The 60,948-nt window shown below is 39.8% G+C and overlaps 3 protein-coding genes across 8 annotated transcripts in view; all 3 read left to right on the plus strand.

Moving 5' to 3' along the window:
- spic (Spi-C transcription factor (Spi-1/PU.1 related)) overlaps positions 1–3,602 on the plus strand; it is a 4,165-nt gene extending 563 nt beyond the window's left edge. Inside the window, exons 3-5 of one of the 2 annotated variants that reach the window (XM_049566315.1) lie at positions 36–157; positions 261–363; positions 1,353–3,602. In XM_049566315.1, the coding sequence (XP_049422272.1) occupies positions 36–157; positions 261–363; positions 1,353–1,834 (707 nt within the window). In that variant the 3' untranslated portion in view covers positions 1,835–3,602. Of the gene's footprint in view, positions 1–35; positions 158–257; positions 364–1,352 lie in introns of both variants that reach the window. The other variant, XM_049566314.1, reaches the window with a different exon arrangement.
- Positions 3,603–3,883: 281 nt separating this feature from the next.
- Positions 3,884–6,078, plus strand: spi2 (Spi-2 proto-oncogene). The gene is made up of 5 exons (XM_049567411.1): positions 3,884–3,958; positions 4,206–4,290; positions 4,370–4,451; positions 5,236–5,411; positions 5,771–6,078. The coding sequence occupies exons 1-5, from the start codon at positions 3,884–3,886 to the stop codon at positions 6,076–6,078; spliced, it is 726 nt and encodes a 241-aa protein (XP_049423368.1).
- A 5,704-nt stretch (positions 6,079–11,782) lies between these two features.
- mybpc1 (myosin binding protein C1) lies at positions 11,783–60,463 on the plus strand. Of its 5 annotated transcripts, XM_049566308.1 has the most exons (33): positions 11,783–12,050; positions 20,375–20,401; positions 22,988–23,062; positions 24,888–25,103; positions 26,169–26,216; positions 29,963–30,004; positions 30,467–30,502; positions 31,267–31,377; positions 31,663–31,811; positions 32,942–33,059; positions 33,146–33,197; positions 33,813–33,869; positions 39,091–39,257; positions 39,334–39,466; positions 42,459–42,583; positions 42,702–42,807; positions 44,187–44,353; positions 44,468–44,633; positions 44,713–44,819; positions 44,913–45,049; positions 45,825–45,984; positions 46,058–46,162; positions 47,192–47,380; positions 47,971–48,105; positions 49,992–50,159; positions 50,380–50,468; positions 50,544–50,739; positions 51,739–51,878; positions 51,954–52,113; positions 52,516–52,652; positions 54,083–54,269; positions 57,670–57,708; positions 59,583–60,463. In XM_049566308.1, exons 1-32 carry the CDS (start codon positions 12,029–12,031, stop codon positions 57,687–57,689), a joined length of 3,747 nt encoding a protein of 1,248 aa, XP_049422265.1. In that variant the 5' UTR covers positions 11,783–12,028; the 3' UTR covers positions 57,690–57,708; positions 59,583–60,463. The 5 variants fall into 5 exon arrangements, with proteins under 5 accessions (XP_049422265.1, XP_049422266.1, XP_049422267.1 ...); XM_049566309.1 differs by lacking the exon at positions 24,888–25,103; XM_049566310.1 differs by lacking the exons at positions 24,888–25,103; positions 26,169–26,216.
- The last annotated feature ends 485 nt before the right edge of the window (positions 60,464–60,948 follow it).

Raw genomic sequence — 60,948 nt, forward strand, 5'->3', positions numbered from 1 at the left:
AATAAAATAACAACTGATGTGCTTTTTAATTTCAGAGTACACGTACTACGAGACTCTGGGTACGCAGCAGCCATCACTGCAGTGTCAGATCTCCTGCTGCCTCGTCACACACCAGTCTGATGTACCAGCACCGGGATACGACTGGAATGACATGGCAGTAAGTTGTGCAAAAGAAATCTGTATATTTGTGTGTTCAAAAAACAGCAGGGAAAGCTATAAGAAGAAGGGTTTTGATTTTTAATGTTTTTATCTTTCAGCAGCAGTCTTGGCCTCAGGTCATCCCTGATGTCTCTTTGGGTCGTTCTGTGCAAAATGAGTCGTCTCATTTCTACCCAATTTTACCGCCACCGAGGAACAGCAAAGGTAAGCAGGATAATGCAAGACGAAAACATTTCATTAACTGGTCAGTTTTGAGATTTTGATTTTTAACATGCCTTCTGTTAGACTACTGGAAAGATAATCCAAAATACACATTTAGGTGTTTAATTCAGATCTGATTTATTTTCTAGAATTTTATGCAACAAGGACATATTTGCATATTTAAACACTTTTTTGTATGAAATTTCATAGTGCATATCTTTAGATGCCATTTTCTTTCTTACTTATTTCTTTTTCTTTCTTTCTCAAACTCTGAACCAAAAAAATCTCCACTTCAGCTGCACTTACATACACCAGAATTTTGTTTTTTAAATTGTATTCCTGTCTACAGTTTATTCTGAAGGTTTTTACTGAGGGGTTTGTTCATATATCATTCACAGCCTGATTTATTTAACATTTTATTCCTAAAAACATGGCAAAAATACATTATGGAATGGCTGCCGACAGTATGTTCTGATTTAAGGAATGATAAAAAAAATTAAAAAAAAGATTCCCTCTCTAAAAACCTTTTACTCTGAATATGACAAAAAAATTAAACAAACATTTTGAACCTGGCTTCATCATATATTCAGATTTGTATATGTGAATCTGTGCATATTTAATTAGATATTGCCTCATTTGCACATTTAGTCTGAGTCACTGGCTTCGTTTAAGTCTCTCCTAAAAACATAATTCGATCTCTAATCATATCCTGACTATATCTGAGCTTTCTGTCTACTTGTTATCTTACTGATTTTATTTCCCATTCATTACCTTGGTTTTAGTTAGTTTTATTGTACAGCACTTTGTAACTGTGTTTTAAAGGTGCTATATCAATGTGTAAAGTGTATTACTATTATTAGTATTGCTGTAAGTAATCAACTATGGAAGTTTCATGGTAATATCTGTTAAAAATTGTACCCTACTCACTTGTAGTGTGTCAGTATACTTTACATTAGAAGTCCGCTGTGACTAAAACAGTTCCCTCTCCTCAGGTCGTAAGAAGCTCAGACTTTATGAATACCTCCATGAGGCTCTGAATGACCCCAACATGGGCGACTCAATCCAGTGGACAGACAGCGGCAGCGGCACCTTCCACTTCATCTCCAAGAACAAAGAGAAGCTGGCCGAGTGCTGGGGCCAACGCAAGGGCAACCGCAAGACCATGACCTATCAGAAGATGGCGAGAGCTCTGAGAAACTACAGCCGCACCGGTGAGATCATCAAAGTGCGCCGCAAACTCACCTACCAGTTCAACCCAGACATCCTGCACAGGCTCGGCTCCGGGCAGGTGTCCGTGCACCTGCCCTACCGCCCTGCGCAGGAGGAGGCGCACGCCCAGCAGCCAAGCCCAGCTGAGCAGAGCTACTGCGGCTCTGCAGCGACGGACTGGAACAGCTGGTACGAACACTACCAGCTGCACGAAGACTATAATCTGGCCTCCAGCTTCACATCACACAGCACAAACAAACTGTGAGCGGGAGGATGGTTTGATCACAGAGGGGGGAAATCCCCTTATTGAGAGCAGACTTTTTGCTCTCAAACTTCCTGAGTCCACATTCAGTCCCTACATGTCATCACAAGTTACAGTGGGACTAATAATGTCACAAAACAGTAACATCTTTCAATTTACAGATGTTTAAATGCTCTTTATTTTAGCATCATGTGAGAGGAGTGATACAGGGAATTAATTTTGTAAATACTCAAAATACGAGTGCGTCTCTTCTTTTAGAAAATTACCTACCATTTGTTTTTTAAAATTGCCTGAATCTAACTAATAAATGAGGATTATGAGGATTCAAATAGACATATTAAGTGAACAATATACCTATATTTATATTGCAGCTAATGCCGGCACATTTTAACTTATATTGTGGACTTAAGAGGTTGAGCTCACCAGTCAACACAAGAGTCTAATTTTCAGAGCTTTTCAAAGACTAGGTCCATATGCAGACAGTGAATGTTTTTACATGTGAAATTTGACTACGTGGGCCACACAAAGTGACAGTTTTTGCAGAATCATATCCTGCCAGTCAAACGTAACACTGCAAATTAAATGTAAATACTTTAAAACTGAACAAAAAAAAAAAAATCTCTTAAATAGAAAACCCTTAGACTTATATAATAACACTCTGGCTGTAACTAACAAATCGATCTTTTACACACCTTTAATTAACTAATACAGTTATATTCAGCATAAAGCTAATGCTAGCATCAATGCTAACACATATTGTGGACTTAACGGGTGAACATTTCCAGTCAGCACACCTGCATCTATTTAAGCACTAATTAAGAGTCTAATTAACAGGAGCTTCTCTGAGACTGGGTCCATATTTAGTCGATGAATGTTACTACATGTCATAATTTAATGATTTGGGACACAAAAGTGACCCCCATTCAAATGTATCACTGTAAATTAATTGTAAATACTTTTAAACTACAAAACATGCACAAGAAAATTCTCTAATTTCATTACGCAAAGTGGTTTCTTACCAAACCCTTTGATTTAAATGATAATTCTCTACACAGGTACATTTGATATGCAGCTGTATGCACCAGTATATTGTAGACTTAACAAGACTTTTCCAGTCAGCACTACTAACTCTAGAAAGGGACATTTGAGGGGCCACTGTAGTTCTCCTACACGCTTGGCACATGGCAGAAGTTGCAGTTGGTTGCAATCTGTAAACCTCACTGTTAGAAGCCACTAAATGCTACAGCCATGAGCCATTTAACAGGTAAGATTTCAGTCTTTAGAATTAAATGTTATCATATAAAAAACTATAAAAAAAAATCTGTATCTTTATGTATTACGCTATGAAATAGTATCTAGAAACGTAAGTACAATAAATCTGTTTACAATTTGTGTCAGTTTTGAACAATTAAGATGATTTGCAATCAAAGTAAATAATCATGGATGTATATTTTTCTAATTTGAACACACGACTTTGACTATGGTGTGTACAAGACCATGGAGGATTAGTTTATAACAATAATTTATACTTTAAAGTTTAAGTCTATGGCTCCTGTTGTTTCAACAAGCAACCAGTAATAAGCATTAGATGTGGTGACCTGTGTCTTGATAATTTTCTTGATCAAACGTTTTGTATACTTACTATATTTATTGTGTATTACTAAATATATGTATTAATACATATCTGTTGTTAATATCATAAATCATTTTGCACTGAAGTTTAATTTTTATTTTGAATTGTTTTAACACACCCAATAAATCAATCTGTGTACTCTCGTTTGTGTTTGGTTTTCTGACTTGATAACGACAAGCTGCAGCTGTGCTCTCGTCTTTTATCAAAAATAAATAAATAAAACACTGGCATTATCACCGTGTTGAAAGATTTGGCACTGTCTCCATTGTAGTGAAATATTACAACAGGAGCATGACAAAAATCTGAAATTAAGACACATCCTGTGAGGAAAAATATGGCAGCAAGTGTGTTTTTCCTGAAAAGAGAGCATTGTGTCGACGCTGCCTCCAGGCCCGGTCTTATCTGCTGCAGCGGGGAGGATGTGGTCAGCGCTGGGAGGCTTTGTTGATGGGTTGACTGGTGGTGGTGTTTGTGGGATGGTGGTCATTGTTCCTGTGAGCCTTGGGTTGAAAACGTCTGGTGTTATGCAGAAAGCCCCGCTTCTGCGGGGGGTATAATAAGAGTCGGGGCACTTGAGAGTCTTGAAGTCAGTTTTGTGAAATTCTCCCAAAGTGCAAGGACTGTTCTGCTTTAGATTCAGCCTCATCAGTGATGGTAAAGAGCAGCCTCATTGCAAGGATTGAAATATCTTCAGTATTATGCAGTTTTACAGGCTGATTTTGAATTATTTATCTTTATCAGAATTCTTTACAGGACTCTCAGTCTGATTTGGAGGTGATCTTAGAGTTCCTAGAGGAGTACTACAGGCAAAACGCTGGGGACAATGGTAAGAGGAAAGCCTCGGAAATTTAACTGAATACTTAAAGACTAATTTGATCTTTGAGCATTTGTTTTGCTTTTTACAGTGGACAAGGTGAACTGGGCTGCAGGTGAGCCAGTAGATGAAAGAAGTGCACCTGTGGATGAGTCAAGCGAGCAGCGCTGGATGTGCTATGGGCCACCTGTAAGCATTAAAAAAAATTTCCACACAAGACAGTTGTAGTAGGACGTGCCCATATAATCTAAACTTTAAACGGACAGTGTGTAAGATTTAGGGTGTGGGTTAAGGATTACTACCAGCTGAATCTTCTCCCGGTTAGAATTCCTTCATTGTTCAGGAGGTTTTATCCGCAGAGGTCTCCTCTTCTCCAAAACAAGTCAACCAGGCGATTAAAACCAGTAAAATGCTGAATAAAGCAGTTTCGAGCTAAAAATCAGTGTTTCTCTGAAGCCATTTGGCTCATCGCAGACAGATGAAGATGTTCAGGAGGGTTTCACAGTGACCAGAATTATCCGCAGAGGTCTCTTCCTCCCCAAAACAAACAGACCCTCAGACTTAAACTGGATAAAACACTGAATAAAGCAGTTTCAAGTTATAAATCAGTGTTTCTTCAACACTGTTCGGCATGTCAGAGACAGGCCGCTAGCACTGCCAATGCATATACATACATATACAAATTCGTCTTTCCAATGCTCTCATCATGGAGGGGCTGGTAATTAGAGTGGCCGATGCAAAAATGTGAATAGCCAGTGTTAGGTTTGTCCGTTCCAGGCTACTGTAGAAACACAGTGGTGCTAGAGACAAGGCCCTGCTCCCTATGTAGATATAAACAGCTCAAACACAATGATTCTTATTTTCAGGTGATTACACACTAAGAAACACACAGTTATTATATCATATTCCATTTCTGCCTATATCTCCCCCTAAATCCTACACACTGGACCTTTAAAGCTGTGTCTCTTCATCATTTCCTCTATCACAGATCATCAAACCTGCACTTCAGCCTCTGCTGGCACACGACGCCCTGTCACCTCTCAGCCAGAACACAACAGCAACATTGTGTGAGCATGGGTCACTGCCAAACTTTGTATCAACAAGACAACCAACCAAACACACAGTGGGGAGTGGTGAGTTCTCCTTTTTTTGGTCACTAGATACTGTTATTGCCTCGCTTGCTAGTAGCCTGGGGGAAACAATACCAAGAGAGCAAATAAGAGACCTTCCCTTTACTGTCAAAAACAATGGGGCCGTGCATGGCGTAGCTCAATAGCTGTTTTTACATATCTATCAGATAACCGCAGCGTTTACAGCTTTTACACTCTCTGCTAAATGGCATCCCATCAGTGACAAGATTTTCTGGGAATTGTTGTATTTGAGGAAATGATTAACTGTAGCCAGACTGTTTTGGAGTAACACAGCTGCCTCCTTCTTTTAAATCCCTGTCAGTTCTTCACCGTGCCACTGTCTGTTTGCTGAATGGTTGCAGGTGGAAAAGTGCGACTCTTTCACTTTCTGTTTGAGATGCTGGAGGATCCAAACATGGCCCACTGTGTGTCCTGGGTGCCAGCAGCAACCGGTGTTTTCCGCTTCTCTTCCACGAACAAGGACCAGGTGGCAGCGCTGTGGGGGCAGAGAAAGGGCAACAAGAGGCCCATGACTTACCAGAAGATGTCCCGCGCCTTGAGGAACTACGCCCGGTCCGGAGAGATCTTCAAGGTGAAGAAGAAGCTCACCTATCAGTTCAGCAAAGAGACACTGATGTTACTGCAGAAGTGTCAGCGAGGAGATTTGTAATGTGGACTAGACTCTGTGTAGCTCATATCATCTCATATAAAACTCTAAATGTGTTCTTTTTTTTTTTTAAAGTCTACGAACTTTCACTTTCTGTTATGAGTTTGGCAAACTGCATTTACATATCAGGTTTTCTTGAAGTAAGTACATGCATTCAGTTTGTGGTGTAAATATAAAAAAAGAAATAAAGAAAAAATATTTTGCCTTATAGTGCTGTTATCATTTTACCATATTTATATTTTTATTTGACTGTTTAATGCAGTGCACAATTCATTTTTTTGCACATCTTTTCCTCCATGGGTGGAGGTCAGTGATGCACATGGTGACAAAGTAAAAGATAACAGTGAGTTGTGGTGAATTATATTTCACTTGTATATAGACTTTTTATCCTATTTTTTTGGTGTTCATTGATGCTTTTTATATATATTTCTATATATATACACCTATTTTTCCACATGCTTGGGTACATATTAGTCCTGTCTATTCTTTACCTTTATTTATCCAGCTTTGTTGTCCTTGTTCTTAGCTGCTATGTTTATTTCTCTGCACAGTATCTACACTGAGAGCAACAGGACTACACTCAGAGCAATGGGGCTGATTCTGGGTTTGTTTAATAAATCTGGATCCCCATTACCACTATCAAGGTAGCGACTACGCTTGCTGGGGTCCTCACAAAAAAATGACATTATAATATAAAACAAATATGTACTTAAACAATCCAAGACAAAAGTACAGAAGCCCTGACAGGCAAGTGAGTTTTTTGTTTTTCTAGTAAAAATTACCTGTTTTCACTGATGGAGAAAAATAAAATAAAATAAAATAAAAACATGATGACCACAAAAAAAAAAAAAAAAAAAAAGCGGGCTTGCCTCTCAGGGCAATAAAAAAAATAAAACAGAACAATAAAACATGAATACTGAATTGACAAGAAAAAAAAGATTAGCTCCCATCTAAGCATAATTAAAAACCAACAATTCATCAGTCATTTTCCAACCTGAAATGAAGTATTACTATAATGCTGACCAACATAACCAGTAACATAAAATCTTAAAAGGCAGTGTTTAGTAATAGTGAACTATATTTTATCAAACTATTAGTTAAATATATTTTGCAGTAACTTGTTGGTTGTTCAACTACATTCACATCTGTGTAGTGATTCAAGTCGTGAATTTAATTTTTTTTGTGTCACTTCACCCACAAAATAATCACTTGTAAATAAATTGGCTGTGCCTGTTACCTTATATTTGTGGAGTAAACTTTTTTCCCACATACCTCCACAAAAAACAGCGGCCATATTGATTTACTGATTCATTTGGAGACCAGATTTAACAATGGCAAAACTACATCAAAACATCTGTTGACAAATTCTCACAAAATTTATAAAGAATAATCCAAGTCTCAGTTATCAAGCTTGTAACTTCCTGAAAACGTGCATTTTTGTTAAAACCTTATGGACTCTGGCTTTAAAAAGTGCATGGAGAAGTTTTACTTACAGTTTAGTTTTGAATTATTACATTTTAGTGAAAATTCTTGTGTTTGGGAAGTACTGAGCATACAAATGGATGATTAAGACTTGGATTATAGTGCAGATTTTGTGTGTGAATGTGCAAACAGATGCTTTGATGGTGTTAAATGTGGTTCCCAAGCATGAAATGACAAAGATGATTTTTTATTTTTATTTTACCATTGCCTCTCCACTGTAATTGGATCCCCTTTGACCAAATTAGTCTTGAGCAGTACTGATTATTGCTATTTATTAATAAATGTTGAAATGTTAAATCACGGCAATTTAATTGCAAATATGCTTACACCACAAAATATAAATGAGATAACTTTCTAAGTCCACAAAGAATAGTTCTTTCTTAGAAATTATCCTTAGATTTAGAGGATAATGTCCATGTTTAAACTAAAAAAAAAATATTACATTCACTTCACTAACAAAACACCATTACATTTGAAATGCAGCTGCATACAGTAGTATATTGTTGTTGCATGTTACTATAGAGGTTACCTGGCTGACTGAGTAGTCCTGCCTGGTGCAATACCTCCACCTGGACTCTAGTTTCTGGAAAGCAGGTGTCTGACTGATGGACATTGTCTACAAAACTAAAGCTGACAGTCCTACAATTTCATATGAATAGTGGGGGCTTTTATTGCTTTGTATTTATGTATGACCTGTGAACGGGTCAATAAACTCATCTGAGTGGCATTTTTTGCTGGAATGTGACTTTTCTGTATTATATTTTACAATAACTTTGCATCAAATGTTCACAAGAGTGTGGGTTTCCTTTCAAGCTGCATATGAAACTTCAGTTTGGGGGTGTCAAAGCCTTAATTCCCTGCATTCTGGTGAATTTTCATGCACCAATTTGTGGCTTTTTTGCAACAATTTATGGTATATGTAAATGTCTTGAATTCTGTCAAAATAAAAGTCCTCTGCTACTTTCCTGATGTATTAGTGGAGGCAAATGCACATGTTCTAGTTTACCTAACACTGTCAAAAGGTAAGCAAAGGTAACTTACTTATAAATACAAGAATACTATCTTTACCCCAGAGTAAAGAATCATGCAGCAGACTAATGTACATCTGTTGACAAGTGTGCATGTGTTTTCCCTCATGTAATACATTTTGCTGGCTGTTAGGAACCAGCGGGTGTCAGTGTAGTCCACCTCAAAGCCTCTCAGCTTCTCTTTCCTTTCCTGTATGCTGTGACCTCATGGCTAAATCGCCCCTGTGATGTGAACCCCCGGCCATCCCCGGCAATACCAAATGGTTTTGTGCTGTTTGTAGCGGACCCACATGATACTTCCCTAAGCCCAGTATTTACTGCTGGAGCCCACTGAGGGTTATAAATGGGCTAACTGAGCTATGGGTGTCTGTTACCAAGAAAGGCCACATACTTTGAACTGAATAATGAAAATGGTCATTTAAGGACAGTTCTCAATTAAACGCTTCCACATCATATGATATGTGTCAGCTCGCAGTATAGATCTAATTTTGTAGCCACAGTGATTCATTTCAGGGATCTTCCTGTATGGAATGATTGTCCCAGCAGATTTCTGACAGTGGATATAAGCTGCATTCCTGTGAAGAGACTGTATCTATAGCCCCTAAAATAGAGCTGTGCCCCGTCTTGACTGTCTGGGGAAGTAATTGTGCATGTTTTAAGTGCACCCCCATGTTGGGATCATTAACATGCTCAAGTGTTTATGATATTGTTAGATCCTCTGCAGGCGCTGGGTACCGCACATGTAACCTAGCCTCAGCACCAGACGCACCGTTGCTCGTAAATCCAGCAGCTTTCAGCCTTGTTGTTTAATCTTTGCAACCTTTGATCAGAGACCACACTCGATTTATCACTTGTGTTTGACGTGCTAAAGAGATTAATTAGGACCAAAGCAGCCACATCGATGATATAATTCACAATGAAACCTTCTTTTCATGTCCGATACACATGTCAAATGTCAAGGTTTATGACAGCTTTCTAAGTATAGGCCATATAACCACCACCCAGGCATCTCTCCAGTATTTATTTGCCAGTTTGGAGAGCCTGCTGTTCTTGTGCAGCATTCCCCCCGGATTAAACTGATATCCGCCATCTGGTACCAAGTCGCTGTGTGTCACTTCAAACTTTTCTTTTGTAATACAGCCGCAGACTCTCTGAATATGTTTTCTATCATCTGTTGATGTCGGAGAGTATTACATCAGCCTCAGACCTGTGACAATGACAACACCTCTCCCTTTTTATATCCAACCTATTGCTTCATCTACTTCTGCAGTACATTAAGGATACTCACCTCCGATGCCCCACTGACAGCCCTCACCCTGATAGGGACGCAAAAATACGGAAGCGATGAAAACAAATCTGGTCTTAAAATCAAGATTTAATGAAAAATGCCTTTCATTACCCTTGCAGGTCACATCCCTGGCTGCCATACTGCACACCTCTTCAACTATATATATATATATATATATATACCAAAAGATTACAATATCCATATATATCAAAATCCAACCATGTTTTCTTTCTGCAAAAATATGATGTGTGCTAACATAAGCTAGTACCATCCAATTTCAACCCAATCTCCAACTTTAGCAGCACAGATTTAGCTAGCTAGCTCGCGACAACATGCCACATTGGTGTGTCTTTGTTTCCCAAAAAATAACGTGGTTACAGGCCCACTGGCTAAAATGTATTCACTCTCAGTAAATAAATTCAGATTACGTGCAAGGCATTTTACAATGGACTATTTTAGCAGCTACAGGGCGCACACACAGAGCCTCGTCCCTCTCTCCTTAACGGATACTTCTATCCTACTGCCATTACACCATCAGGGCCTCACAATAATGACACACCCACTTTTCAACAATCAAATCAGATTTCTTGTCATGTTATATCCAGCCTGCCTATCTTATTGCACATGTCATGATACTGAGACTAGATACTTCCGAAATGCTGTTTGTCCTGGACTTTAAATCACACTGACACTTTGGGCAATAGACCCAGTTCCTTTCTTGTTAAGGGTTACATGAGAAGTTTGATACCATTATTGTCATACCGAAGGGTAAAAATACATACATTGTGGTTTCACAGGGTGTTGTGCAGGAATATTTCTTTTCCGGCATATACGGATTTGAGTGGATTAAACAAATGAGATATAACATGTTAATCTGTGAGCTTTAGAGGTGGTGGTGAGTAGATTTTATTACTTTAAGACAGAACCAGGTGCGCAGTTGGCCTTTCTTTTACAGTCTTTGTGCTAAGCTGAGCTAATCAGCTGCTGGATGCAGCTTCATATTTAATGTACAGACATGAAAGTGGTGTTGGGCTTGTCACCTAACTCTCAGGAAAGCAAATAAGCACGTTTCCAAAAAATGTCAATCTATTCCTATAAGTCAAACAAGACTTAACGATGTCAGTTTCCGTTAATTTTGTTTTTGATAGCCTGACACCCATTAACTGGTAGCTAATACAAGAGGCCTGTCCTTTAACTTCAATGCTCTATTGACTCAGTGAGCTTTAGCACCACATATCAAAGTGCTCTTCATTTAGATTTGGTGAAATGTTAATGTTTTGTGATGTAAATGTCGTGCCTTCTATTTTATTTTCTGTTGGCTGACAGGCAGCCAGCTAGCCACGTTAACATGCAGAAACATACTACTCACTGCCCTCCTTCTAGTCTCCACAAGTTCGCTAATGTGAGCCTTGGCCACTCTGCATTGTGCACCACCTGGTCAGGTGGGACCTAGCTAGTGGCACCACTCATTTGGCTATTACCACTGGTAATGTCGACCTGCCACCAGGATGGCTGCAGAAACATGATACCCCCTACCGTCTACCTCTAGGTAGCCCTGGCGAGTAAGCGGCTTCATTATGAGCTATGAAACCCCTTTAAACACTGTTATATGCAGAACTTTTGACATTTGAAAATTAAGCTATTTTGCTCCAGCTACAAAACAAATATATTTCTTATCTTTGAATTTAATCCACTCAGCCAATACATCGCAAAATGCATAATATTGATGTTACTTCTGTGTACAAGGCAGCATTAAAAAACAAACTTTTACTTATTCTCATCTAAAAAGTTGGCACAGCAGCCAGTGGGTAGGGGACAGCAATGAAGCGTCCACCACAGAGAGGAGGAGCATGCCAACTCTCTATATAAGGCCTTTAAAGCCTGTCCCTCCTGAATCTGTCACTGGTCCTCCTCTCCTCCCCCACTGAGATTTCCAAACCGTATCCCTGCGCCCTCCTCATCTCCCATCACTCTGGTCCGAGGGGTCCCAGAGGTTTTTACTTCCACCCTTTCTTCTATCATCATCTCTCTCCCTCCTGGACAAGAGGGCTACCACACCGTACCTGGCCTCCTGTGCAGTCACATTACTCTGAAGGCACCTACCTGTCCTACCTGCAGTTTTTAACTCGCTTTATTTCTGGGGAAGCGGCTCAAGATGCCAGAGCCCACAAAGAAAGGTAGGAGTTTTGGTAGTGTGGATGGGATCAGCATGTTGCCACTAACAGTAACGTCAAAGCATGTGACAACTAAAATTCAAAATATTGCAGGTTTGAATTGATGTGATAACAAAAAAAGTACATCTATGTTGATTTTTATGATTGGTTTGTGTGAGGGGAGCAGAGTCCATCACTTTATGGCTTGCCTGCCAGCCTGTTAATAGGAATCCTCAAAGTGACTTTGACAGCAGTATTGTATTACTGATGCATGCGTGTTTCTACCATCCGGGGGGCAAGAGAAGATTTGAGGTTTATGAGCAGATACTATTGTTTCCCGCGGGGGGGGGGGGGGCATCCTGGATTGTTCTGTGTGATCCAGCTGGAGAAAGACACGATGATGAAGCGCGGCAGAGGAATGTTGACGAGTGCCGAGCCAGACGCAAGCAAAGACCTGTGAAGAATGATGCAATTTTGAGCGAGTGCCGGGCTGTATGAGGATAAATAATAACCTGACTGTGATTGTGTTTCTGATGATTGATGGGAGCCATACCCCTTGGATCTGCCCCCTGCCCATAATTCAACTCCTTATTCAACCACACACAGCATCTTAACCCATCCCCTGTCCCACCCTAACACTGAATCACTCCCCAGCACCATAGCGTCCATCAACATTCCCTTTTAATCCGTTCTTGTCTGTCATTACGCTATGGTATTACTCCCACCCTCCACATTAGCGCAGTTCTTTTTGGGGTCTGCTGTCGACCCAGACATGCCCATGTAGAGGAAATGGAACATTTTGTTTCAGTCTTGGAGGCCTTCCTGCTGAGAGCCGATACAAGTTTTTAATAAACATGTTATCCTCTGGGGGAGCATTGATCTGTCCGTGGTTGTTCTTGATACCTAGGGCATGATTTGCACATAGAAGCTAATACAGTTTTCTGCATTTAAGAAATGTATTTCCTGTCTGTTTATTCCTGAAAGAGGTATCCTTCCTCTTGTTGCTCTTTTGTTTCTTCATTTGCTTTTCCCCATGTGAAAGTTCTCTGGGGAGGGGGATGTTTTTCCCTTATCCGAACCAATGGTCTAAGTATAAAGTTTGCCCCAAATAGCTCGGTCTATGCAGATGAATTAACTGGTTACCTTTTGAACAGCGGACTTTGCATTTTCAAGATCTGGTCATGGGAGCTTTTTGGCATTGATTGTTACATATGGGGAGACGGTTAACTGCCAGCTGCAAGCTTCAAAATCCCATTCCTCAAATCCAGATCTTGTCTTAATCTGTTGTTGGGTCATCTGTGGTCACAAAAGAGTAGGAGTTTGCAACAGCCAGAAGAAACTAAGCCCCTGAAGTGATGTCATGCTCAGGTTGGCCTTCATTTTTATGCACCTTGATACTGTTGATTGTGTACATTGCAGTTGCCCCCACAGTGTTCATCCATGGCCATAAACAACTCTGATCCCCTCAGAGACAAAGCCATGGGCAAATAGAGGCAGCAGATTCCAATCTACTACAAACACTACCCATAAATAGCTGCGTAGTCCAGAGCACCAGATAAATGAGAGTAGAAAAGTATTGTCTTTAAATGAGCCTGAACAGCTGAAGAGGAGGAGGCCAGCGCTGTTGTTTTAGACACCACACTCTCAAGCCTTTAAAAAGTCCAAACCAGAGATGACGAACTGGCTGAGTCGCCCGCAGATCTCTTGGGACTTAGATTCTTGTCCCGGGAATAGTTCAGAATGAGTGCACTTTTAATCCCCATCCCTTGTTCCCTTCCATCGTCCTCCACAGCCGCCAAAACCCCCTCCTGTGCCACACACCAAAACAGACATCTCCCTGCCAACTTCAGTTCAGGTTGTATCACTCAGAGGTCAGACACCTCGCTATTAAAACCTCTGACCCTGTGCCCAGAGGCCTTACAGTACTGTCCTCGCCGCCGTTAAGTTTTGGGTTTCAGTTGTGAACAAGCCCTTGTCTTCACCTCATGATATTTACTGTCCCTAAGGTCCAGCACTCTCCCTGGGCTCTGTCCTCTTTAGCTGTCGCTTTGTGTTACAGAACACCACCTCATAAATCAAACCCACGCTCAGCTACAGCAGAGAAGCCTGTCAGCAGCTAATTGCCACCCTGCTCTCAACTCTCATCAGATTTAACATAGAAGTTCCTTGTCAAAGTCCTTAGAACTAGAATAAGGAATCACAACAAGGGCAAATAGTATCATTATTGTAGGCGTATTAAAGCAATAAAGGTCTATATTAGGAAAAATTAAGCTGTCGGCAGTTTGGCTCTCATCGGAGCCTGTATGAGCCCTTCTGTCTGCACGCCAGCAGGGGCAACAGCTGAAAATACCTGCAGGGCTGTCAGCTGCACTGGGAGTCCTCAGAGGTAAAACAAAACCTTTCTCCACTCTCATTATCTCAATGGAGATGAGACAGAGAGCGAGCGAAGCTCATTCTCGGGTGTATGATGTGACCCTGCAGGATTGTGGCCCGGTGGCCAGCGATACATTGTTTTGCAGTGAGGTGGGAGTGGGGCTAATTTTGACAAGGAATGCTTTAAGGGAATCATTACAAGTGGAGGGATATCAGAAGTTAAGAAGTGATGGGAGGAAAATGGCTGTTAAATATGGTGCATAGTCAATGGACATACATGGAATCATGGTTGCAGTATTCATAGACTGGATGCAAACAGCTTGCAAAGAGACTCCTTTTAAAGGGAACCAAGGTTTCTCTTCAGATAAAGATGCTGAAGGAAGAGCATCAAGTCTCAGACTGTTGGTTGTGTTTTGCAAATGGATTTCAAAGAAATATCAGGCTGGGGTTGTCAACACATTCAGCTATTCTGGGAGAAAGTGAGACACTCAAGAATGCTGGGTATTGAAATTTCATTTCCTACTGTATTTTGAAGATATGCTTAAGATCTTTGTGGTATACTTACCAATTGCTGGCTCTAGAGAAGCTCCCTTGTATGGACCTATTCACTGACAAGATGAACTATCTATTGCCTGAGAGCGAAGCACATTTGCAAGCTCATGTCTTGTTTGCTCTGACAGATGCATCTGATCTCTGGTCTGCTTTAAACAGATTTGCAGTGGCCAGAGACGTGCTAGACCATTCATAATAGGAAGCGACAGATATGGTTTTCTTTAGGGCCAATCCCCATACCAATTATTGGCAAACAAGGAGACTAATAACCAGTATTTTGAACCAATATACATTTGCAGTAGAAATAGAGAGAGAATACAGGTGTTCCAGCAAAGTCAGTATGAGGAACATGTTTTCTGATCATTAAAGCATGTAAACATGTTCTAGTAGAGACCAAAATACAAGTATGAACCTACAAATGAGCATAATAGGTCTAGTTTAAACTTACTTAATGTTGTCCTTAAGGGGATAGTTCGACATTTTGGCAAATTCGCCTATTGCCGTAATCCCTATAGTCATATGGGTACATTACCTTTAATTATGAGTGCCTCTTGTTCAGAGATCGGTGGGGCAGAGCTGCCTGCTGCTCAGCGCACAAAATGGAGGTGAACAGTACGGCCCCCTCTCTCCCTCAAAACTAATCAAATACACCATCAAATGACTCCAAAATGCTCTTGTGGACAACTTATAGCTTACACATTCACCACGCAATGAGACAGAGTTCTTTTGAAGCGAAATGCACAGCCAGAACTACATTCCAGACGTACGGTACTTGGTGGGTGGAGTGATTTCAGACAGCGTATGTTTAGCGCAGTTACTCCCGTCATCAAAACAAGTTTGTTGAGAAGAAGCAAGAATATACAGAGGAAGAGTTACAGGTTTTGGAAGAAGAGAGAGCAAGAAGAGAGGCTGAGGCTGCCAAGCAACCAGGGGCTGAGGGGAGACCCAGAGCCGGCATGGATTGGTGGTGTAAATGTCGGGCTTACTGGCCACTTTATTAGGTACACCTGTGCAATCTAATACAATCCAATACAACAGCTCTGCCACACATTCTACGTTTACAAAGCTTTTACATTTTCAGTTTTTCTTGACATTGTCAGAAAGGTGATTATTCTACTTTATTATTGAGGTCATAGTGGGTAGTGCTGGTGTACTGGAGTGCAATATATTGAAAAGTATTCTTAATATTTTGTCCCTCTCAATTAGACAAAATTAGGAGGCCACCCCAGTACACCACCACCATTCACTATGACCTCAATAATAGTGGAATCATCACTTTCTAGACAATGTCAACAATAACCGAAAATGTATAAGCTTCGGGGAAAAAATCATGGTATAGCCGTTCTACTGGATTGCATTAGATTACACAGGTGTACCTAACAAAGTGGTCAGTGACTGTATGTTACATACATATGTTGATGGTGGGATGGGACGAGAGTACGCCTCAAAATAATCACCGGAACACGAGGAGAACATGCTAACTCCACACTCATAAATCACCACAACTCCTGAGGGAACAACAACATAAAATGTTCCCTAGCAGTCTGTTTATTCCCAACAATAAGAAGTAATGCCAGTCACTTCACTATATGCTCTGGGCAAGCACTTATCCATAACATAACCACAATAACATTTGCATTTTAGCCGTATTTACCATGCTTGGGTTGTAGGCTAATGTTACTCAACATGGAGGTAATGTTACAGCAGAGAGATTGCTGAGCAAAATACACAACGATCACTTACCACGTCAGCTCGTTTTGTGATGCCGACAGATGGTATGGCAGTGGCTTAGTCTTTCAAGAAAAGCGTTTGAACCATTCCTGAGCTTCCGCGCTCCATCCTTTCACTGTAGTCCTCCGGTAAAAAATGGTTGGAGCTAACAAACATTTTCCAGACCATTTCCACAGGCGTGTTGGGGTCGATGTCCAGCACAAATAGCCATTGTTTCATCCTGTCCGTATTTTTGGTTGGTACTACGTGAAACACTCTGCTCCATGTCTTCGGCTTGTTACCGCAACCTTTTACAATACATGTGTAAACCATGATTTACAACAACACTCTGTAAACTTTTCTCAAACTTTCTGCTGCGTCCAGCTGACGATACCGCAAATGCAAGGCTGCAAGCAATAACTACAGCACTGTCTCAGCTGTGCACTGTGTCACTCCGCCCAGTGGTTTACTCAAGAAAGTAGTTCCGAGTATTTGCTGTCCACAAGAGCGTTTTGGAGTCATTTGATGGTGTATTTGATTAGTTTTGAAGGAGAGAGGGGGCTGTACCGTTCACTATTACTACTACTAGATGACTATTCACAGTTCTCGCAGTTCCCAAGTGGTATTTCATAGCCACTGTATCTTTGACATACAGTTCCATTTTTTAGAAGGTGCAGGACTGCTATGGGGGCTAACCTTCAACTGTAAATCCTGTATTGCCTGAGAGCGAGACAAATTTGCAAGCTCATGTCTTGTTTGCTCTGACAGATGCATCTGATCTCTGGTCTGCTTTAAACAGATTTGCAGTGGCCAGAGACGTGCTAGGCCATTCATAATAGGGAGCGACAGATATGGTTTTCTTTAGGGCCGATCCCCATACCAATTATTGGCAAACAAGGAGACTAATAACCGATATTTTGGACCGATATACATTTGCAGTAAAAATGAATATCATAGTGTCAAACTTTAATATAACACAAACTTCACAACTCCAACAGAAAACTTTGTTCAAATGCCTTTAAGCATCCTATGTATGATTACATTAAATGGTGCAAAAATAACTTTTCAACATTATCTTTACAAAAAGATAATGTTCTTGCATGTATTGTAGCCTGCCTTCCCTGATGTTGGTAAGTCGCTCTATAATACATCTCCAAAACGCAAGTTGGTAGTGGTGTTTCAGTAAAGTCTGACTGATTCAACTAACACATCTAAATCCCCCATGAAACATGGTTCAATAGTGACAGTAATAAAAACAAGCACAAGATTTGATTCCATTATAATTCATATAGTCTCTATATACAGACTCTACATCCAGTGAATGTAGAGTCTGTAGGCAAACCGCGGAGATCTTGCCTCCGGAAGAAGAGCAGAAGAGCCCAGGTTTCCCTGTTTCTGTTTGTAGTCCGTATGATATTGACCAATCACATTTGAGCCGGCTGCAGTTGTTACCAGGTTAAACGGTCCGTGCGGTGAACTAACGAGGCGGAACATAATTGGCCTCACTGCAAACTCTGAATCCATCGCAATGGTTCAGCATATTTACTTATATATAAACGGAAGATGGAAACGGAGATTCGCCTCCTCCGCCCAAATCAAACCGGAATGCCAAAAAATCGGGGGTCTGCCCCCAGAGGCTGTATTGCCGTCTGCCGGAAGTCAGACGCCGAATACAGCCGATGGGTTCTGAGAATGTAATTCATATGGCTCAAAGACAAAACAATTATCTTTTGCTAGACATGCTTTCCCAACAAACACAACATGCTAAAATTATTAGCATAGGCCTATGACATTTTACACTGCATAAATTAGCCTAGCGGAGAGTGGAATTTTCCTAAAAGTGACAAACATGACGCTGACTCATATTAATGGATCCGTTTCAGGTTGAATGCCCATCGGCAATTCCACATTACATTCGTCTGGTGTATGAAATGTCTGTACTGTCAGTGATCAATTTTGTTTATAATTCATAAACTATGATGAACTCATCATATTTATCACCTACACCCAGACGCTGTCTCACTCCCTTTTCCTCTCCTTGCAGTTCTCATACTTTTACAACTTAAGTTTCATCCAGTAACTACTATTAGACTAACAGCAGAACGTTACTAGCAGAAACACCAGGAATTTTTACAACTTCATCATATTAGATTTTAATGTTTATTACAACTTCAGTAATATGACACAGAATCCTTCAGTGCTGTGTCAGGCTGTCACTTTTGATGTTTAACCAATTAGATAGAGCCATTGGTGAGAAAATGACGAAAGCAGCAGAGCAGAGACAGTAGACAGAGGCAGGCAGTGGAATCAAAGCCAAAGTATCGCATTTTTCAATTAATTTATTTTATCGACTATCATAAAAATGCTGACTTTGGTGCCTGATAATCCATCAATCCTTAATTTACAATTGCTTATCAATGTGGGATATATTTGGGACAAAGACTGTAAAAAGGAGTACTGTTGGGGCTTTTCGAAAACAACCAAGTTGGTTCTGTTGAAGCCACTATCATGTCAGTATTGAACCTATTAGACTGTGTGTTTTTGCTAAAAGATCAACCAATCATTATGTAGCTTACACTGCTACAAAAAGCTACATGCTAACGTCAGGGGAATCATGTAATCGCGGTTGTTGATGTTGTTAATTTCTCCCCCATTTCAGATCATATTCCTGCTTGAACATGTCCAGTTGTGTTAAGTAGCTTCTATTGGTGATTTTTCACTGTGAAAAGTGCTACTACTCTCCGTTACAGTCATTCCCTGGCTGCAATAATGGCACAGGAAGACCCTTAAACTCTGACTTATCAGAGCAGAGTGGGTTATTTTAGGAGAGGGGCTTAGAGAGTGAATACAGGTGTTCCAGCAAAGACAGTATGGGGAACATAAAGTGTTTTTGGATCATTAAAGCATGTAAACATGTTCTAGTAGAGACCAAAATATAAGTATGAACCTAAGAAAAAAAGCATAACAGGTCTAGTTTAAACTTATTTAATGTTGTCTTAACAAACAACAATCTTCACTAGCAGTGGAAACTAGCAGCAGGTAATTTAAGATGACTATTCACAGTTCTCACACTTCCCAAGTGGTATTTCATAGCCACCGTATCCTTGACATACAGTTCGGTTTTTTAGGAGGTGCAGGACTGCTATGGGTGCTAACCTTTAATTGTAAATCCCCCTGCCACATAAACTTTTCTCAGCAAGGACAAAAAAAAAAAAAACAGGCAGATCCAGATGTTTCATGACTTATCTGAAACTCCCATGAGTATCAGACAACCTCTCATGGCTCTGTGCTCCACTAACCCACTATTAACAAATGAGGCAAAAAATTTTAACCCCATCATTGCATGCCAAGGGCTGTATGGATGCTTTGATGTGTTGGGGCCTTGCATGAGTCCTGTTACAGGTTTTGAATTTCGTATCCAAACATGTTTCTGTAGCTACCCCACCACCACCACCATTAGCTTCATAAGTCTAGACAAGGCAGAGGGCAAACAAATGGTGTGTCATGGGGGCCTCTATCATAATCAGTTAAGACAACATGGTGTCTACGCATGAGGAGCCAGTCATCCGACACAAAGATGATATGGCTTAGTGGTGAATGGATGTCAATAAAATAAGTCAATGCGTGCAATTGGACAGAAATCTGTGGGTGATAAGGACTGTGAGAGATCTTGTTATCATGTTTGACAGTCATGTGTTTTGTTTCGCTTTCAGATGAGGTGCCAAATGGCCAGCCAGAAGGTGAGTGGACGGCAACAGACATCCAATCTCCCCCTGTCACTTCACAGTCTAGCAGATTATTGCTGCACAATGTATGCACAAGAGCAGATTGATCAAAACAAGAGTAGCTGCACAAGTGAAGGAAGAAGAAAGCAAGGGAACAAGAACCCAAATTTCTGGAAAGAGAATATTCTTGTCCATCAAACGCCAAAACTTGTTTGCACAAAGATTTATAGGTACAGGGCAAAAGTGAGCGCATCTAAGCATATAAGGTGACAACCGCAGCTTTGAACTTGGCGTGAATGTGCAAACACAGTCACATAGGAGTGTAAATGTGGAGCCAATAGTCGGCAGTATAGACAAGCTGCTGTGCTCCAGAGTGGTCTGTGGTGACGACCGAGCTGTCAGTATCTCTGACATTCCTCTCGACAGCCAGCTGATCCCTCTCTGTTGATTCAGCTGACGCCCCTGCCGCCCCATGTGAGCAAGGTGCTGGCATGCAATTGGCTTTTTGCCGCCACTGGGGTTTGACCTTGGAGCTGCAGCATCTTGAGGCTCCAACACAGTCGAGGGGAAGAGCTCAGCTTTTTAGGGGTGAACTAAAAGTGTTACGAGTTGTCAGATAAATAACTCATTCAAGGTTATTCAAAAATGCCAGTCAGATCTTAGCTGTAGCACAGAACAGCAGTGCACTGGCTCATGATTTCCATTGTCATTACCAGCACTGGGCAGGTAACGTGAAAAATGTACTTATTACATATTACTTACTAAAAAAGTAATTAAGGTACCTACCTATTTACTCAACATCAAATTAATGGGATACACTGCTTGTTATATCGCCTTTGTCAAAGCTACTTTTGCAACTCAATAGACACCACACTAACAAACAAAGCCAGGTGAGTCCTGAATTTAGGCTTACCTGTGGCTAATGTTTTCAAGCTAGCCATGAAGACACAAAATGTAAAAAACGCTGCCTTCAAATGGAACCAGTGAGCAAGTGGATATGACATGAAAAGTTACGTACACCATATGTTTAGCATTCAAGTGGTTAAGACGCAAGAACTCAGCTGCCAAGCAACGGCAGTATGAATGCTACTTTGCGTCTAGAAGCCATTGAGGTACAATCTAGAAAGCTAGGGAGTGGGTAGTGTAATGCAGAAAATGCAAAGACATAATGTCATAATGCCTTTACATAATGACAGACAGATGAGACCACTGGTAATATCAACATCTCTATACGACTAAAATTACAACACATTACCTCAACAACCACTGAAAAATTAGCTTCCATGGCGTCCGTGAACTTGTGTACTCTGAGCTTTCAGAAAATTTCTGCAGCCAGGGTTACTTGAAGGCAGCATAAGACATCTTTGGAATTGCAGAACGTCGCATATCTCTACTTTTGTTAAAGGCTAATCGTACTTCGGCGCTAAGCTAACATGTTTGGGATCAAATCAGACTGGTAATATCCCTATACCAAACTCCTAATGAGACAACAAACAAGCCGACCCTGCATAATGTCAAAGTGTCAGAGTATTATACAATGCATTACTGCCCAACACCGGTCAAAACATGTTAAACAACACGTGGTCATACAAGTGCACTGATAACTTGCATTTCATGACCCAGTGAAGCCATTTTCAGTGCAATTGCTCTTGTTGCCAATACAAGTATGCCTTATCTTAAACAGGTTATTACACAATTACTAAGGCTGATTTGTTCATCAATTCAGATGCAGACAGACTGTCTGCACTGTTGTTTGCAAGTGATAAGATCAGATTTGTTGGGTGGGTTACTGTGGTACTGTGTGATCTCCATATCGTCCCCCATAGTGCTCTGCAAGTAGCATGATGGACTCTGCTCAGCACTTGGGTAGATGTCGATTTGACGTTGTTGTGCATAATGTTGCGAGTGACGCAATGAAATCCAATTTAAGCAGCCAGAGTGTCTGTAGAGACGCATCTGTTGAAACCCCACTGGAATTACATTTACAACCACCACCAAATGTTGTTTGGATCCGATTTGCAAAAAAAAAAAAAAAGTCTAGATACAATCTTGACATGCCAAAAAACAGATGTGGGCTGGCAGTCTGGACAAGGCCAGAAAGTTTCAACACTGCTTGGCACTTCCAGAGAGTGCTGCAGTAGTAAATCCTACACTGCTAATACTTTAGGAATCTACAGCAAACCACCACTACACCTTGATGAAAGTATAAAGTATGATTTAGTCTTTAGCCTAGGTATTATTTGAATTTACTGTGTCTATTAGTGGGCATTTTAACTGTGAACCTCATTGACATTTCATAATCCTAACCTTAACACATACTGTACTTTTATTAGCAGGAAAACAGACCTACAATAAGTTTTTTCCCTGTGTATGTCTGTGTTGCATCGAATGGGAGAATAGTATGATTCATTATGATGAAGTGTGAATACAGGCAAGTGGGCATAGATGTGTGAGTTAGTACACGTCTGTGTGTTTTTATGTCTGTGTATGTTTTGGTGATTATGTTTGAGTGTGAGACTGAGAGAGGCATTGCAGATGCTGAAGCTTTGTGCTTATAAAAAGCAGCTGTTCCATCCACCACTATATTTGTCACATGCTCAGAAAGTGTTGCCCCAGACAGTAACGGCCCTGCCCTGCCCCTTCCTGAGATTTCCCTGGAGGTTTCTCCACCCCCAGGTGGGTAAACCTGACGCCCCCTTCACTCTCCCCAGAATGTTGCGTTCTTTTGCACATCACACTTACATCACGTTTGTTTGGTGTGTGCCTTCACGATTTATTTTTCTTCACTTAATTCACTCTGAGAGGCCTGAAACTGCACTGTTCTTGTGTAGGTATGATTGCTCGACACACCGTATGTTCACACAGAAAGTTAATTAGGTTAGCTGTAAGATCACCTCCGCACTATCTCTGCACTTACCCACATGCCTGCTCTGCTCTGCCTGCATTTGTCATGACGCTTGGTTCTGACAGTAACGAGTGCTGTAGCTGTCTTCATGTTTGTGTTAGTGTGTGCCATCTTGGGTCATCGCACAGGAGGCATAAAGGAATACGGGATGTTTGGTTTTACTGACTCTGTGGGCCTTAGTCAAAGGCCTGCTGTCTAAATTCAATGATACAAGCTAACAGATAATTTCATACATACCGTATGAGTCAGTAAATCCCTGCCTCCTTGATTACAATACAGTATAGATATGCAATGACCAGATAGATGCTCCAATGGTGCAACTGATCAAAACATGATACATGATGGCATTACATTTTTGCTTTGATTACAGATATATTTTGGACAAAATTGAATGATTTGGTTGAATCTGAATGATGAATTTGGGTTGTTTCTTTAGCCACACTGGCAGCATGGCTGTATTGAATTCAATGTCAGTTTATCGGTCCACCACTTTGGTCCAGACTAAAATATCTATTGGATGGATTTCCATAAAGTTTTGTGCAAATATGCATGGTACAAAGAGGAATCCTGTTGATTTCAGTTGTCCTCTGATGTTTCCATCAGCTCAAAACCTTAATTTCTCCAAAAATGAAATCCAATGATATGCCCATCAGGGTCAGAAGCCCATATGCTGTGCATTGGTGCGAATTAGCAGAGGTGTGGACTTGAGTCATATGACTTGGACTCGAGTCAGACTCGAAAATTTGATGACTTTAGACTTGAATTCACAAAATCAAAAAAGACTTACAAATGAACTTGGACTTAAACATTATGAATCATAACTTCACTTGGACTTGAGGCTTTTAAGTTGAAAATATTTAATATTTTCCCCCACATCACTTTGGGAAGAGACTTAATACACATTCTCAAATATGAAACAAGTTAAATACAATACAGGACAGAAACATACAATATTCATTCTGTTGGGCACTCATTGACGTAGGATTTGTCAATTTTGACTTGGGACTTGACCCAGGACTTGACTGTCTTGATTTGGGAATTGCCCAAGACTTGCCTGTCTTGACTTGGGGCTTGACATAGGATTTGTCAATCTTGGGGCTTGACCAGGGACTTGCCTGTCTTGACTGCGGACTTGATGTAGGACTTGTCACTCTTGACTTAGAATTGACATGGGACTTGCCAGTCTTGGCTTGGGACTTGACTCATGACTTGCCTCGCTTGACTTGGCACTTGAGTGCAAAGACTTGAGATTTACTTGTGACTTGCAAAAAAATGACTATGTCCCATCTCTCCTAATTAGCAAATGTTAGCATGCTAGCATGCTAAATAAGGACGGTGATCATGGTAAACAATACACCTGCTGAACATTAGCATGTCAACACAGCTTGTTAGCTGTGTTTAAGCCTCACAGAGCAGCTAGCGTGGTTGTAGACTCTTTAAAATTACCTTCCCTACTCAAATGTCACCAATTAGGACCGTGGCTAACTGGTCATTAGCTATTTATACCCGCACCATTTGCAAGCATTGCCCTGCAGGGCTGCTAGTAGTTGTGCTCCATGCTTGCTGCTCCAGCCTAGCGCTTTATCTGCTGTACAGAGCCGGTAGCAGAGGGGAAAGAGCCAGTAGAGACTGATGGGAAGAAACCAGAGCCCACAGAGCCTGAGCCACCACAGCCTGTGGTGGCTCAGGAGCCAAGCCCCACCGAGAATGGCTCAAACCAACCGCAGCCTATTGAGGTTGTGGTAAACGAGCAAGCAGAGTCTGGTAGCTCTGCTGTAAAGGAAGAGAGCCCTTGCTCTCCCCCACTAGCTGGTAAGTATGCTTCTTAAATTTGAATCAGTCCCATTTCTCTCTCAAAATGCATGTGTACCCCTCTAGCTCGTTCTGGTATAATGCTACTGCAACAACCCCTGAAAGTCTTACATTGCAGCCGCGCACTTCATGGCTCAGCAGCATGGCAATAATGACATAAAGCCTAGATTTACTCTCAGTTAAAAGCGAGAAGAGTACATGTACTTCCCTGCTAAGAATGCTATGGATTTCACTCTTACTGGTTGGAGACATGCATTAACTTATCATTTGTTTTTAAAACACTGTTCTAATTCCTACATGGCTTTAACTGCATGCAGCCTTCAAAGAAAAAATACACTTGTATCTCAGGACTTTATGGTGCCATCTTCAGAAATGAGAAATAAGAACTAATGTAGACTAATGAATAAGGACTAATGGATGAAGTACTGACTAAATCCTAAAATGGCAAACTGAAGGTGATACTATTTGTGTGAAAGGTGAGTCATCAAACCTTCTTCTAAAATCGATACATAAGCAGACAAAAACACATATACTAAACAGTGTTGATACGGCAAATGGCTGGTTTCCTTCTGTCGGTTTTGCTTACATAGTATCTTCAGGTGAGTTGAACTGATTTTGAGAGAGAGGATACAGCTCCTGGGAAAAAGGCGGAGATTCTTTGAAGTTACACAGGATTTTTATGCTTTTGTTGGCTGGGTCATGAGCATTCTTTTGCAAATATGAATTGCACCTGCTGCTTAAAGGTTGATTTTTTTATTACACAACCATGTGTGTTTATGCGTGCCGCGGTGCTAGAGAGCTTGTGCTTTTGATTCTGTGGCTTCAGAAGCTTGCGGTAATGAGCATTCGTGATCCCACACTCTTTTATCTCTAGTCATTAGGGTTAAATCATGGGACGATGTTTTGGTCTCTTTCTTCCTGTCCGAGAGCTGCATGTCAAGCTCCATTCTTGTCCCGCATGTGATCGACGGCCTTGTTGGCCCGCCAGTCTTGTGTCTTGTTGGCCTGCCAGTGATGGAGCTTTCTGATAGGTGGGTCTATTTGTCAATGACACATTTATTGCAGGTGATGATGATGCCCCAGCCACTGCCCCATCCCCAACACCCCAAGCAGGTTGGTACCCTTAACAACCCTTACTACTTTCTAATTCATTCCTCTTCATTTCACCCTTTGGGGATGGCTGCAAAGGAGCACTCACCTTAAGTCAGGCTCAAATCAACTTCCATTGCCTCATGGGTGCGTTTACGAAGACAGTTTAAGTACTTTAAATTTTAATCATGAGTTACTGTTATATTAGTTTGTCAGTTGTATCGTGGCGATTGAATTTAATGTTTAATTCATCCAACAATTTTGTTTTCTGGTGTGTAATGTGCATTTCAGCCTCAGGTTCGTGGCAAGTGGCAGAAATCTATGCCACAGTTGAAACGCTATATATGTTTTTAATCAGGATTTTTATGTCCAATATTCTGATGTATGTCCGTGCACTGACATACACATAGTAAATGTGTGAATTTTACATGCAAATACTCCTATAAGCACATCATCCTTTATTTACTCATCTGAAATAAAGGTATGAATGTCAAAATGATATTTCACATGTATATATTATATATACAAAATAAATACATGGTTGCTAAATGTGCATATTAATATACATGCACATTATTGTTCAACAAATTGTTTTTAAATCTTGTCTATCTACTAAAAGGGAATGCTGCTAAATTTTCGTTTTTTAATAGATTGTTTCTATGTCCCAGGACAGTTTGATATTACTTAACATTAAATCATTGCTTTTGATTATTACTGATAATCATCCAAACTTCAGAATGAAAATTAAACATTACATTTTACAGTATACCATTAAATTGGGCTCTGATTTGTAGCTATTGTGAGAAAACCAAGCCACCAGAACAGCATCGGGCCGTTGTGGCCAAACCATGAATGTATTAAGAGAACTGGATAGAGCGATTCCGTTCCTTCCTAGGAGAGTTGCTCAGTGGCGCATGAAGCAAAAACTGAGCGCCACCAAGTGCGGTCAAGCGTAAACTTTCAATTTAGCACTCTGCTAACTCGAATAAGGATAAAATGAATTAATCGTGAAGCTCTTCTAGACTTTCCAAATGTAATTGGACCAAATGGATGGAATCCTGATAATGACGTGAGTCATTCTGTTGCAGTTGTAACGCTCAAAAAAAATGTATCCACTGTCTTTTCCGCCAAACAAGTCAATGGGAAGTGTTTTTGGGCCATAGGGCATCATATTTGGCCTCTACAAAAATTAGCTTCAACGCCCAGCGTACTTCCTGGGGCCGTGAGCCAAATGTAGAATTACAACTTCCAGATTTGTCACGTGATACCATCGGGCCCAAAAAGACCTTTCTCAAAGACTTACATTGTGAAAGACATGTCTGTTTTTTGAGCTAAAACCCAAGAAATGACCCATTTCGCTATCAGAATTTAATCCATTCAGTATAATAACATTTCGGAAGTTACCCACTCGGCCAGTGAAAGTTAACGACTTAGCTGTGGTAAAGTGCACTTGCTCTATGGGCCCCCGATGTGAAAGACAACTTCATACCATGGAAATCGAGCTTTTTTGGCTTCATGAGCCACTGAGCAACTTTCATATGAATGGATGGGGCCCTGCCTCCAACACTATATCCAGCTCCCTTCATACATCCATGGAGAGAACAAATCATGCCAACGAATAGCTAACGTTACATGTCAAACTTGTCTGGACATTGGCATTCCCTTTTATGTTGATAGACTTGCTTTTCCTAAATACTCTGGCATTTGGCAAATTCAATTACTTGCTGTCTTGATATCAATTTTTTTTCTGTGCGTCCAAAACTAGCTCAGAGACGTACATATTTAAGCCTGGAATTAGAAGCAGAATCTTTTTAGATAAAAGGGGGAAAAAAGTGCCTCCCAAGAACTTAAGAGTTGTCTTTATCTGATGTTTTATCTTGTTAGTTACCAAGCTAACCCCCAGTATCCCCGCTAGTCAGATTTTGTTTGGATTTGGTTACAAGCAATTTCACCATGACAACATCTGTGATTCTTTGTGCAGCTACTGCACCCAGTTATTGGGCAAAAAATATCTGAAGAATGTGTAAATAAGATGGTTTAGAGTTGAGAAAAGGCACCTAAATGTATAAATTGGTAAGACAGCAAGTATGTTTATATACCAAAATGGCAGAGTATTCAAAATTATTTTGCTTTTATTTTAATTTCACTTTAGTGATATGTAATGAGTTGGGACTCTCTTAGAGACAATCCTGGATGTTTCCCATTTAAAAAGCATGATAGCTGCTGTCTGATGGGAAGGTTAACCAGACATACCAAATAAAAAATAAAAAAAAGTCCTTATCCTTGAAGCCTTTTGTCTTGTTAAACCAAAACGTACTTTTAAAAAAAAAAAAAACTTGAAAACTCTAAAGATAAAGCCTAAATTAATCATTTGTGTGGCTTGTCCAAAAAAGTTTTCGAGGCCAACTTTTTTGCCTTTTCTTACTAGTGTACCAGGCCAAAATGGGGCCATGCCCCGGTGACATCTTTTTTCAAACATAGACTCTATAAAATAATCAACGTAGCCATCATAACGTCACCCGCTGGTTTGTGGACTCGTTTTGAAGCCCTGAATTTGGCATTTTGGCTGTGGCTTTCTTGGATTTTAGGTGCCAGACATGGCCCCATTAGTATGAGAGGGTGAAGCTAACCATAACACTTTCTGCTAGCTTGGTTAGCATTATGCATTGACAGCTTTACTTCACAGTGACAATGCTGATTGTTGCGAGCAAAAAGAGGCTTCAAAACATTAAAACAAAATGCACTTACATGAAAACTAAACATCAGACCTCAGTGATGACCAATCACTGAACCTTTTTAGGCGAACAAATTGCTACAAATCAATTTTCACGAACTGAGAACTTACTGAAATAGCAACAGTTACGGCCTAGACTCTGAATCCTGGGTTACGCCATAGTTATGTTACCTAACCAGCACTGCTGCTATGGTAGCGACTTGTCAACAGATGGCACTCACTTGACAATAATAGCAGCCACGCCGTGAATTATGCATAAATTAGGCCTTAATAACATTTAAATGGGTGGGTTATATAAAAATTCAACCCCCACAGAGTAAAAATCAATTTAGAGACTAAAACCATTTTTTGTACGAGGCTGTAAACATGTTTATTTCTGCTGTACATTTGGCCATTTTAACATGGGGATCTATGGGGATTACCTCACTTTTGGAGCCAGCCTCAAGTGGCCTTTCAAGGAACTGCAGTTTTTGGCATTTGCCTCATTTTGTCTTCCGGCAGCTTTTTAGTCACCAAAACTGGGTGTTTTAAACCAAAACATGATCTTTTCCAAACCATAACCACATTGTTTTTGTGCCTATACCTAACCACATGTTCACCACCACATCGTCGACACGTGAAGTTACAATGAGTCTGCAAAATAATAATGTACAAATTAAGTGGTTTGCAGAAACGTAAAATGCCAACCTTTATTCTGGCGATGTGGCTGAAAAACAATGACATTGTCCAAAATGCCAAATATCATGCATCAAAATTGTAGATCACAAACCACATCACAGTGGTTTTGTCCACTTTTTTATACAGTCTATGTTTAACTTTATTTCAGTTTTACAAGAGAAAGGCTTTAAGGGTGAGGGATATGTGGTCGGTTGGGTTAACTTCCAAGCAAAAGACAAGCACACAGCTGCATCCCTGAGCTTTTCAATGGAAAACATCCAGCAGCAGCTAGTCAAACCCACACTGATGTAGACACATACACCTATAGTATTTGAGTTTATCCTCATTAATTTCAATGACAACTGTGCTTTTTTCACAGAGGAAGCCAATTCACTCAAGAAACTCTCAATTGAGCTGCCTAGTAAGATCTCTCAAATCCTGCCACCATTTTAGTACCTCTGAAACCAGTAGTCTACTTTAAATAAAAATCACCCACTGTCTGAACCTAGGAAACATGTTGGAGACATGTTTATTTATAGATATTTCTGTGTGTTTGAAGGTTAGCTTTTCAATAGAAGAAAGTGAAGATGTTCAGAATGTAACTGCTAACATATTAACATCTACCAAATAATACAAATTATTTTTCTTTACGTTAATTACACTTTTGGGGTGGTACATGATTATGTTGTTTTTTTGTCTGTACACATAAATTGCCATTTATGTGACTACACTTGGAATTCAGATTCAGAATTCCTCGCATCAGTGCTTGCAAATCTATAATTGCTTGTTGGTTTCACTTTTTTCTGAGTGTGTGCTTGCTTCAGTGGACTTTACAGTACTATTCCTTACAATATGCTGTAAATTTCTCTCTGTCTTTGTTTAGATGATAGCGTGCCAGCCACGGGGAGAAAAGACTCAGGTAATAAAGTGGTAGTCAAAAAAAGACTGTTATGGAATTTTTTCTATTCTAACTACACTCAAAGAGGAATTTAGATCGGTATCAAGAAAATCCGATTGTTGTTGTTCCCTGTTTTCCGTCATAGATGGTCAAATGGGGCCTTTCTAGCATCTTAGCATAATCCAGGCTACTTTCGCGCATCAATATGGTATGCAACATGAAAAAGATTTTTTTCCTCACATCATAGCCCCAATTCCTTGAGCTGACGTGATGGGGTGTCTGGAAAATTAAATCTTTTTCATGTGCATTAGGGTAAAGGATTAAAAATTAGCAGGCAACATCTGATAGACAATTTTGTCAATGGGGAACTGGCATAAACTGTGAAGACAAGACTCGGACCTCCCATTGCAAAGAAGACTGGAGCATCAGTGAAGAATTTACATAATCTTTTATATTTTGCTGAAAATGTCCCTTAAATGTGGTCGGCTATGCTACTTAGACGCCCTTCTTGTGTTTCATTTTGTCTGTTTCATGCTTTCCATGTTGCAAAGAGCTTAAATTCTGCTGATACGAGGTGTGCGAGGTGTGATGGCTGAAAGTGAGAATATGTGTCTGTCTGTTACTGTCTGTTTGTCTGTATAACTTTCCTCTGGTAAGACTAAAACTTTCAGATCAGAAGTGAAAGGTGGGTGTATGAATTCCTCAAATGTATACTGCTACATTTTTCCCTGCACAATGACAGTGGAGAGCAGTGTATCATGTATGTGTTTCTCCTGACTGACCAGTGTGGTCTCTGGGAGAGGGCCAGGGCCCAGAGGAGCTGGAAAAGCCCATTGACACCCCACCACGGTCAACCCTGCTGATAGAGAGCCCCCAGAGTGCCTCTATCTTTGTGGGTGAGTGACAGAACAACAAAAGGGAATTAAAGATGGTAAAAGATTGGAACATTGCCTGAAATGTGTAACTATTTCTAACTATTGTAACTTCCAAAGGGACAACAGGTTCACCATCTAAATTTCTAGATTGATGTCACAATGAAAAGGCATTTTGAGAACATAGTGCCATCATAGTTTTAATGTTTAATTTAATCAACTTTCATTGCAATGTATGGTTTATTAATTGGGCATTCGGACTGTTGACACTTTTTCTCTGTGATCACGCTGTATTTTCTGCATCTAAAGGTGGAGATGCCAACTTTGTTGCCAAGGTGGAGGCCAAAGATCTTCTCCGCAAACCTACTGTCAAGTGGTTTAAAGGAAAGTGGATGGATCTGGCCAGCAAGACAGGAAAGCACTTACAGCTAAAAGAGACCTTTGACCGACTGACCAAGGTACTGTACAGCAAAGCCCCCTCCCATCGAAGCTCCTACATGAGCACAGCCCAGTCACCAGAAAGAAATGTTGGCTTTGTGCGTTTCTGCAAACCACAAATACGTTACATCTGTACCTTTCATACATATCATATCAGTGTTTCTAAAGTGATGTAATGTCTGAGCTGACTTTGTCACCTAGGCAAGGTGCATGTCAAGCTGCAGACCACTGCTCGGACCAACAAACAACAAAACTGGTTGTGTTTCGGTTGCTGTTTTTCCACCCAGGGGAGTGGCACTAAAAGAGTTTGTTTTCTACCAAGACATTACTGCTTTTTGTGTCAAGGTAGTACCATAATTAGTGGTTGTTTTTTACTGAGACATCGCCATGTTTCCTGCAAGGATAGTACGACAAGAAGCATTTGTTTGTCACAAAGACATTGCTGCATTTTTTTACCAGGATGGTACCATGAAAAGGGGTTGTTTTTTACTGAAACACTGTTGCTTTCCCGCCAGGATAGTGCGTCAAAAAGCATTTGTTTTTTGCCAAGATATCACTCTATTTTTTGCCAGTATAGTACCTCAAAAAGTGATTGTTTCGTCTAGTTTTCTGCCAGGATGGTGTTACAAAAAAGTGCTTGTTTTTAATCATGGCCTCGCTTGCATCACTGCATTTATTGCCGCAATAGTACAACAAAGTGGTTGTTCTTTACCAGGACATCCCTGCATTTTCTGATGGGATAATGCAACAAAAAGCGGCTGTGTTTTACCAAGACAACGCTGCAATTTCTGCCGAGATAGTGCAACGACAGGCTTTTGTTTTTCACAGTGACATAGCTGTGTTTCCTGCTAGAATAGTGCTAAAAAAAGTGATTCTTTTTTACCAAGACATCGCTTCATTTTGGGGTGGGATTGTGCCCCAAACCTTGATCAAACATGTTCTCTTACTAACCATAACTATGTGGTTTTTGTTCCTAAACCTAACCACATGTTAACCACAGCGTTATTGACATATAAAGTTTCTCTACAATGTACAAATGTGACAATTTGCAGAAATGTAGAATGCTAGCATTTTTCTTGCCGCTGGGGTTTGTGAGCACAACTTCACAAAAGCACTGTTGAACCAATTTTTATATATTACTCCCTGGCAGATACATACATTTGAGATGCACATCATCAAGGCCAAAGAGAACTATGCTGGAAACTACAGGTGCGAAGTCACCTACAAGGACAAGTTTGACAGCTGTACCTTTGACTTGGAAGTTAAAGGTTTGTTAAAGCATCAAAGTGCCTTGTATTGATTCTAATATGTCAACAAAATACAGACTAGAATATGTGTTGTTACTGTCTTACAGAAGCTGAACAGGGCACACAGAATATTGATATTCGATCAGCTTTCAAAAGAAGGTAACGAAAATACTGTCAACAGTAAGCATTATGAATTCAGTATGCAACAGTACAGTATTTTTTCACTTCAACTGAACAAACCAAGGTATTTATTCTAGAAATAGAATTAATACTAATACATGCTCCTGAGTAGTGAAGAAAAGGACATTTCACCTTGTAGTAATATTACTGTACGACATTTAAGTGTGACAAGATGGTTGTAATAATGTCATTAACCTTTCTCAAAGGTAATTACAAATCAACCAGCCGACTCAATGTGTAGTTAAAGGCCAACTCTTGCATTTTAAGTCTCCCTCCAAACAATGTGTCTGGAAAGCAATGCAAAGCATCCCAGTGTCACAATGTTGCTGCTCAGTAATGTTGCTCCAACATTGCACAACTACTGTGGCAATATTGGCTGGGACCGCTCTCAAAGTGTCTTATGCAAAACACCTTGTTTCAAGCTTTTATCAGAAAAAGACAAAAAAGGGTTTTTGTGTAAGCACCAATCGGAGCTAATGCAACGATTGACATCAGAGCCTGTGCTTTGTGTTGCTCTTTTAGCATTGTTTTCTAGTGCCTGTATCTGTTTCATCTCTGATTAAATCTTTATTAATCTCTCCTTGTTAACAACAGCAGTGAAGGACAAGAAGATGCAGGGGAGCTTGACTTTAGTGGTCTCCTTAAACATAGGTGAGAATCACATCCCGACCCTGAGTGGTTTTTGCGCTTTTCAGAATTCTTAAGCCCTTCTCTTTTTTTTTTTTGGATGTGCTTCTTTTCTCTTTCTTTCAAATCTTTTGTAAACTGGATTTGTATTAGGCTACTGTATGAGTGGCAAGTACATTTCAACTGATGAAAAATTTTGTTATACCAGAGGTTTTCAAAGTCTGATACTGTGGGCTCCCCCTTGGACAAAATTGAGACAACTGCACCCTTCCCAACATCCCCATCTAATGGCAAAAAAACATTGATAGTGCAATATGAAAACATTAATCTTAAATTTTTTAGTCATATTATTAGTCTTTGTCTTACTTCAACTTACTTTACCCAATGACCAGCCAGCCACCCATTAGAAGTAATGAGAAGGGCTCATTCATACTCCCTTAATGAACATAAATGGATCCTCTCATTTCAAACATTTAAACTGTCAACACCCGCATACTTTCATGAGTCCTTTATGTTGATATAGATACATCCATTAGATGGCACTAGAGGGCAGAGTCAGAAGTTTCAACCAACAACAAACGATGGCGGAGGAGGTTGTAATGATGCACCTTGTGAAGGAGGCAGCGTTTTAGACGGCGGTAATCTGTGAAGCCATTAAATGAATCGCAACATGCAAATGGAAAATCCTCTTCACTATAATACCGATTTGTTCGATTCCGGCATTTATAAAATGTCTTTTCCTACAGTCGTGCCTTGCTTGAAATATGCTACACTGCCCCCCGCGTCTCCGGTGGTATTCCCCAGTTTCATCTATGTCCACAAGCTTTCAGATAACATACACAGATACGGATGACATGAATGTAGAGTATGGACAGAAGGCTCCCTCCATGTCTGTATACGTATCTAACAATGAGCATACACGAGCCAGGGTTATAAGTACCAAAGTTTTTGTTATTTTTATTGCCTTTATTTGTTTAGATTTTGGTAAACTGGCACCATTAAAAGAGACAACTATCACTGGATTACTTTGATACAGAAAAAACTTAAAATCACAATGTTTATCAGGCAATTTCCTGAGTAAAGAGCACTGTTATTCTATGGTTTCTAAGTGGTAAGGTTATGGACACTTATTTGTGACAGTCATTGGAGATAATCATGTCCCCTAAAAATATTTTTGTGTCATCAGACATGACTGAGTTATGAGTCTGAGAAACGGTGCAAATGTTGGGAGGGGCGCCTCACAGCTTGAAAACCTCTCGTTTACCAAAGCTACTGTGGTGGCTCAAAATAAACACCATGATGCATATTTCAGATGATACAATGCAACGTTAAAGTGTGAGTACAACTAGTCCTAGGCAGTGACACTGTTCACCGGCGAAATTATACATTTATTTTGGGCTTGTCTCTTCTTCTCCCCTACATATTCAGAAATCAAAGGTTAGTAGAGAGAAAATCATAGGTTTTAAAACGATTAGACCTTACTGCGGGTGAGTACTGTATAATCCTGTAGAGTCCCCAGCATGACATGTAGCTCTAGGAATTGGACGAGCAAGAGTGTTGGCCTACTGTAGTACGGTAACACTTCATTTGAAGGCAGCATTCCTAACCGCTCTGTCAGCAATCAGTAATGATGGAAATGGGCTTTGCATCATAAACTATCAGAGGTGACTGCTCTTCATCGAGTCGTGAAGTCAGACACCACCTTTATGAGGCAAAGTGCGCCATTTTGGATTATTAATGATATGCTTGTGGGCCATAAAGAAATGATGCTGTAAAATAGTGTTATCTCTACATTGTCGTTTTATTTCAACTTAGAAATATAAGGCAAATACCACCATGTTTATTTCAGCTTTCTTCATAATTGCCTGAAAATAAACAGATGAGAAATACAAACATAGAATGGAATAATATTTGACGCTATTCACCTCCAATCTTTCAGACATTTGGAAAAATGTCTACGAAAGAAAGGGCTGTCTGAATGTTCTTTATGTTAACTAATGAATACACTCATGTCCAGGGCAACGTGTTTATTAACTTGGGTCTCACAAATCTAATGTCTTCAATATCACTACCTAACAGTGTCGGAGCATCTCTGAAGTGATCACTCAAACCAACAACAAACAAAGGGATGGGCCAGTTCGTAAGAGCAATAAGAAAGATGTTGAAATCATCATTTAAAATCTCTGTTGCAGGTTTCCCCTCATTCCCTGCATGCTGCATATCATGCTATCATGTTATTACACCCGAGTGTTAAGCATTACAATAGGATGAAACCCACAGCATTTTTCTCACAACATGGAAACAAAAACTCTCCTTAGTGGATTTGTGTCCACTCATGTGTGCTAATTTTAATCCTACAACACTGATGAAACTCAAATATCCTCCATAATTCAGCTCCCTTTTAGTGTTTCCTCTTCATCCTCAGTGCATGCTAGAAACCTTAAAAAGCCATTTTACAAACATTATTGTGAATTCAGTAGCAGTCCTAAATATAAAAACACTGTAATGATAAGAAAATCTGCTAGGTGGCCATTAATGTGGCACATCAGCAAAGTGGAATATCTTTTTTGTTTCCTCCCCCAGAAAAACACACCTATGATTTCCTATTGTATTTAACCTAGTCAGGGACCTTAGAACGATGACCAAACCCCAGGAGATAAAAGTTGGAAATGGTAACAGGACTGAAAAGCGAAAGTAACTATATTTTTTATAACAGTAGCACAAACCTTCTTTGAGATAAAAGTCAATATGTGATAGACTGATGATTTTTTCTTTTAAGTCCTGATGACTTAAAAGATTTTATTTTGCAGTTCATGTAAAATATTTGTAAATTTTGATCATCAAACTATCTTGCACACCATAAAAGCTCTAACCTCTAGACAAGAGATTGAGATTAAATAAGAGATAAACTAAATTCTGGTACACAAATTTATTTTCAGACTTTTCTCCAATCTTTTTTTTCTTCTTTTGTTTAATACTATACTGTTGTTACCCAGAAAGAGACAATCTGGGAAGACACAACTCTTCTTTGACTGAACTGCTCATAATTTACAGACATGCAATGAGCAGTCATAAGGGGCTTTGAATTAAGGGGTTAAAAGGTTGGTAAGCACTGGTGTAAAAGACAGACTGGTCCTCAGTGTTCCCTGTAGATTTCCTTTAGTTCTTCTTTGTAACAACATCCTAGGGCTGAGCAATATGAGGAAAATAAAATATTATGATATCTTTGACCAAATATCTCTATATCAATATTGTGACAATATTGTAAGGTTGACAACTGGGGCTTTCACAAAATATTTACTCAATATCTTTGATAAATAATCATCAGTAAAAGGCATTGCTGGACCAAAGGAATTCTAAGAACTCTCCTTCTAATTGTGGCCGAACTACAAGAACTAGGAATGATTGTAGTTCAAAGAATGCCATTTTGAGGAACTTTTTTAGCTCCTATTTCGGAGTAGGTACTTTTTCAGCACAAGAGGAACTGTGAGTGACGTAAATGTACAGTGATTGATCCAGACGTCGTAAGTATACATTGATTGGTTGAACACAACCAATGCAGCAACAGCAATCACCATTTTTAAAACCCATTGGCCATGAAAAAAATGCAAGAAAACCTGGACAAATAGACCCACAGTGAAGTCCAGGTTTTACCGAGCATGTATATGCTGGTAGAAATACAACGCGACTTTGACAAGTCAAAGCAAAAGTGACGTTGCTATACCAACCACTGGCCGACTCTCAGTGCATCACTTCAGAGTACCTATTGGTGGTGTGACTGCAAACAGAAAAGAAGTCCTTGAAGGTATGAAGCTCTCAAGGGAGGTCCCAAGTGGGCAGACGTGATTAGTCCCAAAACGTTTAATGTGGATATAATGATTACGTGGATAAAGACAAATAATAGAACAGCTAGAACTTCTAAGTTCGGACCATTACACCCCTTTACTGTAATGCAGCCTTTAAAACCAGGAAAAGACAAAACTGACCATATTACGATATCCAAAATCTAAGACAATATCTAGTTTTATATCACAATATTGATTTAATATCGACATACTGTATAGTCCAGCTCTACAACAACCTCACAGGGTATACCCACTAGCCTGGAAATCCAGACTCAAATCTAGAAAGATTTTGAGTCTGGCCCTCACCGAGACACGCTTCCTACCCAAGGGGCGGCACTAACTGAGGCATTTCAAATGCCGCCGCTCGCAATTGGATAGCACGATGGCCAATCAGAGCAAAAAACAAGGTGACGTATTCACTGCACTAAGCCCTATTTGTTTGCCGACCAGTGGGGCTAACTGATATATTATGTTTTTGCCGTATCCCGTTGGCAAAACAGCAAAAATGTCCTTCCTGGAAGTGAAGGCTTCTAGGGCAGTCTTCTGTTCCTCTCTCAGGGAAAAAGATAAGTGTATTCGGCTTAGCATTTCTTCCAAAGCTAAATTGAATGGATGCGGTCCTTCAGCAGCTGCCATCTTGGCTGTTTACTTTTCGACTACAACGGTGCGGCGCTGTTCTCATCATGTTACGCCCGCCCAGAGCCCGCCTCTGTCAGACAGACTGATCTGATTGGTCTGATCGCGATTCAGCGGGCTTTGCTCGTCGGGGCCAGATCCCCATGCAGAGCAAATTCGAATTTGCTAGGAGCGGGGCATCTGGATTTCCAGGTTATATACCCATCTCTTTTTCTGGCCCTTCACAGTATTCCCACCTATCAGCCAAAAATGTCATTGAATTATACAGGAGAGTACACCCACTTCCTCCTCAGTAACCTACCCATGTACCTAGTAGCACATCCATCTCATTAACTGCCACTGCACCACTGTTTGCACACACCTTACTAATTAAAAGTCTTCCTGATTTTTGCATCTTGAGCATTTCTGATTAAATCATGGTGGACAAACACATGAATAATAACACACAGGTACGATTAACCTCCCATTACTTCTAAGCAAATTAGGTAACACATCTGTGCCAAAGAGCTCACCATGCCCATCCCTTTGTGTGACATGTCCCGAGGAACACTCTGCAGGGAAATAGGATATGCAAACTGAAAATGGCAGAGGAGGAATTGAAAAGAACATTTCCCTAAGCAGTGATTGAAAAGCTTAAGAGTAATCTAACTAATGCTTCAAAGACCCATATTGTAGAAGTTAAAGAGCAGTTCCTCAGGACAAGTTGCAAACACCAGCTTATGACTGCCTACCTTACACCGTTCCCTCGTATCCGGCACCACTAGGGAGCCACAAAAGCAGGATGACACTCCAGAGATCGATGTGTGGGAGATCCTTAGAAACGCCCGGCCCGATGAGTACGAGAAGATCGCCTTTATGTATGGCATCACAGATCTGAGGGGTCTGCTGCGGAGGATGAAGAAGATCCCGAAAGAGGAGAAGAAAAGCGAAGGTAAATCGGTGTTTTGATGTCATCTTAATCTCAATCTTGGTGTCTCTTTTGTGACCTTTGCTTTGTTTTTCCAAAGCTTTTGCAAAGAAACTGGAACCGGCGTATCAGGTGGATAAAGGTGGAAAGATCCGCTTGGTGGTCGACCTGGCCGACCCCACAGTTGAGCTCAAGTGGTACAAGAACGGACAGGAAATCAGACCCTCTCCCAAGTATGTCACAATGTTTTCTTCAATTTATCTTCTGTGTCTTCTCCCCTTCAACACGGCACAAATGAAACACAGGTTTTTAAAAATGTGTTTCATTTGTGGCATCACTGTCCTTTAGCAGTCTTCTGATAATGTGTTTTCATATAATGTTCTGTCACCACTCAAAAGCACAATGGTTCACATGTTTTACATCACACAGATATTTTCACTAGTTCACTTAAACTGAAAAACACATCATGTGCTACATAGACCTACATTTTTATGAAGACACCCATAGAAATAATTTAAAATCTAAAAGTAGCTTACTAATACTGTACATCTGATGTAACCTTACATCACCTTCCTCTACAGCCCACTCTACTGTGAACCATTGCTAGTAAATAAATAACGTTTTCTCGGCTCTAATGTGGCTCTGATCAGTTTCCACAAAGTCTCACACACATTATTAGGAACATTATGAATGCATAGGGCCATACGAAAAGGCCCCAGAGCTACATTTGGGTGTAAATGCAGTGTATGATGTCAACTGTTGTAGTTAATTGCTATTAACTACTGTATGTCCTCCTCTATACAGGAAAAAAGGTGGTACCTCCTTCACAGGTCTTTAACCAAGTCTGGCTTTGAAACAAGTTTAATAGACTATGTCACATACTGCAGTGAATGCAAATAAAGATCATGTATTTTAACAAGTAATTACCAATATAACCTTAACAACAACAAATGTTCTTTTTCAAATCCATATGGCTTAAAGGATATGAGTGATGTTTTCATGAGTTTTTAGCACAGCAGGCATTTACTAATTAGATGTGAAGACTCAGATAAAACAACACTAGACAGAGGAAGTCAGACTGAGACTTTTTCTTGACCATGGGAATAGTGACAGCCTTCTGTCTGAGAAAAAAAAAATGTTACATATCTCTCTAAACAGCAGGCAATTTGTTAGTTTCTAAGTTATATTGATTAGGTAATATCTAGATCCAAGATTAAACTGACAAAAGGGCAGGACTAAAATAATGGAATAACAAAAGAATGAACATGTTAGATTCTGTCCGTTGTTGATTTACCGCTCTGTCTCTGCTGTCTACTTTTCTCTTTTTAGAGCATGCCACATGAAATTACTTTTCACTGACTCATTTATTTCTACAGCTGTTGTCTCAGCTAGTCTCTCCCGTGTGTGTGCATCTCACACGCTGACTCATGTCGCAATGCTTATCAGAATGCACAGATTTGATTGGCGGAGTAGCATCACGTGAGATGACTTACAAAGTATGAAATTGTCTGTGAGTTTCGTGGGGTGCAAAACCAGTGCCATAAAGGCTCAAAATGCTGCACCAGTTAAAATAGAAATGCTCCGTCAAAATAATAATTACTCTTGGTAATCTATCGGTCAATCTCTGAATGCACTGGCTATCATCTGATGACGATAAAGCTTCTAGGGGCAATGGCCAATACTTCGGGCTAATGCTGTGTAGCCAGTGGATATTCCGGCCAAGATTTTCCGTTCCATGCGCAGGTAATTTTGGCTAGTCGTATAAACACATATATGTATATGAATGCAGATTCATTTTTCAAAACTAACATAAAGCTAGCTTGTCATAAGATGACAGCCGATGGGCTCCGCTTCTCCATACTTCTTGGACTACAGACAGAAACCAAAACACTTCCGATACCAAAACGTTGTCCCATCACCTATGCTATGCATCGTCCCATTTTTCTGCTACCAAGGGAAATGGCGTCCACTCTTATCCCCTCTCAAATTGCCTACTGCCTTTCAAAAGGATTATATTCCTAAGAAAAGCTAACTAACTAAACTAATATTTTTATATTGACAATAACTTAAAAACCTATATTAAGAATATTTTTTAAAAATCTACTTAATTAGTCATATTTCCAGCTTTTTCACTGCCTCTAAGTGGCCCAAAAATCATCTAATGCAGGTTTAAGCTCAACCATTCAAACATTAGAAAATGAAGCTTTAGTATATGTTCCCAACCTTAAATGTCTAAAAGAAGAATAGTAATAATGATAAAATGTACATGTCGAATAATTAATGGTAAAAGGGTAGGTGTAATAAGCTAAGGCTTTAGTCTACACCTTGCTTTTTTGTTGAACTTTTGTTTATAATGCTAAAAAAGCATCAACTTAATGTTATTTATTGTCTCTCTACCAGTGTATTTGAGTTCTTTAAGTTGGAAAATGACCGAAATAAACTAAACTAAAAACTAAATTATAGTTATCATGCTTTGCTAATAAGGCTTATAATAATAGCTGGTGATATCAAATTGAAAATGATTCGTCAATCAAAGGTGTTTATCTATAGAATCTGAGAATAGATAAAACAGATATTAGGATTACACATCTGTATACCAGATGAACACTATGCCTAACCTAACGTTCATAAGCTGAAACTTGTGTTCAAAGCCATTCAAAGTTAAAGCCATCTGGGAGGTTATTGCTGTTTTCTGGTTTTGGTGTCCTGTTGCATTTTCTCCAGGGCTCCCTGCTTCGAAGACTTCACTATAAAAAAAAAAACTCTCTGTCTCTCTTCTGACACTATTTGCCGACTTCATAAACCCCTCCAGGCATGATGTCTCTCTGTCTTTGTCTGTCTGTCTATCTGTGTGTCATATCATGATGCTCCTTCCTGTCTGCCATAATTACTTCCTGTACACTCCCTGTGCTCCGGCCCCATTCTGGCTCCGCTGCCGACCGTTAGTCAGAGGAAGTAAGTCCATCCGTCCAGTCGATTCTCCCTTCTCCATGTGTCTAGCCTGACCTTTGGGTTTGAGAAGTGCACTTGATGCATGTTTAGAATAATAATGATGTGCAATTGTTTATTTTGTCTACACCACTGTACATTTTGATTTAAAGAATGATTTTTGTATTTCTTTTACTTAATATCTTGTAATAAAACCCATTCCTATCTATATATTACTGAATATGGACACAATATCTGTAGGTGATCAGTGATGTGACTACTGAACTTACTGTTTAGGTATATTTTTGAGCATAAGGGCACACAAAGGATTATGGTCATCAACAACTGCACCATGAATGATGACGCAGCTTATTCTGTAGCTGCGGGGGACGAGAAATGCGCCACAGAGCTGTTTGTCAAAGGTATCCTCACTTTAATTTAACTTCTAAAGAACTGCATATGACATACAATATGCTGCAGATTTAGCGTGCCAAACCGTGAGAAACTTTTTCAGTTTCTTTCTCTATTCTTGTCTTACAGAGTTGCCAGTTAAAATCGTTAAAGGTATCGAGCCAGTGAAAACCACAGTGAATGAGAGGATTGAGCTGGAGTGCGAGGTGTCAGAGGAAGGTGCTCAGGTCAAATGGTAAGACTCACTTTAAAGATTCAATGTGTTGCAAAATTACATATCAAATTCAAAATAGACTGCTTTATGGCAGATTAAAAGAAGAGGCCACTGGTTGGTTAGAGCATAGGAAAGACTAATGGTGCAAAAAAAGTAGTTACACCCTCTCTGTCCTAAGCCCCTCCCACCAGACAACCAGTGGGATATGCACAGGCTTCATACAGTAACCCAGTGTTTCCCATACATCAATTAATTTTATCTTATTTCATTGTAAAGTTGCCCTTAGCAAAATCGCCCAGCCCCTCCTCCTTCCCTCCTCTGTTCATCAGACATCAGTTGAAACAAGAATTAGGCACCCCACGGTCCCTTCACCTCGTCGCTAGCTGCTGTGGACTGCTTCCCCAAGAAAAAAGTCGGGGGGAAGCTCAGAGACAGACCTCCGGTGGCAGCTGTAACAGCTTGAATTCAGCCAGTGCAGGCTGTCACAGTGGGCTGCTGAGTGTAACCTGTGTAAGGGCATCAACAGAAAGTTTGCTGATCCAGCAGCAAGCCATGGTCGTTCAGTTCCATGTAGCTTGGTGTTTGCACCGACTGGATTTAAATTGCTACTGTCTGTCTCCAGAGCTACTGCCTGCCCTCCTCCCAGCGAGGTGGTCTGTAGCAGTGGAGGACATTGTGATTCAAGGCTAACTTTAGCTACAAAAACGTGAACTTGAAGCCGCAGTCGTGCACCTTTTGGCTCCAGTTAGCAAAATGTTAGCAACCTCGCAGTAATTTCTTCAGTGTTTGATTTCACTTTTCTCTACTCATTCACTGGGAAAAAAATTCTCGCATTGTTTTGATTTAAGGTAAAAGGCAAAATGTTATTGTCACAGTCTTATTTGAAACAATAATTTTCTCTCTTTTGAAATAAATGACTTAATATGATTACAGAGCACCAAAAGTTAAGTATATGTAAGCAAAACAGAGTATGGCCTGGATGGGCCTTTAACAACAGATTTAAAAATGCTTGTTAAAGACTCCCTATGTGTCACTATAAGGCTAATGGCCAAGAGCTTATTTGAAATTGCCTATGTTGCTATTAGACCTAAGTGTAGGTATGTGATGGTGCTGGAGTGGGAGTGGATGAGGGGCCCTATTTGTAAAATGTTGTCCCCCTGTCCACCGTTCCTAACGGCTGGCCTGATTAGTACCGAATTAGTTCTTTACAGGAGGCACTCATAAAATCATTAGGAAATAATGAAGCCATAAGATAAAGCTTCACAAATAATCATGACAAGAGTTAATGTAACAAGGTAACACTTGATGTAACAATGAAACATTCGTGCTTATGTTTAGCTGCTCATTTATCCATGACGTATGTGTTTGTGACTAATTTCAAATTCTTCTTCCTCCCTCAGGATGAAGAACGGTGTTGAGGTTCCAACAGGAGTTCGCTCCAGATACCGAGTTAAGTGTGAAGGAACAAAACACTTCTTGGTGATTGATGACGCCTCCAGGGAGGACACTGGGACTTACTCCATCATGGCTACTGGTGGCACATCTGAGGCACACGTACAGGTTGACTGTACGTAGCATCCTGGCCCTTTTTCACAATGCCTGTTTGGTTGAATGGCTTTCAAAAGAATCAGTATTAATAATTTGCTCTGTTCAGTTCTAACCCCTTTTTACATTTAATTAGTGAAACCACTGAAGATATACCAGGACCTGCAGGATATGACGGTTTTACTGGGTGAACCCCTCAAGATGCACTGTGAGATTTACCCCGGCAACGTCCCAGGGCGTTGGTACAGGAATGGACAGCTGATCCAGCCCAATGACCGCATCAACATCTTACACAGAAATAAGTATGTAACCTCTGTTAAGCTCTGTTCTATCAAAACCAATTTCACACAAACGCTGATTAACATCATTCTGGTTTTCCAGGAACCATCGTCTTGAAATTGCGGCCAGCTCCCTTCATGATGCAGGAGATTACACTTTTGTACCTGAGGGATATTCACAGAGTCTCTCTGCCAAAATTCATATCATTGGTATGAACCTTATGCTTCATTTATAACTTGCCATCACACTTAAATACACTTATTAACATAATGTCGTTTATGAAACAACTTAATTTTCTGCAGACCCACCAAGGGTGCATTTGGATAGCTTGAACTTCCCAGACAACACAGTGACAATTGTGGCGGGAAACAAACTTCGCCTGGAGATCCCCATCAGTGGAGAACCAGCACCCAGAGTGGTGTGGATGAAGGGTGAAAGGGTGAGCTTTAACCTTTTTAGTCTTAAACTCTTTTAAAGGAAAAGGCTGGCATTGTTTTATTTTTTCTTCTATTTTTCTTTGATAACAAATCCCAGGAAAATACCAGAACCAAAGTACTTTCCAATTTCCTTATCCTGTCTCTGGCAGGGGTGGACTGGCAACATAAAGCAGCTCGGAAATTTGCTGTCAAGCGGTCTCAACTTGACACACAAAGTTTTAACTAACACAACATCCTTTTCAGTCAATTCAGCCAGTATGCGCCCGGTCTCTGAAACTCAGACCCACTGGTTCCTTGTGAAGACAAAAATCTTTGAAAACTGATCACAAACATGCACTTTCATTTTAAGAAAAGGCTTGGTTATTTCCCACAACAGCTGGGCACTGTAGGTGTTAGCAAATGTTACCTAAACAGGACTGAACAGTACATTTGTTGGGGATTATTTTCAGCGGTGAATTAATACGCATTTGATGCTATTTCAAGGCACAGCACAGCATGTGGGATTGAGTTAAAATAAACTACAGTGGCCTTGTTCACAGTATAAAAGGAATATGTCACTCAGTGTTTTTAGTAGTTTTTGGACAACAGTGGAGCTTTGTGGCATAGAGGAATGAAATATATCAGGCATTAGATACACAGACAAAAATTAATTGTTGGTTTTGGTCTTTTCATGGGATTTGTTGACAGTAAAAACAGAACATAGAATATACCCAGCCATATGCTTAAAATGTCATCTGGTAGTCCTTAATATATTTTTTTCTGTCTTATTCATCTTAGGTGATTCTTGAGACAGGCCATCGCATCCATGCTGAAACGTACGGCGACCAAACCAGCCTGACGATTGACGTCACAGAGCGGGAGGACACAGGCAACTACAAGATAGTCCTGCAAAATGAGGCTGGTGAAGCTACAGCTAGCGTCAAAATCAAGGTTGTAGGTAAGTGATAGCAAAACACGTGCACTGCAAATTTGTTCCTCGGATATTTTACATGGCCTTGTGTTGTCTGCAGACATCCCCGACCCTCCAGAGGCTCCCTTGGTCCCAACGGTGGGCGGTGATTGGTGCACTATGACATGGGAAGCACCAAAATATGATGGAGGCTCACCATTATTAGGTAAAATTGCATGTTACTTGTTATGACAGCTTAAAGGGGATCTATTATGCTTTTCCGTATTTTGTGTCTTTTACAGTATGGAGCATTACAATGTTAGATGTTAATATTAAACGTGGCCAAAGTTTTAAAAATTTAGGTAAACTCAACATACTGAAAGTAAAAGTTATCCCCTAGTAATCCCTGCAAACGCCTCAGGCCTCAGACCGTTCTGAATAATCTGTTTCCGACTGTTATTTCTACTTTAGAAACAAGATAACATCAACTTCTGACAGGTTTCTTTATTTGGTCATCTGTTCCAGGCACACTGCTGCAAGTGTTCGCATTATGTAGCCAGCAATGCTACATGTAGCAACATGCTAACGTAAGACAAACAAGTAATCTTGGTTGCTTATGTTAGGAGCTTTTACTGGTGATTTTTCACAGTAGAAAGTGCTGTGATTCTGTTACATTCATTACCCAGCTGCAAGTACACTGCTAACACACATGTAGCTACATGCTAACATCAAGGAGACGTGTTATCCTGGTTTCTGCTTTTAAATTTTCCCTGATTTTGGATCGTATGTTGTGTTTAAATGTGGCTGTGATTACAGTGTTCATGAGAAAGAGACCATATGAACGCCCCCATTGTGGTAAGAGTACATTTTCTGAGAGCTCAGAGTTCACAACTTTGTGTATTTGACTTCCCATGTAGTAAACATGAGCTCACGAGTTCCAGATGAACATAGCAATTTTCCTGCTGGAACATGTAAGGTTCTATTTAGTAGTGTTTACTGGTGATTTTTCACGATAGAAAGTAACGCTTTTCTCTGTTGCAGTCATTCCCCAACTGCAATGACTGTGAATACACGTGTTTCAGCACAGATAGTATTCAGAAAATAGTGTTTCTTGAGCATTAAAGCATGTAAACACCAACAACATTCTAAATGAAAACCCCAAATACAAGCACAAACCTGAAAACGAACATAATAGTTTCCCTTTAAATGTATGTGTTGGTGGTTAAATGATAAGCTTTCTGACCATCCTCTAAAGGCTACTTCATTGAGAGAAAAAAGAAACAGAGCTCCAGATGGATGAGACTGAACTTTGACCTGATCAAAGAAACATCATTCGAACCCAAGAAGATGATTGAAGGAGTGCCATATGAAGTGCGCATCTTCGCAGTCAACGCCATCGGTGTGTCCAAGCCCAGTGAACCATCCAAACCCTTTACTCCCCTCGGTGAGTAGCCCAAATGTCTCCATATATCCACTAAGCAGTCCAAACACTGGCCCTTGAGCTGTTACTGCCAATAATCTGTCCAGGAAAAGTATTACACGAGGCTTGAGTTTATCTAGCAACCGTTTCATGATAATGGGGGAAATTTTAAAGAGTGAGCCGGTGATAGTGCATGTGTCATCTGCCCTTGGTACCCCAGAGACGCAGCTGTTCCTCCCCATACCCCACCATCCCAAGCATTCTGACTGTGACCTCCACTGGACACGCAAGAGCTTTAGAGGATATTAAATATGTCTTTATAATGGCTGCCAAATCATCTGCGGATTAGAGGTTTAGGAGATCAGGTCTGTCAGAGGGTTCAATAGGAGTTAAATATGATTCACAATACAAGAATAGATAGAAAGAGCAGGGACTATTAAGATCTGCTATACAGATTGATAGCATACCAGCCTGAGAGCGAGGCGCACTTGCTCACGTGTTCTTGTCTTGCCAAAATGGATGTTTTCCGATCTCGCTCATAGCCAGTGTTGGAAAACAAATGAGGAATGGTGGTTATGACTCTTCTGATCTCTAAAACCTTTATGTCCACTCAGCTGTGACCAGTGAGCCCACCATGCTGGTCGTGGACGATGTCACCGACACCACAGTGACAGTAAAGTGGCGTCCTCCTGAGACTATCGGAGCTGCCGGACTGGACGGATACCAAGTGGAGTACTGCATAGAAGGAAGTGAGACAACCATCAAATCTTCTAAAGGCCCCAACACACTGTGTGATTTTGGGGATGTTTAAGACACAAGTTGACAATTATGAGAGTAATGTGCCGAAACTTTGGTTGATAATCCAAACTACTGATCATAAATCACACTGTAGGTGGATTTCCATCAACCTTTTTATTGATGCGCATTTTAGATTTGCACATAAAAAAACACCCAAGAGGAAATGCCAAAAAGTCAAAAAGATTGAAAAAATATTGCTGTATTGATAAAGGTAACTGTGACTAAGTGTACTGGAAGCAGATTCAGTGAATAAACTAAGACATACAGTCATGACGTACTGTCATTGCATAAGCCACTGCAAGCTCTCGTCATCATCTCTGGAAGGCTTTGAAATAGCACTGAGCTGTAATATTAGTTGTATAAAACTCTTATCATTATTATTATTATTATTATTATTATTATAATTATCCAGTATGCCCTACGTTACTATCCATCATTTGTTTTCCTGTGTTTTAGGTTTGACAGGTGCTCTTTTAATCATGTCATCTTGTTGCGCCCTCCTTTGCAGTGGCACCTAACTGGAGAATTAGCACCATGTCATGCTCATCTCAATTAACCAACCTCCAATATTGACACAGATATAGTAATGATGGAAAAGTACATAAATTGACATATTTTATTGTACATTTTTCGAAAGTTTGGTTAAAATTTGCACTACCACTGGATGGAAACTCAATTTGTGACAGGCATCTGCCAACAGCCTATTTAATGACATTGCACCCAGACTTATTCTGCGTAATAATTCTAGAGATTTTAAGAAATCTAATGCATGGGTATGCTCAAAAACAACTAGTGTGCACAACATGGTCCAATAAGGCAAAAGCCTTTATAGTTGTTCCAAACTGCCACGCTGACTACAGGGGGAAAGTCCAGCCATCATAGAGCAGCGTGAAACACAATAATCGTTAAAATTAAGTTAATGACACACTTGTGGACAATATTTCCTGGAAGACATTTGTAGCATTGCACTCGTTTGTACATACAAAAAGTGACAGAAGCAGTCGTGTATAGAATGAAAAAAAAATAGAAATTGCTGGACGCACCAATCAGGAATCAAGAAATCCGGAAAATGCCTTCAAATATTAAAAAGAAAAAGTGCACATGCAGAAAATTTTAAATTAATTAATGAATTAAAATAATTAAAATAATTTACAGGAAAAGCTGCAAGTCCTCAAATATGAAAAGCTAGAACCATGACAAATTTTTGGATGAAAAATAATTTCAACAATTATCAAAATAGTTGCCAATTCATCTTCTAATTAAATGACTAATAATTTTAGCTGTACTTCAGCAGCCAATCGTTATTTGTGAAGTAACTAGTAAGCAAAGTTACAAAATAATTGTAGTGGAATAAAAAGCACAATATCGTCTTCTTAAGTGTAAGGGAGCGGAAGAAGAAAGTGGCAGTAGATTAAAACACCTCAAATTTGTACTTAAGTAATGTGCTTTAGTAAAAATACTTGGTTGCATTTCAGCACAGGGACTACAGCATGAAATGATATGGTATACACTGACCAGTGCAACATTGTGAGCGCTCATGGATAGATAGATATTTACATAATACCAAATTCCCGTGTATATATCATGCTGCTTACGTATTGTTAAAAATGTACATTTCAGTGCTACAAATCACAAGACATTCATGGCACAATCTGACATGCCTCAAAACTGATATAATACAGTCACAGACAGTTATTTTATCAGACCTATCCCGCACAGTGTTTGTCGGAGCCTGAAGTTGTGTGTGCATGTTTGTCATGTTAGTCAGAGCTTACAAAAATTTCAGCAGAGGCTGCTAACAAACTATTAATTCAGCTGGACTTTTTGTTCGCTGTAGCTGATGATTGGATAATATCCAACACGGAGCTGACAGAGAAGACCAAGCACACCATCACTGGGCTGACTCCAGGAACTAAAATCTTAATTCGAGTCAAAGCCATCAACGCTGCCGGAGCCAGCGCTCCACGGACCATTCAGCACTCCGTCCTGGTCAAAGAGGTTATCGGTGAGTTCTGGAAACTGCAGTGGAGACTTTCACTACATTTTCTCTTTAAACTGCTTTTTTATGAGACTATTCTCCAAAAATACATTTCAACAAAAACTTTTCTGCTGTAACATGAGTTAAAAGTTTTTTAAAGAAAAGATTCAAACAAACTCAGATATTTCACTAAAAAGATATCTTAAATCATTTGTCATACACGTGCTATGGTGTGTCTTTTCCTAAGAACCACCCAAGATCCGCGTCCCCCGACACTTGAAACAAACATACACTCGCAGAGTTGGAGAGGCAGTCAACCTCGTCGTGCCATTCATGGTAAAGCAACCTCAAAATCACTAAATAGTCGTTTCATCTCTGAACAGAGTAATTATCTGTGTGTGATTTCTGCAGGGTAAACCCAGGCCGAAGGTCAACTGGCTGAAAGAGGGCAAGCCCATCGAGCCTTCCCACGTAAGCATCCGCAACACAGACTGCGACAGCATCATTTTCATCCGTAAAGCAGAACGCAGCCACTCTGGAAAGTATGAGATGACCGTGCAGGTTGAAAACCATGTGGACACGGCCATTCTGGACATACAAATTGTAGGTGAGTGAATGAAAGACTGCTCTTAGAGAATGAAGTCGGAAACAGCACTATATTGTTTCCTCATAAATGCAAAGGTGGTATTAAGTCTTAAACTAAATAAAGAAAGGTCTTAAATATTTTCCATTGCCTGCTGTAGATGGTGATGGTAGTTATCTCTGCCAGGGGTATGCCTGAAGGTTTCCACCAAAAGAAAGTAGGCTATGTAGTTAAAATATTTCTTTTTTTGTCTGTTTTAATTGTGTTTTAGTCTAAAGACAAAATTAATCCCATTAAAGTCTAGTTATGAAGACATCGATCAAAAGATTGTGGCTGTGTTTAAGTTTTTTTTAAAAATACATCCATCCTATATGCTTTGTGCAACGCACTGCAGCTCCGTCAAAAATAGCCAAGGCGTATTTTTCTGGCTTCTGGGACGTTTCTAAAACATGCTGCGCTGCGTCTACAGCAATTGTCTAGAGTGGTGCGATCAGCTGCAGTAGCTGGCTGGAGGAGATCTGCATTCTAGAGAGCATTTTTCTAGTTATACTGTGTTGTTGTAATGACTGCAGGCTGTCAGGAGACATTACACACCTATAAAACACACCCATACCTTGTTGCAACAGTGGGTTGTGAGCGTAGCAGGCTGTTTTGTAGTTCGGTCAGCACCATGCACTTCTTATAGCTAAGTCTCTATGAAGCTCATCATCTCCCAAAATAAATGACTTTTCATTGGTTAATCCATCCATCTATTTTATGCTACTTGTCCAGGTCCAGGTCACACTCAAATAATTAATGATATTATTAGCAACTATTGTTATATACTGCTGGGAAGGACATATAGTCCCTCCTGGTTTCCCATTGTAAGTTAATACTTTGGCCAGAACAATTGTGAATTGAATTTAAAATCAACCCTGCAGCTAGCTACTCTTCAACAAAGTTACTATATTATCATTATTTTTACTACTCAAACTTAGTATATTAATAACAATAAGAACAAACAATCTTTTCTCTGATTGTTAGACCTACCTGGGCCTCCTCAGTGTGTGACGATTGAAGATGTTTGGGGAGAAAACGTGGCTCTGGTCTGGACTCCTCCAAAAGATATCGGCAACGCTCCAATTACAGGCTACACTATTCAAAAAGCAGACAAGAAGACAATGGTAGAAGATCAGTTTTTCAAAAAATGCTGAAAATGATGTGAACGTTACACTAACACGCTGTGATCTGCTTTACAGGAGTGGTACACATGCATCGAGCATTATCATCGCAACTGCATCACCATCACAGAGCTGGTAGTAGGGAACGAGTACTTCTTCAGGATCTTTGCAGAGAACATGTGCGGCCTAAGTGAAACTGCCACCCAAACCAAGAAAAGTGCCCTCATCGTCAAAGAAGGTAGCACTGACTATCATATAAGAAAATGCTTACTAATAATGTCTGATGGGGGAAAATGCTTCCAAAGTTAAATCTTTGGAACAAATCACATTCATTTTATTTGTCATAAATGCCAATAAAGTTGTTTGCTGTCTATTTATTTCACAGCTGTTATCTGAAAGGAACTGTCAGTGATGTTTTCCACCCTGAAGTGAGCCTGGGTTTATTTACAGCCTCACTTTAACTTAAATGAAACAGGGGTCGGGCTATGACTGACAGGCCCTTTGACAGTGGTGTTGTAGCCTCAGCCGATGATAAACACAAAAATATTGTCTTTCCCTCATCACTTAGGGAATTTCCCACATGATACCGCTCAGAGCCAGTATCATGCACAACCCCATTCCTTTACCCTTCCCTCAACAGGCTTGCAGGTGAAAACGCACGAGTTCAACGACCACGACTTCAGGGAGGCGCCAAAGTTCACGCAGCCGCTGATCAACACTTTTGCCATTGCCGGCTACAACACTACTCTCAATTGTAGTGTTCGTGCCAACCCAAGGGTAGGTGGGAGGACCACAGGTAAAATTTTGTATATAGATTGCACTCAGGTAAATACACAGGTTGACCATGTTGTACTATGGCACACTATTGGTAATGATAGATAACGTTGGTGTCTGGTCATATCTAGGGGGTGTGGTGAGGGTGGAGTCGGTGAGGGGAAAAACAGTCCTTGCCACACTGCCTGTAAATGCTGGAAAAGCACAGTTTTTAAACCTAAATAAAAGACACTATTACATTTACTATAGATATGACGAATTAAACTTACCATAACATCAGTACCCTAAAGATGTTAACACTTTTATGTAATAGACTAGCATGTTTAACTGAATTTCATGCATGTTTAAAGACAGCATAGTAGTGCTAACGTTACTTAACGTCATTAGCCCGTGTTTTGACGATGTGCTATAATGTTTTCATGCAGGGATTTGCAAATTCAAGAGCTATACATCCTTGGAAGCTCACAACTTTTGTACCAGTGGCTAAACAATCTAAAACTGTTTGGATAAAGCGTTAGATCCTTTTTGTAAAACCAGAAACAGTCCCGGATTTGCTATCACTAAACTCACCAGACAACATTTAAATAAACAGTCATTTTGGCTTCTCAAGAGTCGTCATATTTTCACATCTAATTGGGTGAATTAAGGGTTGATTTAAACCAAACTAGAGTTGGTGATTGAACAGTTGAAATGTAAACTATGTTTGTTTCTGTGAGTTTCTTGTGTCTTTTGACTTTGAATTTAGTGTGTTTTACGATGATAAAACTATCGTTTATTTAAATGAAGTCTGCTGGGTTTATCAATAGTGATTTCGGAACAAAAAAGATGTTATTCTTTAGCAAAATGGTCTGTCTCAGTAGGGATCCTTTTGCTGATCCTGACACTTAAAATTACAATCAGAGCCTGTCACTAGCAAATACAAGCACTTTCAGTGGATGTAAATTGACAGCTGGAACGTGCCGTATTTACATTGCAGCCTGGCCCTACTGGCTGCAGCACTCTTGTCCAATACTGGGCCAAATCAAAAATGTTGTTCCCATTAGTCACTTTGACAAAAAAACCCTGGAAAAATAGGATTCAGGTTGAAAAAATACCCTTTTTTCTGATTTATTTCTTTGACGTACAGAAAGCCACATAGCAACTTTTGCTTTTCTCCTTAGCAAAAAAGGCTATGATGTTTTATGGGCGTTCCCACAAATGCCAACTGTATCTATAATACCAGGGAGCATCACTAAATAACAAGAGCACCTAGATGACTGTGCAGTTTTTAAAAAACTTGTTAGCAAAGGAAAACGAAGACAAATTTTAAAATTATGACCCAATATTAAAATTCAGGAATTATATCAGTATATATATCAGTATATACATCACTTTTGCCCAATTGCCTGTCAGATTAACACCATTATGCTGATGTTTCTGTTGTCTGCCTGCAGCCCAAAGTGATCTGGATGAAGAATAAGATAGTCATCCTCGACGACCCGCGCTACCGCATGTTTAGCAACCAGGGAGTATGTACTCTGGAGATCAGGAAGCCCAGTCCCTATGATGGCGGCATGTACTCCTGCAAGGCCATCAACGACCTGGGAGAGGCCCTAGTTGAATGCAAGCTGGAGGTCAAAGGTCAGTGTGGTCCAGGAGGCGAGCTCAGTGTGCCTCCCTGGGTACCTGTCTGTTTCTGAGTCTGGCTTCCCATAGCCTTTTGCCTTTCTAGTTTTAAATCTTAATTTCTACTGCCTCTGGCCAGTGCCCCTGCTGAATGTTAATTCAAGAATCTTTGTTTCTTTATCTAAAACAAATAAGTTATAATAAGTATAAAGACCCCATGATGGCTTTGGGAAACCAACTCTACTGTGTGTTGCAGTCTCCCAAAGGGCTGACCACATAGGCAGTGGACATGTAAGTATCTTTACTGGGTTGCACCAGCTGCTCACAAATTCATTGCTCAGGTTGTATGTTAAGTCTTTCTGAAGTTCTTAGAACTGTTAGCTAATTTCTGATGATTCACTACATTGGGCTGCACCATCAAAAGCTAGATACATTAGTAAAGTGTAAACTGGTTGCTGTGAAATATCTGTCCAATCTAATACTTGATTTATGCTTGACAAACCTGTGAGGGTTGTGAGTGTCCCCATGGCCAAAGTAATGTCATACCATCGGTCCCACCACTTTGCACAGGTACCATGCAGCAGGTTTTCACCTTTCCATGCAAATCCGACATTTTCTGATGACACAGACACTGATAGGCAGAGAAAAAGCAGAACTATGCTGTAGGCATGAATTTTCGATATGTACAGTTTGGGAGAATATTGGTTTGCCACAAAGAGAAATCAACACGGAAAATTAAAGATCAAAAAATGTACTCGTCATGATTCTGCATCAGGACGCATGAGGACTAAGGTCCCAGACACATGCCACAATTTTTGTGCCCTCCAAACTATTGTTGTTGCCAAGGTCGCCCAAAAGCGAGAGCAGCGTTTAAACTTTCCCAAGCACCTATTTTTCAGGGCGTGAAAGCTGTGCCCTAAGATAAAGACAGTTAAACTTTTGGAACGCACACACATGACGAAGAACAACCAATCACAGCCCATTTTTACCTTTTTTTTATTGTAAAAATGAGGTGTGATGAGGTGAGCTGTTGATCATGTTTTTGCAGGGCTTTAAATCTGCCCCACAGACAATATTTTAATATATACTGTCAAAAAAACAACACATGGAATATCAGTTACAAACTCAGGATTTCTGCTAAGTAGCCAAGGCAATGATATGGTGCTAGTTATAGTCGTAAGCAACATCAGGCACAACCTGCCTCCGCAGTCCACACCCTTAAAAATTTGACACAATAGTTGGCACAAGAATGGCACCCACCACCCAACCTTGTATTGTGTATATGGTAAAAGATGCAGCATGTGTACGAGCACTCAAGTAATCAACTATGAAAACAGTTAGTCACTGTAGCATCACAAGCTATAACAACAAATGCAGAAAATACTAGCTTTAGGAGGCAAAACAATATATTAATCTTACCTGCCAATCATTAGGTTTGACTTTACTTTATTAACAATTTTCTTGATCAATATGTATACATAAGGAAATATGTGTGCCAGAATTAGAGCACTCATCTTGCTTAAGAGTGTGAGCGGGAGATGATGCAAACCTAGCTAACGCTTTTTGGTCATTTAGGCTAAATATTACTAACATAATGTTTTGTAATTTGAGGCATAGTTTTTGTGAAATCAAATGTAATATAAAGGCATTTAAGATGTCGACAATATTGTCTCTTTTGCTCTTAACAGGTACAGTTAGCAAGCTAAAGCTAACTTTGTCGGTTAGCACTATTAACGTTAGCTAACTGACAGCTAGCCCATATATCTGGCAATTAATAGGTGTAAATACTAAGTAACAATCAAAGAGAGTATATTTAGACGGACAACACGTCCTCACTTACTGCCACTGTGAATAAAAAATAAAGCCAAACTGTCCCAGATACAGCTGCCGCCATCTTGTTGGCATTAAGACCCAGTCTGCTGAGTTATGATCTCCACAGTACCGGGTTCCCGCCCATTCACCCGTCCAACCAATCACGAGCAACGCCGTGGATCAAGTACACACTGATTGGCACATGTAGCTGTCAATCATGACACCATTACACACCCTTTGTTTACATTAGATGGAATTAAGCTAGCAGATAGCTAGAATATAGCCTACTTTTTATTTGTATGCTTGTACCTGTTTTATCTTTTTTTCTGTGGGTTTATTTTGACGTAATTGTCTTAAAATATATTATTTATACTCTTCACATATACTTTTTCATTTTGTCACTTTTCTTTAATATGTGCTTATGCATATAATTTTTCAGTGTGATAATCCAGATGATAGCACTCTTGAATATCTAATTAATTTTGTTCCTCTAAATGCTACATTTTTTATTTACAATCAGAAATTCTCTAAGTCACTTCCTGAATTTCTATTCTTATTTTAACTATTAATTTATTTTATATTTTCTCCTAGAATTCAAGGTTAACCCTTCTCAAATCGACAAAAAACACAAACAAAAATGTGTCGAGCTTTTAAAAAATATGCTTTTTTTTCCCAAAAATCCTTTGACTGAATAGACTTGCTCTTTATATGCTTGTATCCATTTATCTTTTTTCCTATTTATTTTTGTATGTAATTGTCTTAAAATACTGTTATTTCTGCTCTTCACATGTACTTATGTCATTCCTTTTTTTATATAAGTGCTGTTATTATTTACCTGATGTTTCATACATGTTCCTTTAAAACAAAAACAAAAATCAGAAAAACAATCCCTTGATCAGCGTGATAAGAACTACTTAAAATGACAGAAACCATATTTAGGGGGAAAAAATAGAATATTTTTAATTTTTGGGTCCCATCTGCTAACATGAGGGGCCTGGTTTATGACCTATACTGCAGCCAGCCACCAGGGGTTGATTGAAATGTTTTGGCTTCACCTTCGGGAGCTGTCATGATGTCCATGTGTAGTTTATTTTAACAGCTAATGTTTGCATAAAAACTAGTTTGTATGGTGCAACCCGTTTGAATTTAGCGACATGTCAATCCTCATTTCCTAAAGACTTATCCTGAAGCTTGAACTTATGAACAGCTGGTGCAACCTGCTCCTGAACACCATTTTACAGATACAAATAATGACATAATAATAATACATTCATTTGTGTGCAGTGCACATAATATCTGGTGACACTTTCCCATCACCACCACATGTACGGGTTTATCCCCAGTCCAATCCATCCAGTCATCATGTTCATCATCACAACACACCACCTCCACACACAGTCTGTCACTAGTCACACCTCAGTAGGAGCTGTGATGTTTCTGTGTTGTCTTGAGACTATTCTCCACAGATTCCAGTGTCGTCTTTATGCCACAGTTAACTCCTCATATAAAAGTGTTCAGTAATAACTCAACAGTATTCCCTGGTGCACACATATAACTCCATGTAAACATTTTGTTAACCCCTCTTCTCTTCTCTCTCCCCCAGTCCAAACTCAAGAATTGTGAATGTATGTTCTCATATAAGGTAAGCTTTCATATGGTTTTGGCATATGAAGCTTATGTCATTCATTATGCATCTTTCAGCCAGCTTGTAACCTCGCTTTTCTCGGTCGGTGGGTTTGTAGCTGCTTTTCTTTCCCATGAAAGCAGGACCCAGAGAAATCGGGCATTAGTGAAACAAGGTTTGCATGACAACGTTTGCCAAATTTTTCCCCGGTTCTGCTTTGCTGGCTGAATTTAACAGCCCTGTTCTGAATATTTTAATCAATTGCCATAGTCGCTGGTGTGAAATGGAGTGAAATCAAAGACTACCTCTCATGTATTTTGTGCCACAGATAAGGTGAGTAAAAACATTTTGCAAACTTGCTAACCTTTTTCCGAGAAATCAAAAGCTGGGTTTCATGTTGACATGATGTTTACATAGCAGTCATCATACAAAATCCAAGCAAAGCGTACTAACACTGGGTATTTTCCAAATCCTGTGTGAGTTTGTATGACAGTGCAGTTTCTTTTGCGTCCCTTAGCTTACAGTGGTGGAAAGTAACATTACTTAAGTACTGTAATTACAGGAATATTTTGACATTTTGGGGAGTATGCTTATTTGCTTTCTTGCAGAAAGAGAAAGGATCAATACCACTCTCATGTCTGTCCATTATGGCCCAGACACACCAAACTGACATCAAAGAACTAGTGGCAGTGAAGGCCAACTGCATCGTCTCAAGTTGCATGTGTCTTGGCAAGACTACATTTAGCACCAAAAAATATGTTAAAAAAAAAAAGAAGTAAATAAAAAAACGAATATCGAATACCAAATTTTCACAACGGATACTTACCCATAGAAACGAATATTCGAATATTTGGGTACAGCCCTAGTTCAAAGGTCACAAAATCCATCTTAGCACATCTAAAACTCATTGATTAACAAATTATATTTTGTGTGTCTTATCCGTACAAACTCCAAAGTAAAAAAAAAAAAAGGTTTTATGAGTGGTTACAGGTCGTACTATTTTTAGACTCCAGTAACTTACTGGAGTCTTGTTGCCACCAGGTTGCCAGGCAACCAGATGAAAACCCTGGAAGTTACAATGGAAAGTGAATGACTGTAATTCCAAAAATGTCCAACAATTCCTTTAAATACAGTTAAGAACTTGTATTTTACCACATGAAGCTTCATACTTATACTGTAGAACATTTCAGTGGTATACTGTGCTTATTTTTGTTTTGTAAATTATATTTTTACTCTTATATTTATCTGACAGATATAGTAGTTAATCTGCAGAGTCAAATTTTATATGCGAGATGTGTGATCCCTTAAAATATGACGATTTAATAATTGTCTAACTGCCTAACGGTGTATAAGTTAGTTCAAATTTGCACCTTCTCAATTAGCTACAAGAAAAATATGCTTCTTTAGAAATGATAATCCAGTAATGTCATATATATTAGAGTATAAAACAAAAAAAATTATACCTTTTTATGTATTATTAAGATATTTGTCACAGAGGAAACCTGCTCAGTGGTATTGGCCCATTAACTTAAGGATCTGCAAACTTTTTCCACCACCGTTAGCATATAGTGGATGACTAAAGACGGTGTATGCTTCATTAATCTGGAATTTTTCAAAGGTGTTGGACCTGCATTTTAGTTCAGTGGAATCAACTATGCTGCTGGTTCTGCAAGCTTAAACTGATGCAGAGATTTAGCGTACTCATGAGCTATTCTGACCACCCTTCTTCTCTCACTCTTGATCCAGTGTTGTGAACACTTCTTTGCTCTGCCTGGTCAGCTTCTTGCTCTCTCCTCCTCCATTCCTTCTTCCTCTCTCTGTTTTCCACTCTCCACTCCTGTCTCTGTCCCCTTTAAGAATATTATAAGATCATTTTTCCTCTCGTCCATCAGGCGGCTTCACCTTCTACGAACTCATGCAACGCGGAGTGCCCCTACACCTGATTGACAAGTACATGAACGAGAAGATTGTCGAGCAAGAGAAGTAAAATGGGACAGAGCGCAATGAGACGCTTTAGCTTTACAGACATCTGCCGCCACTAGTAATCCTCTTCTCTCACTTACTGAGGTCAGCAGGCTGAAGATTGGATGGAGGGATGATAGAGGGATGGCGAGACAGGTGGAGGAGTGTGGGGGAGGGTGTATTGCTCTGTTGTGTGACATAATGTGTGCAGGTTTGGGGCTAGTTACCATAGGACAAAAAAAAAAGCCAGCTCACTTCTTTGTCACCCTCTTGTGTTCGAAAAGACTCTGTTTCAGCTCAGATGCATGCCGGCAGTGTTTTGGTACATGTAGAGTGTAAAACAAAAATAAAAAATCTTCAATATATAGCACATTGGCACACACTTACAGTATTTACATGTTGATTCTTGTTGGGAGTGTCTGTTGAAGGCGATAATTTATTTCCAGGGTCTGAAAGAAAGGAAAACAGAATGTATAAACAAAGGTTTGGTGTTTGTATGGTGTGACAGAACTTCTATATGGCAAGACAAATGAAAACAGACCAGAGTAACGTTGGATAAATGAATGTGTAGGTCCTTCTGAGATAATTCACAGTAATGTTTGTTCATTTCACTTGTTTTCTGTGTAGGTCATTTGTGTCTAGTAAGTTAGAAAATGTAGAGGTTTACACACAGTCCATATTCTGCATGACTCATTGTGCTTTTTGGATTCATTCTGGACTTGAAGCTTGATTGATGCTCAGTCATGTGCGCATGCCTTTACCTCTGTAATTATGACCCGTGGATTACATTAAAAAGTCATTTTGAAAATTGTTTTGTTTTGAGGACTCCTTTTGTTTGGATTATAATCATATGACAACCTGTTTAAAAAAAAGCTTATTGGGGCTTTTACACAGAGACTCATTCTTAAATAAATACAAAAACACAGATTTATTATGGTGTAAGAGGTGGACCAAAACATGGGCTTCTGTTAAGAGTGTAACCTCAAGTTGTAAATGTTTCTTACATGCACAGACAAATGATTTGCATGTGAAATATATCTATCTAGATAAATATCTATCTTCATAATTTAAAGAATAAGGTTCTACATCCCACTGAACCTCTCCATTGGATGTACACAGACAGAATACACACAGACCAATTATTTCACCATTATATTTATATGATGGGGTTTGTAGTAAATAATTATATTTTCTAGTAAAAACAAAAGCCTCAGTGAATAAAAAAATAAATCACTGAGGTCACGGTAGTCACATCCTTTGGGGTATTTTAGCTGAGTTGTTTACACAATTCAATTA

The sequence above is a fragment of the Epinephelus fuscoguttatus genome, linkage group LG22 (genome assembly GCF_011397635.1).
Source record: "Epinephelus fuscoguttatus linkage group LG22, E.fuscoguttatus.final_Chr_v1".
NCBI lineage: Eukaryota > Metazoa > Chordata > Actinopteri > Perciformes > Serranidae > Epinephelus > Epinephelus fuscoguttatus.

What these genes read in the sequence shown, in the direction of transcription:
- spi2 (XM_049567411.1), top strand. Translation starts at nt 3,884, where the DNA reads ATGTGGTCAGCGCTGGGAGGCTTTGTTGATGGGTTGACTGGTGGTGGT. An exon ending in GCAAAACGCTGGGGACAATG is followed by an intron (nt 4,291 to 4,369) that starts GTAAGAGGAAAG and finishes TGCTTTTTACAG; the next exon opens with TGGACAAGGTGAACTGGGCT. An exon ending in TCAAGCGAGCAGCGCTGGAT is followed by an intron (nt 4,452 to 5,235) that starts GTGCTATGGGCC and finishes GGACCTTTAAAG; the next exon opens with CTGTGTCTCTTCATCATTTC.
- mybpc1 (XM_049566308.1), top strand. Translation starts at nt 12,029, where the DNA reads ATGCCAGAGCCCACAAAGAAAG. An exon ending in TGCCAAAATTCATATCATTG is followed by an intron (nt 44,820 to 44,912) that starts GTATGAACCTTA and finishes AATTTTCTGCAG; the next exon opens with ACCCACCAAGGGTGCATTTG. An exon ending in AAGCAGACAAGAAGACAATG is followed by an intron (nt 51,879 to 51,953) that starts GTAGAAGATCAG and finishes TCTGCTTTACAG; the next exon opens with GAGTGGTACACATGCATCGA.